The sequence below is a fragment of the Rattus norvegicus genome, chromosome X (assembly GCF_036323735.1).
Source record: "Rattus norvegicus strain BN/NHsdMcwi chromosome X, GRCr8, whole genome shotgun sequence".
In the NCBI taxonomy this organism is placed as follows: Eukaryota; Metazoa; Chordata; class Mammalia; order Rodentia; family Muridae; genus Rattus; species Rattus norvegicus.
In genome coordinates, this window is record NC_086039.1 from 34,436,442 (window position 1) to 34,508,530 (window position 72,089).

Genomic DNA, 72,089 nt, shown 5'->3' on the forward strand with positions numbered 1-72,089 from the left:
TGGGTCTATTATGAAGGGTGTCATTTCCCTAATTTCTTTCTCGGCTTGTTTCTCTTTTGTATAGAGGAAGGCAACTGATTTATTTGAGTTAATTTTATACCCAGCCACTTTGCTGAAGTTGTTTATCAGCTTTAGTAGTTCTCTGGTGGAACTTTTGGGATCACTTAAATATACTATCATGTCATCTGCAAATAGTGATATTTTGACCTCTTCTTTTCCGATCTGTATCCCTTTGATCTCCTTTTGTTGTCTGATTGCTCTGGCTAGAACTTCAAGAACTATATTGAATAAGTAGGGAGAGAGTGGGCAGCCTTGTCTAGTCCCTGATTTTAGTGGGATTGCTTCAAGTTTCTCTCCATTTAGTTTAATGTTAGCAACTGGTTTGCTGTATATGGCTTTTACTATGTTTAGGTATGGGCCTTGAATTCCTATTCTTTCCAGGACTTTTATCATGAAGGGGTGTTGAATTTTGTCAAATGCTTTCTCAGCATCTAATGAAATGATCATGTGGTTCTGTTCTTTCAGTTTGTTTATATAATGGATCACGTTGATGGTTTTCCGTATATTAAACCATCCCTGCATGCCTGGGATGAAGCCTACTTGATCATGGTGGATGATTGTTTTGATGTGCTCTTGAATTCGGTTTGCCAGAATTTTATTGAGTATTTTTGCGTCGATATTCATAAGGGAAATTGGTCTGAAGTTCTCTTTCTTTGTTGTGTCTTTGTGTGGTTTAGGTATAAGAGTAATTGTGGCTTTGTAGAAGGAATTCGTTAGTGCTCCATCTGTTTCAATTTTGTGGAATAGTTTGGATAATATTGGTATGAGGTCTTCTATGAAGGTTTGATAGAATTCTGCACTAAACCCGTCTGGACCTGGGCTCTTTTTGGTTGGGAGACCTTTAATGATTGCTTCTATTTCCTTAGGAGTTATGGGGTTGTTTAACTGGTTTATCTGTTCCTGATTTAACTTCGATACCTCGTATCTGTCTAGGAAATTGTCCATTTCCTGAAGATTTTCAAATTTTGTTGAATATAGGTTTTTATAGTAAGATCTGATGATTTTTTGAATTTCCTCTGAATCTGTAGTTATGTCTCCCTTTTCATTTCTGATTTTGTTAATTTGGACACACTCTCTGTGTCCTCTCGTTAGTCTGGCTAAGGGTTTATCTATCTTGTTGATTTTCTCAAAGAACCAACTTTTGGTTCTGTTGATTCTTTCTATGGTCCTTTTTGTTTCTACTTGGTTGATTTCAGCTCTGAATTTGATTATTTCCTGCCTTCTACTCCTCCTGGGTGTATTTGCTTCTTTTTGTTCTAGAGCTTTTAGGTGTGCTGTCAAGCTGCTGACATATGCTCTTTCCTGTTTCTTTCTGCAGGCACTCAGCGCTATGAGTTTTCCTCTTAGCACAGCTTTCATTGTGTCCCATAAGTTTGAGTATGTTGTATCTTCATTTTCATTAAATTCTAAAAAGTTTTTAATTTCTTTCTTTATTTCTTCCTTGACCAGGTTATCATTGAGTAGAGCATTGTTCAATTTCCACGTATATGTGGGCATTCTTCCCTTATTGTTATTGAAGACCAGTTTTAGGCCGTGGTGGTCCGATAGCACGCATGGGATTATTTCTATCTTTCTGTACCTGTTGAGGCCCGTTTTTGGACCAATTATATGGTCAATTTTGGAGAAAGTACCATGAGGAGCTGAGAAGAAGGTATATCCTTTTGCTTTAGGATAGAATGTTCTATAAATATCCGTTAAGTCCATTTGGCTCATGACTTCTCTTAGTCTGTCGACATCACTGTTTAATTTCTGTTTCCATGATCTGTCCATTGATGAGAGTGGGGTGTTGAAATCTCCCACTATTATTGTGTGAGGTGCAATGTGTGTTTTGAGCTTTAGTAAGGTATCTTTTACGTATGTAGGTGCCCTTGTATTTGGGGCATAGATATTTAGGATTGAGAGTTCATCTTGGTTGATTTTTCCTTTGATGAATATGAAGTGTCCTTCCTTATCTTTTTTGATGACGTTTAGTTGGAAATTGATTTTATTTGATATTAGAATGGCTACTCCAGCTTGCTTCTTCTGACCATTTGCTTGGAAAGTTGTTTTCCAGCCTTTCACTCTGAGGTAGTGTCTGTCTTTGTCTCTGAGGTGTGTTTCCTGTAGGCAGCAGAATGCAGGGTCTTCGTTGCGTATCCAGTTTGTTAATCTATGTCTTTTTATTGGGGAGTTGAGGCCATTGATATTGAGAGATATTAAGGAATAGTGATTATTGCTTCCCGTTATATTCATATTTGGATGTGAGGTTATGTTTGTGTGCTTTTCTTCTCTTTGTTTTGTTGCCAAGACAATTAGTTTCTTGCTTCTTCTGGGGTATAGCTTGCCTCCTTATGTTGGGCTTTACCATTTATTATCCTTTGTAGTGCTGGATTTGTAGAAAGATATTGTGTAAATTTGGTTTTGTCATGGAATATCTTGGTTTCTCCGTCTATGTTAATTGAGAGTTTTGCAGGATACAGTAACCTGGGCTGGCATTTGTGTTCTCTTAGGGTCTGTATGACATCAGTCCAGGATCTTCTGGCCTTCATAGTTTCTGGCGAGAAGTCTGGTGTGATTCTGATAGGTCTCCCTTTATATGTTACTTGACCTTTTTCCCTTACTGCTTTTAATATTCTTTCTTTATTTTGTGCGTTTGGTGTTTTGACTATTATGTGACGGGAGGTGTTTCTTTTCTGGTCCAATCTATTTGGAGTTCTGTAGGCATCTTGTATGCCTATGGGTATCTCTTTTTTTAGGTTAGGGAAGTTTTCTTCTATGATTTTGTTGAAGATATTTACTGGTCCTTTGAGCTGGGAGTCTTCACTCTCTTCTATACCTATTATCCTTAGGTTTGATCTTCTCATTGAGTCCTGGATTTCCTGTATGTTTTGGACCAGTAGCTTTTTCCGTTTTACATTATCTTTGACAGTTGAGTCAATGATTTCTATGGAATCTTCTGCTCCTGAGATTCTCTCTTCCATCTCTTGTATTCTGTTGGTGAAGCTTGTATCTACAGCTCCTTGTCTCTTCTTTTGGTTTTCTATATCCAGGGTTGTTTCCATGTGTTCTTTCTTGATTGCTTCTATTTCCATTTTTAATTCCTTCAACTGTTTGATTGTGTTTTCCTGGAGTTCTTTCAGGGATTTTTGCGATTCCTCTCTGTAGGCTTTTACTTGTTTATTAATGTTTTCCTGTGCTTCCCTAAGTGTGTTCATGTCTTTCTTGAAGTCCTCCAGCATCATGATCAAATATGATTTTGAAACTAGATCTTGCTTTTCTGGTATGTTTGGATATTCCATGTTTGTTTTGGTGGGAGAATTGGGCTCCGATGATGGCATGTAGTCTTGGTTTCTGTTGCTTGGGTTCCTGCGCTTGCCTCTCGCCATCAGATTATCTCTAGTGTTACTTTGTTCTGCTATTTCTGACAGTGGCTAGACTGTCCTATAAGCCTGTGTGTCAGGAGTGCTGTAGACCTGTTTTCCTCTCTTTCAGTCAGTTATGGGGATAGACTGTTCTGCTTTCGGGCGTGTAGTTTTTCCTCTCTACAGGTCTTCAGCTGTTCCTGTGGGCCTGTGTCTTGAGTTCACCAGGCAGCTTTCTTGCAGCAGAAAAGTTGGTCTTACCTGTGGTCCCGAGGCTCAGGTTTGCTCGTGGGGTGCTGCCCAGGGGCTCTCTGCAGCGGCAGCAACCAGGAAGACCTGTGTCGCCCCTTCCGGGAGCTTCAGTGAACCAGGGTTCCAGCTGGTCTTTGGCTTTTTCCTCTGGCGTCCGAGATGTGTGTGCAGGGAGCAGTCTCTTCTGGTTTCCCAGGCTTGTCTGCCTCTCTGAAGGTTTAGCTCTCCCTCCCACGGGATTTGGGTGCAGAGAACTGTTTATCCGGTCTGTTTCCTTCAGGGTCCGGCGGTGTCTCTGGCAGGGGTCCTGCCGCTCCTGGGCCCTCCCCCACGGGAGCCCAGAGGTCTTATTCAGTTTCCTCTTGGGCCAGGGATGTGGGCAGGGGTGAGCAGTGTTGCTGGTCTCTTCCGCTCTGCAGCCTCAGGAGTGCCCACCTGACCAGGCGGTTGGGTCCCTCTCTCACCGGGTCTGGGAGCAGAGAGCTGCTGCGGGCCGGGATCCGCGGGTGTGGGACTTCCGGTAAACACAGAACGTGCCCGGTCCTAGAGAAATTCTGCTTCCGTGTGTCCCAAGCTCACCAGGCAGCTTTCTTGCAGCAGAAAATTTGGTCTTACCTGTGGTCTCGAGGCTCAGGTTCGCTCGTGGGGTGCTGCCCAGGGGCTCTCTGCAGCGGCAGCAACCAGGAAGACCTGTGCCGCCCCTTCCGGGAGCTTCAGTGCACCAGGGTTCCAGATGGTCTTTGGCTTTTTCCTCTGGCGTCCGAGATGTGTGTGCAGGGAGCAGTCTCTTCTGGATTCCCAGGCTTGTCCCCCTCTCTGAAGGTTTAGCTCTCCCTCCCACGGGATTTGGGTGCAGAGAACTGTTTATCCGGTCTGTTTCCTTCAGGGTCCGGCGGTGTCTCTGGCAGGGGTCCTGCCGCTCCTGGGCCCTCCCCCACGGGAGCCCAGAGGCCTTATATAGTTTCCTCTTGGGCCAGGGATGTGGGCAGGGGTGAGCAGTGTTGGTGGTCTCTTCCGCTCTGCAGCCTCAGGAGTGCCCACCTGACCAGGAGGTTGGGTCTCTCTCTCACCGGGTATGGGAGCAGAGAGCTGCTGCCTCTATTTCCATTTTTAATTCCTTCAACTGTTTGATTGTGTTTTCCTGGAATTCTTTCAGGGATTTTTGCGATTCCTCTCTGTAGGCTTCTACTTGTTTATTAATGTTTTCCTATGTTTCTCTAAGGGAGTTCTTCACATCTTTCTTGAAGTCCTCCAGCATCATGATCAAATATGATTTTGAAACTAGATCTTGCTTTTCTGGTGTGTTTGGATATTCCATGTTTGTTTTGGTGGGAGAATTGGGCTCCGATGGTGCCATGTAGTCTTGGTTTCTGTTGCTTGGGTTCCTGCGCTTGCCTCTCGCCATCAGATTATCTCTAGTGTTACTTTGTTCTGCTATTTCTGACAGTGGCTAGACTGTCCTATAAGCCTGTGTGTCAGGAGTGCTGTAGACCTGTTTTCCTCTCTTTCAGTCAGTTATGGGGACAGAGTGTTCTGCTTTCGGGCGTGTAGTTTTTCCTCTCTACAGGTCTTCAGCTGTTCCTGTGGGCCTGTGTCTTGAGTTCACCAGGCAGCTTTCTTGCAGCAGAAAAGTTGGTCTTACCTGTGGTCCCGAGGCTCAAGTTCGCTGGTGGGGTGCTCCCCATGGGCTCTCTGCAGCGGCAGCAACCAGCAAGATCTGTGCTGCCCCTTCCGGGAGCTTCAGTGCACCAGGGTTCCAGATGGCCTTTGGTGTTTTCCTCTGGCGTCCGAGATGTGTGCACAGAGAGCAGTCTCTTCTGGTTTCCCAGGCTTGTCTGCCTCTCTGAAGGTTTAGCTCTCCCTCTCACGGGATTTGGGTGCAGAGAACTGTTTATCCGGTCTGTTTCCCTCAGGTGCTGGCGGTGTCTCTGGCAGGGGTCCTGCCGCTCCTGGGCCCTCCCCCACGGGAGCCCAGAGGCCTTATTCAGTTTCCTCTTGGGCCAGGGATGTGGGCAGGGGTGAGCAGTGTTGGTGGTCTCTTCCGCTCTGCAGCCTCAGGAGTGCCCACCTGACCAGGCGGTTGGGTCCCTCTCTCACCGGGTCTGGGAGCAGAGAGCTGCTGCGGGCCGGGATCCGCGGGTGTGGGACTTCCGGTAAACACAGAACGTGCCCGGTCCTAGAGAAATTCTGCTTCCGTGTGTCCCAAGCTCACCAGGCAGCTTTCTTGCAGCAGAAAATTTGGTCTTACCTGTGGTCTCGAGGCTCAGGTTCGCTCGTGGGGTGCTGCCCAGGGGCTCTCTGCAGCGGCAGCAACCAGGAAGACCTGTGCCGCCCCTTCCGGGAGCTTCAGTGCACCAGGGTTCCAGATGGTCTTTGGCTTTTTCCTCTGGCGTCCGAGATGTGTGTGCAGGGAGCAGTCTCTTCTGGATTCCCAGGCTTGTCCGCCTCTCTGAAGGTTTAGCTCTCCCTCCCACGGGATTTGGGTGCGGAGAACTGTTTATCCGGTCTGTTTCCTTCAGGGTCCGGCGGTGTCTCTGGCAGGGGTCCTGCCGCTCCTGGGCCCTCCCCCACGGGAGCCCAGAGGCCTTATACAGTTTCCTCTTGGGCCAGGGATGTGGGCAGGGGTGAGCAGTGTTGGTGGTCTCTTCCGCTCTGCAGCCTCAGGAGTGCCCACCTGACCAGGAGGTTGGGTCTCTCTCTCACCGGGTCTGGGAGCAGAGAGCTGCTGCCTCTATTTCCATTTTTAATTCCTTCAACTGTTTGATTGTGTTTTCCTGGAATTCTTTCAGGAATTTTTGCGATTCCTCTCTGTAGGCTTCTACTTGTTTATTAATGTTTTCCTATGTTTCTCTAAGGGAGGTCTTCACATCTTTCTTGAAGTCCTCCAGCATCATGATCAAATATGATTTTGAAACTAGATCTTGCTTTTCTGGCGTGTTTGGATATTCCATGTTTGTTTTGATGGGAGAATTGGGCTCCGATGGTGCCATGTAGTCTTGGTTTCTGTTGCTTGGGTTCCTGCGCTTGCCTCTCGCCATCAGATTATCTCTAGTGTTACTTTGTTCTGCTATTTCTGACAGTGGCTAGACTGTCCTATAAGCCTGTGTGTCAGGAGTGCTGTAGACCTGTTTTCCTCTCTTTCAGTCAGTTATGGGGACAGAGTGTTCTGCTTTCGGGCGTGTAGTTTTTCCTCTCTACAGGTCTTCAGCTGTTCCTGTGGGCCTGTGTCTTGAGTTCACCAGGCAGCTTTCTTGCAGCAGAAAAGTTGGTCTTACCTGTGGTCCCGAGGCTCAAGTTCGCTGGTGGGGTGCTCCCCATGGGCTCTCTGCAGCGGCAGCAACCAGCAAGATCTGTGCTGCCCCTTCCGGGAGCTTCAGTGCACCAGGGTTCCAGATGGCCTTTGGTGTTTTCCTCTGGCGTCCGAGATGTGTGCACAGAGAGCAGTCTCTTCTGGTTTCCCAGGCTTGTCTGCCTCTCTGAAGGTTTAGCTCTCCCTCCCACGGGATTTGGGTGCAGAGAACTGTTTATCCGGTCTGTTTCCCTCAGGTTCTGGCGGTGTCTCAGGCAGGGGTCCTGCCGCTCCTGGGCCCTCCCCCACGGGAGCCCAGAGGCCTTATACAGTTTCCTCTTGGGCCAGGGATGTGGGCAGGGGTGGGCAGTGTTGATGGTCTCTTCCGCTCTGCAGCCTCAGGAGTGCCCACCTGACCAGGCGGTTGGGTCTCTCTCTCACAGGGTCTGTGAGCAGAGAGCTGCTGCGGGCCGGGATCCGCGGGTGTGGCACTTCCGGTAAACACAGAACGTGCCTGGTCCTAGATGAACTCTGCCTCTGTATGTCCTGATCTCACCAGGCAGCTCTCTTGCAGCAGACAAGTTGGTCTTACCTGTGTTCCCGAGGCTCAAGTTCGCTCGTGGGGTGCTGCCCACGGGCTCTCTGCAGCGGCAGCAACCAGGAAGACTTGTGCCGCCGTTTCCGGGAGCTTCAGTGCACCAGGGTTCCAGATGGTCTTTGGCTTTTTCCTCTGGCGTCCTAGATGTGTGTGCAGAGAGCAGTCTCTTCTGGTTTCCCAGGCTCGTCTGCCTCTCTGAAGGTTCAGCTCTCCCTCCCACGGGATTTGGGTGCAGAGAACTGTTTATCCGGTCTGTTTCCTTCTGGTTCTGGTGGTGTCTCAGGCAGGGGTCCTGCTGCTCCTGGGCCCTCCCCCACGGGAGCCCAGAGGCCTTATACAGTTTCCTCTTGGGCCAGGGATGTGGGCAGGGGTGAGCAGTGTTGGTGGTCTCTTCCGCTCTGCAGCCTCAGGAGTGCCCACCTGACCTGGCGGTTGGGTCTCTCTCTCACAGGGTCTGGGGGCAGAGAGCTGCTGCCGAGAGGTTTTATTTTTAATAGCATTTTCCAAATTACGGTAGTTAAAAATGTTATTAACACTTGCCTCTTTCACGCTAACTGCCTATTCATACTTCTGTAGTTTGCAAAATTTTAAATTATACCATAGAATACAAAACTAGTGTAAGCTGGAGTTTCTTCTCACAGACTCTGATGTAGCAAAATGGTTGTGCAAGTTCATAGTTAGATTTTGAAATTGACTTCAAGCATCTAGAGAGAGTTATTCTGCCTCCTTATTATAGTTTCAAATCACGATTGAGAGTAACATGCTACTCGTTTGGTTTTAAATCTGTATAATTCCTTTCAATACCTTCATTTACATCCAGACACCTTTGTCTTAATTTCATTAAAAATGTTATTATTGTGTGCTTGTGCGCATGCGTGGGGGAGGACACAGAGGTCAGAGAGCAATTTGAGTTTGTTCTTTCCTTATACCATGTGGGTTCAGAGCATGGAACTGAGACAGCTCAGCAGCCCCATCTTCTTCACTTGCCTTCTCTTCCTCTTTCTCCTATTAGTTGCCTTTATGCATCATTTAAACTGAAATACTTTCCAAGATTGGTTATGCACTTTTGCTCCCAGCCTCTTGCCTGATCTACTTTACTTCTTTCCCTTTTCAAGATGTTTCCAACTCCTTTTAAATTTTGTTATTGATTTCTAGCTCTTGGAATAACGTGCTTATATTACTACTTTAATATTTTGAAGTTACAGATACTATCAAATTATTTTCTACTGCCTTCATTAGGATTTTTGTCTCTTTCAGATCTCATTGCAAAGCAGACACGAACATTCCCTTTATGGTCATTTTTCTCACTATATGTTCACTATGGAGTTAGCTCAAAAATATGACTATAGAAATTATATTCCTACTTCAGTGACACTGAGTCACTGATAAGCAATAACCAAAGAAACAATCAGGGAACAAGAGTATAGGTTTGAATATTAACCCAGCATTTAGTTTGCATAGACTAAAAAAAGAAATAGCTAAAATTGAGGTTAAAAGTATGAAGATTAGTAATACAAATTCTCCATACATGCCAGTATAAGTTCAGGAAAGAGGAAGCTAAATGAATGAAAATTAAGTATCAAAGGAATCATGTCAATTAAATATGAACAGCCAAATTATGAACAGCCAAATTATACAAGAGATTCCTTTGCCCCATTTTTCTTTAATGGTAGTACTATACATTGAAACAAAGATAACTTGGGCATGGATGGCCACATTGTCTGCAGTCACAACACTAAGAATGCTGAGACAGGAGGAGCCTGAGTTCAAGATTTTCCCTGATAAGATCTATGAGATTCTACCAAATACTAAAGGGTGTATTTCTATAAGAATGGTGTGAAATCTTGAAAGGAGAGTCAAAATACAAGAAGCCATGTGACAAAATTTAGTAAACATACTATTTAAAAATCTACAATAAGGGCAATCATGAAGGAAAGGTAGGGTTGAAAATAAAGGGTGATAGAGTATTATGTGGCCTGTGGCAGTTCATTAGAGAGCACTGGGAATAGAGACAAAGCATTCTAAACACCTCAAATGGCTCAGGAGTCTAGATGTGCACTTATGCTCAAAATAGTGGAATCAAGCTTGTATCTTAAAAATACTTTAATAAAAGAATGAAAACAAGATGTGTTTTCCAAATGAAAAGGGCAGGAATCTTCTAAATGATGAGAGAATCAAAGGCAGGAGATAGAACACTTAAAATGATGAAGAGATCTACATATACTTGTAGAAATGATAAATATAAATGATTCAACATTTCATATTGAAGATAGAGGATTTCCAGAAGGATGTGGTGATGCATTCTCATAATCTCAGGAGGATCAAGAATCCTGGGCATTAGACAGAAGAGGCCAGCCTAGACTATGTGAAACTTGGAAACAGGGGGTAGAGGGGGATGAGCGAGTGAGGGGGAAATATATAGAGACCTTTGTGTTTATATTAAACCCACAAACCATCCCTATAATATTCCAGAGGAACAGAAAAAACAGATTAGAGAGTAAAAACCAAACAGCTATCTGTTTAACAGCTGTAGAATAATTTTAGGCTCTCAGCAAAGTTTCCATGAAACCCTCCCCTCCCTTCTCACTGTCTCTACATCATCTCTCTAACTGGTGGGATATATTTGTTACAAAAGATAAAATAGCATCCTTATTACCCAAACACCATAGTTGACAATAAATATCACTATTTGCGACAGACTTTGACCATAATAAATACACTCTTTTACTACTGTATATTCAAACAGAAAGATATCTTTGTCCAAAGAATTCTTTATACTCTACTTATTCACAAAACATGTGATATATGTAAGCATCTATATCATCATATATGTATACTGCTTATTCATAAAACACATGGTATATGTAAACATGATATATGTATATTTATTTATTTGCAGTGTTATTGATGGAATGTATAGAATCTTGGCCCTCTTTACATCTTATTTTTGAGACACAATGACTCAAAATTACAGGCTGGCTTGAACTCATGTGCAACTCAGGCAGGCCTTGAACCTGGGTTCCTGTAGCCTCAGTAGGTTTATAGACCTGCATCACCAGGGAAGTTTTATTTGTCTTTCTGATTTAACAAAAATCTGTACTTACTTTGGAGGTTTGGCAAATTTTGCTTGGGTTTAACTTCTTTACTGAGTCCTTTCTGATTTAATTCATGATAAACGAAAAGATTTTAAAGTTTATGTGAACTTTCTTAGTAATATATGTTATGTATTTTAAAGTTTTTAGTAGCATATATTTATTATACATAATAATGACATTATGTATTTACTTTATATCCTGATTGCAGCTTCCCTTCCCTTCTCTCCTCCCAGCTGTTCCCTCTCACCTCCCTCCCCCCATCCAGCCCTTTGCCTCTTCTCCTCAGTAAAGGGGAGGCCTCTCATGGATATCAACAAGCCTTGGCATATCACTTGGCAGTGAGACTAGGTGCACCTCCTATTGAGGCTAGAGCAAGCAGCCCGGTTAAGCAAAAGAGATCCAAAGGCAGGCAATGGAGTCAGAGACAGTCTGTGCTCCTGCTTTAAGAGTCCCCCATAAAGATGCAGCTGTACAGCTATTACATATGTACAAAGGGCCTAGGTTTTTCCTATGCATGCTCTCTGATTGGCAGTTCAGTCTTTGTAGGCCCCAGCTTAATTGATTTTGTAGATTTTCCTTTGGGCTCAGCTTAATTGATTTTGTAAGTTTTCCTGTGTTGTCCTGTATTTTATGACTAATATTCACTATGAGTGCATACCATGTTTGTCTTGCTGGGTCTGGGTTACTTCCCTCAGGATGATCTTTTTAGGTCTATCCATTTGCCTGCAAATTTTGTGATGTCACTGTTTTTAGTAGCTGAGTAATACTCCATTGTGTAGATGTATCACATTTTCTTTATCCATTCGTTGGTTGTGTTGTTTCCGGTTTCTAGCTATTATGAATAAAGCTGCTATGAACATAGTTGAGCAAGTGTCATCAGTAGCCCTCCTTTATACAAGTGACAAATGGGCTGACAGAGAAATCCGAGAAACAACACCCTTCACAATAGCTAAAAATGATATAAAATACCTTGGTGTAACTCTAACCAAGCAAGTGGAAGAACTGTATGGCAAGAACTTCAACTATTTGAAAAAATTGAAGAAATCAAAAGTTGGAAAGGTCTCCCATGCTTATGGATCAGTAGGATCAACACAGTAAAATGTCCAATAGTTATGAAGGTGACTTCATAATAAAAGCAATCTACAGGTTCAACACAATTCCCATCAAAATTCCAATGTAATTGTTTACAGACTTTGAAAGAAAAATATTCAAATTCATATGGAAAAACAAAAAATCCAAGTTAGCTAAAACATTCCAGTACAATGAAAGAACGTCTTGAGACATCACCACCCCTGATTTCAAGGTGTACTGCTACAGAGAAATAGTGATAAAACTGAATGGTTTTGCCATAAAAATAGACAGGTTGATCAATGGAATCGCAGACCCAGAAGAAAATCCACATGCCTATGAACACTTGATTTTTGACAAATAAGTCAAAGTCATGCAATGTAAAAACAAGAGAGCATCTTCAACAAATGGTGCTGGTCTAACTGGATGTCTGCATGTAGAAGAATGCAAATTAATCCATATTTACCGCCCCACCCAAAATTCAAGTCCTACTGCACAAAACTCAAGTCCAAGTGGATCAAAGACCTCATCATAAAACCTGACAAAGAGAATCTAATAGAAGAAAAAGTGGGGAACTGCATTGATTTCTTTGACACAAGAGACAACTTCCTGAATAGAACACCAATGGTTCAACTCTAAGATCGATAATTAATAAATGGGACCTCATAAAACAGAAATATTTCTGTAAGACAAAGGAAATCTTCAATAGAACAAAATGTCAGCCTACAGAATGGGAAAAGATCTTCACCAACTCTATATCTGACAGAGGGCTAATATCCAAAATATATAAATAACTCAAGAAATTAGACATCAACGAACCAAATAACTCAATTTAAAAATAGGGAACAGAGCTGAACAGAGAATTCTCAACAAATGATCTGTAATGGCTGAGAAGCATATATATATATATATATATATATATATATATATATATATATATATATATACATATGAATGAATGAGAAGGGTCTTATGAGCACCTTCGCTTCAGCAAATTTTAACTGCCAACAGCAACTAAGGAAGAGTGAACCCTCCTTGCCTCCATGATACGGTGTTGACAGGCTCATATTTTTGCTTAGCCTAGCTGTAGGGTCACTTTCTATTATGTTATGTTTGTAATCATACGCTTAAATATTCTGCAAGGGATAATCAAAGAACTTTTTATTTTTTATTTTTTATTTTTATTTTTTGGAACTAGTACCTGTTGCTCAAAGGGCCTTCACAAGCTCAAAACTTATGTGGCAATCATCAACGACCTTTTGACAGAAAGCACATCATTCATCCAATTAACAATTCACCTGTTGATTTCCTATACATTTATAAAATTGGATTATGATCAAATCTTCTGTGTTAATTTTTATAATGTATGATGAATGACTCCAGAACTTAGTGATTTAATACAAGAAAATTTATCTCATGATTTCTATGGCCTGAACATTGGGAGCCTCTTAGTTGTGTAGTTCTGGTTCACAGCCTCTTAGGAGATTTCAGCCAAGATGTCCACTGAGGCTATGGTTACCTACAGGCTCGACTATGACCAGTTCATTTTCCAGATGGTTCACCTTCACAACTATTGGCAGTAGACATCAATTCCTTGTCTTGTGACCTTTCCAGTGTCCTTTTCTCCCATAGTCAGTAATTGAAGAGAAAGCAAGACAGAAGTCACAGTCTGTATGACTCGAGTTTTTAATGTTACCTTCCTTCATTTCAGCATTATCATTCCAAAATGACTTATGTTATTTTGTGCGTGTGCGTGTGCGTGTGTGTGCATGTGCATGTGCATGTGTGTGCATGTGTGTGTGTGCGTGTGTGTTTGTGTGTGAGAGTGTTCATGAAGAACATCAGTTCCCTTGGAGCTGGAGCTTTAGGCATCTGTAAATCACCCAGTGTGAATGCTGGGATTCGAACTCCAGTCTTCATGATTAAGCACAAGTGATCTTAAACACTGAGCTATCTTTCCAGACCCCTTCATATTATCTGATCAGTGACACAGGTCAGTTTTATTTAGCAAGGAAAGTAATTGTATAAAGACATGAATGAGGAGACAAATTATAGGAGGATTGTCATTTATCAACACCAAACTAGCGTTTAGAAAAAATGAAGGAAATATTTTTAGGAAATTAGAACCTTATTCCTGCTTTCATTTCCTTATCTTATTTAATATAATTCCTGTTTAAGCCAACACTTTAACATTCTCTCAGGTTCCACCTCCTCTTGATTTATGAAGATTGGAGCTGTTCTGAGTTATGAAGATAGATATTAGATGTTTTTTCACACTGATTATCTAGAAATGTTGAGGTTTTTAATGCTCCCTCTGATTTTCATATCTCAATGTATAACTTAATAAGAATTATGCATGTTTTGTTTCAAGGGAAAACCGTCATTTTGAGGATGTGGTAGCACATGACTGTGATTTTAGAATTACATTTTAGAAAACCATGGTTTGGGGACGTGAGGATGCAGTGTAGGTGGTAGAGTGTTTGCCTCGCTTACTTGAAGTCCTTCCATTCAATCCCCCACACCACACGATCCCTGCATGGTGTCATACAGCTGTATACCTGTAATCCCGATACTTGGCAGGTGGATGCAAAAGGATATTAAATTAAAGACATGCCTAGGCTAGCCTGGGCTACATCCTGTCTCAAAGATAAAATAAAACTCTCTTCTAAGCCTTCAATAATTACCACCACTTTATGTCTCGGTCTCCCTAAAGACACTTCGCTTGTCAAAATTTTAGCAGTTTCAGTGTGCTGAACATCAGGAAAATGGTCCGTTTTCAAAAATCTTTTTATCATCTTCCAATCTGAAATTTTCCTATAGTTCAGTGAAATTAATGCCTTTAACCTTTTCTAGCCATACTAGAACCCGACTGGCAGGTGCTTTTATAGTATTTTTAAGGGGATGATGTATGAAAACCTGTCTATAATTGACTAAATGGAGACATTAGAAAAATCAAACACTTCTTTTCTTTTCAAAGGGCTGCTTCCATGGGGCAATATGAGCTTTGAAAAGTGGATGCAATTTTGTAAAATTGCTGGCTTTGGATGCATTAAAGTCTAGAAAGTGTGTATTTTGTTTCAATTGAGCGTCTTGAGATTAATGCTCTTGCCTGTAGTTGCATTGTTTTAATGAAACTTCAGGAATGATTGCTTTAAAACCGTCATCCTGGGTGTAAAATGAAAATTATAAAATTTTGACGGATAACTTTAAAATGTAAAATGCAAAAAAGTTGTCAGAGTCTGTTTGGTATATTTAAGGAGATTAAACTAAGTAAGTAGCTGCCATTACCACCATACCTCATTCCAGAAAACTTTGTACGGATTCTTTATCCTTCTGACTACACAGATGATATAACTGAAGAAAAACCATAATTCTTTAGGGACTTCATATGATGATGATGATGATGATGATGATGATGATGATACAATAACAATAACCATAATAAAAATAAAATCAAACAAAACCAGTAACCATAAACAGGAATATTTTCATTATGTACACTAATGGGTTTTATAAGGGCCCTTTGATACACATATATAGTACACTTTGACTGTGTTTCCCTCTCATATTCTCCTACCCTCTCCTCTTCTCCTTTGTCTTCTTTGTTCCCCTATACAATGTCACTTCTAGTTCCATGTCTTGTGTACAGATATGATTTTTATATATTGCTGTATAAAATCTAGGATACACAAATGAGAAATATTTTTGTCTTTTCGAGTTTGATTACTGTAAGAGGGTGTTCTCCAGTTGCAACCATTTTCCTGTGAGCACCATGATTGAAAAACTGAGGAAATCAAAAAACCCAGTCAATAAATGGGCTTATGAAATTACCAGAGAGCTCCTGAAAGATCAAATACAGACAGGGCCATTTTGACTTGGTCTGAAGTCTTCAGGACTACCCACACATGCAGGTTTGAGAGCAGATTTTTGTTTTCAGAAGGTACAGCTGCTTGGGTCAAATGTCTCTACATCTCAGAAGCATGAGGGCTCATCGTGGGCTCCTGGATTGGAGCCTGCTACTTTGAGGACAGCAGACTCTTCTTGTACCTTCTACCAGATAGGCTGCTGCGATGAAAGGAGGCCCAGAGGAAATCAGAGCTGTTGCCTTTGAATCTTTGTTCCTCTTAGTTTATGTTTCTCATAGTCTGAGCCAAATCTTTGCTACTCTGGTGGCACTCAGTGAGAAAAATACAGAAGTTCATCCTCTGTCTCACGTTGTGGGGACCAGGGGCAAGCACCATCTTCTCATCTCCATCACCTTCCTCGAGTCTGTTCTTTTGGATGTTAACACTTGACCCCAGAACTATTTCCTGGTGGTCACCCATGTCTCCATCTTTGTACTTACTATGTAAGGGAAGCTGCTAGAGAATAGAATTAACACAGAAGGGCTGGAGAAGTACTTCTGTGGTGGGATACTCACTCACCCTGGATCTTGCTAGTTAGTTTATAAATTTGTCAATAAAATATGTAAAAATAAATGCATGTCTTTTCTTGCAGTTAAGTAAGCTTGGACTGGGTTTTGGCTACTTGAAACCAAAAGGAATCTTCAAGAAAGTACAATTTAGGGGGTTGGGGATTTAGCTCAGTGGTAGAGCGCTTGCCTAGTAAGCGCAAGGCCCTGGGTTCGGTCCTTAGCTCCGATAAAAAGAAAAAAGAAAAAGAAAAAGAAGTACAATTTATGAGATGTAAGTATTATTTGCTCAAACAAATATTACTTCTTGAATGTTCACTCAATGGTAAGGGAAGAATTTTTTCATTAGTCAGTGGCTGGCTAAACAAAACAAAAGAAATAAAATCCAACCTCTTTCTTTCTTTCCTTCTTCCTTCCTTCCTTCCTTTCTTCCTTCTTTTTGGATTGGCTTTTTATTTTTTTTTAAATTTCATTCATGAGTGCAATATATGTTTTTTATCATATCCATCCTCTCAACAAACCTTCCAGTGTCCCATCTCCCAAAGTCTTGTGCTCTTCCTATATAATTGTTATTGTTGTATTTTAAGAGGATTTCACTTATGTAGCTGAGGCTGGTCTTGAACTTTTGTCATTCTGCTGCCTTTTCTTCCCAAGGACTGGGATTCCAGCCATGTACCATCATACCAAGCCAAAGGTACATTCTTGAGTGGGACTTTTTGAAGTTCTATAAAAAATAAAATGTGATCATACATAAGAAAGACTACGAATGGCTGGGGAGATAAAGTAGTGAAGTAAGAAAGCACTAGGAAATATTTAAAAGGGTTTTAGGTGGATTCAATAGCTGAATTAGGATGAAGCTCATGGATTTAGTACGCAAATGCTTTAGGGCACGACTGGGAGGGAGAAACACTTTTTCTTTGTTAAGGGAATCCCAAGCATGCTGTCAGGAGAAGTAAATGTGATCATGAAATAAGGGCTAGTTACCTGGATCAGCTTTCAGATGGCAATTGCAGGCTGGAGATTAGTAGGACCTGAGACATTTACCCTGTGACCTGGTCCTAAATCCTGTTGTCCTGTGACCTCAAATATAAGCAGCAAGGACTATGAGCTCTCAGATTAGATAGGGGTTTTTTATTAACTGAATTGAAATAAGTGGATGCTTTTAAGTTCTGAGCCTGATGTTTGCTTTTGTATCACAGGGTTTTGTGTCTTTGGTCTCTAGCCACATGCTAGAATATGGTGAAGCCTTTGAAGAAGCCATAGGGACGGTATCTCTGCTTGTGAGTTGGGTGCATGTATATGTACATGTGGAGGTATTGGAGGGCATAAGAACAACCTAAAATGAACTTTAAAAGACATTTTCCTCTCTCTCTCTCTCTCTCTCTCTCTCTCTCTCTCTCTCTCTCTTTCTCTCTCTCTCCCCTCTCTCTCTCTCCCTCGCCCTGTGTGTGTGTGTGTGTGTGTGTGTGTGTGTGTGTGTGTGTGTGTGTAACATGTGTACAGCTACCCAAAGAAGCCAGACAATGGTGCCAGGTGCCCCCGGACTAGCGTTACAGGTGGTTAGTAGCTGCCTTGGATGATATGGATGCTGGAAACCAAACTCTAATCCTTAACAACAGCAACAAGGGCTCTATCTCTCAGCATCTATCTTAATGTGCTTCTGATTATTATTCCCTTTGTCTGTTAGGAGAAAGGAGGGAGTTCTGGCATTCTGCTCTACACACAGAGCAGTGTTTCACAGAACCAGCAGACAAACAGGTGGTTTCATGCCCACAAGATTCAAATGTGCCCAAAGTTCCAATTTAGACAGCCCACAAAGACTATCTCTCATGAGCCTGCTTCACCTCTGAAGAAAACACTGCCGACTACCTTTCCTCAGTTCATTTCTACCCATAAAATAGCCCTTTCGTTACTGTTCCTCCCTAAAAGCAACTCTTCGTGCCTGAGATAGAAGAAATGGACAGGAAAGATGGCGGTAAAATTTGAGAGAGTTCCCCTCAGAGTCCTTGAAAGGAAAGACGTTTTAGTGAGGCTTTCAAATAACAAAAATTTTGATAGCTAATTTGGACAAAACAGGAAATAAGATGCCCCCCTTAGAGGGTGAGTCATGAAATGCATGTGTATTTCAAAGCCTCCAGTGCAGTTTGTGAGTGAGCACAAGGTAGGGCTTCACATGTCCTGCTTGGCAAATCCTCATTGTCTGTCTCATGATCCAAGCACATTTCCTACACTTGATCTTAACCAAAAGGCCGAGAAGCGATCCAAGCACATTTCCTAACATCTAAATCCCTCAGAGGCACATGCAGTGGTGTCCTGAGAGTGTAGTAGGAAGAAAACTGGGTCTGGTCCTGATTTCCATTCTGAAACCTGGCCTTGGTGTCTGGGAGAAGCAGAGATTCATAGACCAGAATCTATTTATATCCCCAAATATCCAGTGTTTGTGCTTCACCCTAAAAGGTAATGTGAATTACACCGGGAAGTCGTGTGCTGAAAAAATATGGCTCTAATCAATCCAGCATCGCTCGGGAAAAACAAAGCCGTTATTAGGCTAAGGCACCGGCAGGCTGTTCATTTTCCTGGTCAAGACCTGGAGGCGTGGCAATTTAAAGTTTTAGCTCTGCAACAAGCAACCCTTTTGCCTTGGAAACCTTTCTCCCTCGCTTCTGTTGCTAGGTTCTCCAGCTCTGTTCAAGCACTGTGCTTAATAGCTTTTGCAAGGAAGTGACATTCAGAGTTCCCTCGATCTGTCAGCATAATACCAATGTTTGAAAAATCACGTTTTATGTTAGTGCGGCCCTCTCCTTCCCTAAAGTCTGATCCCCCCACACCCTGCTTCCTAGCCTGAAAATACATTCAACACAATTTAAAAACGACTCTAACGTTTGGCCAATTATTTCTGGGTTAACAGTATTAATTTTTCCACGCTGAGAATAGCTGCTTTAATTGGTAAAATATAACATAAAATGTATCTGTGAATAAAGGTGCTCTTTCATTGTATGTCCTTTTCCTAAAGCTTCCCTTTCTGAGTCGGTTACTAGGGGTGATAGAGGATAATTATTTGAATGCATTGTTCCGCATTTTCTCTTTCTTTCATGTGCTTGTCAAGCCGCAGCTACTTAACAAATACCTGTTAAATGTTGGGATGAATTAAAGAGCATCTGAATCAGACCTGCTTATTTCATACTGTGCTCCAGGCCAAAATACAAGCTTCATACTCATTGGAAGAAAAATAAAATCTCTTCAAACTATCTCAGAAGGGGTAGCAATATTTATATATAAATTGGTAAATATATATCAATTGCTTTATTATTAAAATGCTAATATAACAACCTTGAAAGGATTACCTAGGTTGTAAGACACGCATATATAATATTAATTATTTGAGAATGTCATACATGCATGCAATGTATTTCCTCTAAGGTTCATTCTTCTTCACTCATGCACTCCGCCTGCAACTTCATGTGCTTTCTTTTGTTATTTGAAACTCACTGAGCCCAATCTATGCTGCCCATATACTCCAGGGTGCAGGGCCATCTACTGGAGTATGGTTGTTCTATTAGGGGCCACTCCCTTAAAGGAAGTCAAACCTCCCTTCCTCAAAAGGTATCAACTGTCAGTATCTCCCCAGCTAGGGTTGGGGGCTTGTGAGTCCCTCATCACTTTATAGTAGAATGCTAATTGGCCAACCGCTTCTATTTAAATGTGCATATCCACTTATGTCTCTTATCCAGTTTCTTATTTATGGATTCCTGGGAAGATTCTCATTTTAACTAGTAAAGCAATTCTTAACTTTTGGGTTTGTTTGTTTTATGGTTGTATATTGTTTCTCTTGAGTAATGTCTAGGAGAAATTACTGGATCATAGGCTCGTTATACATGTAGTTAACAGCAGACCTTTTGCTAGCGATGGTGAACAATCTTACTATAACAACAGTGTATGAGAGTGTTCATCGCACAATTCTTTAAAAATTTTGTTTTTTTTTAATTTTCATATATGCATACTGTATTTACATTATTCCTCCTCATTCCTTCAACCCCTCCCATGCCCCCTCTCAAATTCATGGCCTCTTTTTCTTTGATTATCATGGTTACATTTATATAACAATTTTATATGAATAAATCTCTAACTACAACTTGCTAAATTCACATAGTGTTGCTTGTATGTATGTTTTTAGGATTGACCTTAATAAAGATTGCATGAGCCAAAGGGCGCTTGTCCCTGGTAAAGCCTGATTCTTCCTCTCTTAGTGGTCATTACTTGTCAGTATCTTTTCATCTAGGGGTGGGCCTTATGAGGCTTCTCTCATCCGTGTTGGGATATCAACTGGTATTGTTTTTCTGCAGGTCTTGTTTAGGTCACCATACTGTTCAGAGGTCATGGCTGTGACTTCCCTGTTATATATAGAAGACATAATCTCGAAACAAATGCCCTGGCCTATTGCTTATGTTTTAACATGCATATTCATTTATATTTCACTTTGCTTGTCCAGTTCCTTATTTATGGACACCTGGGATATTTCCTCTGGCTCTTAGAATCTTCCTATCCCTTCTTCTAGGCTGTTCTCTTAGCCTTAGGTATAGAGGTTATGTTTTAAATTTATCAACTGGGGTACATGGCCAGTTGTTCTCTGCATTGTGGGCAGTTGTGTTTTTGCCAACATCTAATGTTGTCAGCTTCTTAAACATAAGCCACTGTATTGGATGTGAATGTTTTATTTTTCTTTTTAAAGTTTGTGTTTCCCTGACAATTATAATGCTGTATATTTTTTGTATATTATTGCCATTGATGTATGTTCTAGTATGAAGGACTTATGCAAATATTTACAAGTATATGCCTCTAATTATTTAGTATTAGAGTTCTAGTTTGTTTTATTGAGACAGGGTCTTAAGTATTCCAGGCTGGACTGAAATTTATTATGTAGCTGAGGCTGCCCTTGGTTTCCTGCTTCAGTCTCTTCACTGCTAAGATTCTAAGACTGCAGATATGTGCCACTACACTTAACTAAGAGCTGTCTATCTGTCTGTCTGTCTGTCTGTCTGTCTATCTATCTATCTACCTACCCATCCATCCATCCATCCATCCATCCATCCATCCATCCATCCATCCATCTATCTATCTATCTATCTATCTATCTATCTATCTATCTATCTATCTATCTATCTATCTACCTATTAGAGATTAGTCTTCTCTCAAGTATGTTTTCTGGGTTTCACATAGATGTTAAGGTTTAGAATCTATTTTGGGTTACTTTTTGCATATGATGTGAGGTAGAGACTCCTGTATTTTTCCCTTTCTGTATTTGTGTCTAATTATTCCAACTCCATTTTTTAAACAAACTGTTCTTTTTCTTTCTTTTCTTTTCTTTTTTTATTAACTTGAGTATTTCTTATATACATTTCAAGTGTTATTCCCTTTCCCGGTTTCCGGGCAAACATCCCCCTCCCCCCTCCCCTTCCTTATGGGTGTTCCCCTCCCAACCCTCCCCCCATTGCTGCCCTCCCCCCATAGTCTAGTTCAGTGGGGGTTCAGTCTTAGCAGGACCCAGGGCTTCCCCTTCCACTGGTGCTCTTACTAGGATATTCATTGCTACCTATGGGGTCAGAGTCCAGGGTCAGTCCATGTATAGTCTTTAGGTAGTGGCTTAGTCCCTGGAAGCTCTGGTTGCTTGCCTTGACATTGTTGTACTTTTGGGGTCTCGAGCCCCTTCAAGCTCTTCCAGTTCTTTCTCTGATTCCTTCAACGGGGGACATATTCTCAGTTCAGTGGTTTGCTGCTGGCATTCGCCTCTGTATTTGCTGTATTCTGGCTGTGTCTCTCAGGAGCAATCTACATCCGGCTCCTGTCGGTCTGCACTTCTTTGCTTCATCCATCTTGTCTAATTGGGTGGCTGTATATGTATGGGCCACATGTGGGGCAGGCTCTGAATTGGTGTTCCTTCAGTCTCTGTTTTAATCTTTGCCTCTCTTCCCTGCCAAGGGTATTCTTTTTCCTCATTTAAAGAAGGAGTGAAGCATTCACATTTTGATCATCCGTCTTGAGTTTCGTTTGTTCTAGGGATCTAGGGTAATTCAAGCATTTGGGCTAATAGCCACTTATCAGTGAGTGCATACCATGTATGTCTTTCTGTGATTGGGTTAGCTCACTCAGGATGATATTTTCCAGTTCCAACCATTTGCCTACGAATTTCATAAACTCGTTGTTTTTGATAGCTGAATAATATTCCATTGTGTAGATGTACCACATTTTCTGTATCCATTCCTCTGTTGAAGGGCATCTGGGTTCTTTCCAGCTTCTGGCTATTATAAATAAGGCTGCGATGAACATAGTGGAGCACGTGTCTCTTTTATATGTTGAGGCATCTTTTGGGTATATGCCCAAGAGAGGTATACCTGGATCCTCAGGCAGTTCAATGTCCAATTAACTGAGGAACCTCCAGACTGATTTCCAGAATGGTTTTACCAGTCTGCAATCCCACCAACAATGGAGGAGTGTTCCTCTTTCTCCACATCCACGCCAGCATCTGCTGTCACCTGAGTTTTTGATCTTAGCCATTTTCACTGGTGTGAGGTGAAATCTCAGGGTTGTTTTGATTTGCATTTCCCTTATGATTAAAGATGTTGAACATTTCTTTAGGTGTTTCTCAGCCATTCGGCATTCCTCAGCTGTGAATTCTTTGTTTAGCTCTGAACCCCATTGTTTAATAGGGTTATTTGTTTCCCTGCGGTCTAACTTCTTGAGTTCTTTGTATATTTTGGATATAAGGCCTCTATCTGTTGTAGGATTGGTAAAGATCTTTTCCCAATCTGTCGGTTGCCGATTTGTCCTAACCACAGTGTCCTTTGCCTTACAGAAGCTTTGCAGTTTTATGAGATCCCATTTGTCGATTCTTGATCTTAGAGCATAAGCCATTGGTGTTTTGTTCAGGAAATTTTTTCCAGTGCCCATGTGTTCCAGATGCTTCCCTAGTTTTTCTTCTATTAGTTTGAGTGTGTCTGGTTTGATGTGGAGGTCCTTGATCCACTTGGACTTAAGCTTTGTACAGGGTGATAAGGATGGATCGATCTGCATTCTTCTACATGTTGCCCTCCAGTTGAACCAGCACCATTTGCTGAAAATGCTATCTTTTTTCCATTGGATGGTTTTGGCTCCTTTGTCAAAAATCAAGTGACCATAGGTGTGTGGGTTCATTTCTGGGTCTTCAATTCTATTCCATTGGTCTATCTGTCTGTCTCTGTACCAATACCATGCAGTTTTTATCACTATTGCTCTGTAATACTGCTTGAGTTCAGGGATAGTGATTCCCCCTGAAGTCCTTTTATTGTTGAGGATAGCTTTAGCTATCCTGGGTTTTGTGTTATTCCAGATGAATTTGCAAATTGTTCTGTCTAACTCTTTGAAGAATTGGATTGGTATTTTGATGGGGATTGCATTGAGTCTGTAGATTGCTTTTGGTAAAATGGCCATTTTTACTATATTAATCCTGCCAATCCATGAGCATGGGAGATCTTTCCATCTTCTGAGGTCTTCTTCAATTTCTTTCCTCAGTGTCTTGAAGTTCTTATTGTACAGATCTTTTACTTGCTTGGTTAAAGTCACACCGAGGTACTTTATATTATTTGGGTCTATTATGAAGGGTGTCGTTTCCCTAATTTCTTTCTCGGCTTGTTTCTCTTTTGTATAGAGGAAGGCAACTGATTTATTTGAGTTAATTTTATACCCAGCCACTTTGCTGAAGTTGTTTATCAGCTTTAGTAGTTCTCTGGTGGAACTTTTGGGATCACTTAAATATACTATCATGTCATCTGCAAATAGTGATATTTTGACCTCTTCTTTTCCGATCTGTATCCCCTTGATCTCCTTTTGTTGTCTGATTGCTCTGGCTAGAACTTCAAGAACTATATTGAATAAGTAGGGAGAGAGTGGGCAGCCTTGTCTGGTCCCTGATTTTAGTGTGATTGCTTCAAGTTTCTCTCCATTTTGTTTAATGTTAGCAACTGGTTTGAGGTATATGGCTTTTACTATGTTTAGGTATGGGCCTTGAATTCCTATTCTTTCCAGGACTTTTATCATGAAGGGGTGTTGAATTTTGTCAAATGCTTTCTCAGCATCTAATGAAATGATCATGTGGTTCTGTTCTTTCAGTTTGTTTATATAATGGATCACGTTGATGGTTTTCCGTATATTAAACCATCCCTGCATGCCTGAGATGAAGCCTACTTGATCATGGTGGATGATTGTTTTGATGTGCTCTTGAATTTGGTTAGCCAGAATTTTATTGAGTATTTTTGCATCCATATTCATAAGGGAAATTGGTCTGAAGTTCTCTTTCTTTGTTGTGTCTTTGTGTGGTTTAGGTATAGGAGTAATTGTGGCTTCATAGAAGGAATTCGGTAGGGCTCCATCTGTTTCAATTTTGTGGAATAGTTTGGATAATATTGGTATGAGGTCTTCTCTGAAGGTTTGGTAGAATTCTGCACTAAACCCGTCTGGACCTGGGCTCTTTTTGGTTGGGAGACCTTTAATGACTGCTTCTATTTCCTTAGGAGTTATGGGGTTGTTTAACTGGTTTATCTGTTCCTGATTTAACTTCGGTACCTGGTATCTGTCTAGGAAATTGTCCATTTCCTGAAGATTTTCGAGTTTTGTTGAATATAGGTTTTTATAGTAAGATCTGATGATTTTTTGAATTTCCTCTGAATCTGTTGTTATGTCTCCCTTTTCATTTCTGATTTTGTTAATTTGGACGCACTCTCTGTGTCCTCTCGTTAGTCTGGCTAAGGGTTTATCTATCTTGTTGATTTTCTCAAAGAACCAACTTTTGGTTCTGTTGATTCTTTCTATGGTCCTTTTTGTTTCTACTTGGTTGATTTCAGCTCTGAGTTTGATTATTTCCTGCCTTCTACTCCTCCTGGTTGTATTTGCTTCTTTTTGTTCTAGAGCTTTTAGGTGTGCTGTCAAGCTGCTGACATATGCTCTTTCCTGTTTCTTTCTGCAGGCACTCAGCGCTATGAGTTTTCCTCTTAGCACAGCTTTCATTGTGTCCCATAAGTTTGGGTATGTTGTACCTTCATTTTCATTAAATTCTAAAAAGTTTTTAATTTCTTTCTTTATTTCTTCCTTGACCAGGTTATCATTGAGTAGAGCATTGTTCAATTTCCACGTATATGTGGGCATTCTTCCCTTATTGTTATTGAAGACCAGTTTTAGGCCGTGGTGGTCTGATAGCACGCATGGGATTATTTCTATCTTTCTGTACCTGTTGAGGCCCGTTTTTTGACCAATTATATGGTCAATTTTGGAGAAAGTACCATGAGGAGCTGAGAAGAAGGTATATCCTTTTGCTTTAGGATAGAATGTTCTATAAATATCTGTTAAGTCCATTTGGCTCATGACTTCTCTTAGTCTGTCGACATCACTGTTTAATTTCTGTTTCCATGATCTGTCCATTGATGAGAGTGGGGTGTTGAAATCTCCCACTATTATTGTGTGAGGTGCAATGTGTGTTTTGAGCTTTAGTAAGGTTTCTATTACGTATGTAGGTGCCCTTTTATTTGGGGCATAGATATTTAGGATTGAGACTTCATCTTGGTGGATTTTTCCTTTGATGAATATGAAGTGTCCTTCCTTATCTTTTTTGATGACTTTTAGTTGGAAATTGATTTTATTTGATATTAGAACCGCTACTCCAGCTTGCTTCTTCTGACCATTTGCTTGGAAAGTTGTTTTCCAGCCTTTCACTCTGAGGTAGTTTCTGTCTTTGTCTCTGAGGTGTGTTTCCTGTAGGCAGCAGAATGCAGGGTCCTCGTTGCGTATCCAGTTTGTTAATCTATGTCTTTTTATTGGGGAGTTGAGGCCATTGATATTGAGAGATATTAAGGAATAGTGATTATTGCTTCCCATTATATTCATATTTGGATGAGAGGTTATGTTTGTGTGCTTTCATTCTCTTTGTTTTGTTGCCAAGACGATTAGTTTCTTGCTTCTTCTGGGGTATAGCTTGCCTCCTTATGTTGGGCTTTACCATTTATTATCCTTTGTAGTGCTGGATTTGTAGAAAGATATTATGTAAATTTGGTTTTGTCATGAAATATCTTGGTTTCTCCATCAATGTTAATTGAGAGTTTTGCTGGATACAGTAACCTGGGCTGTCATTTGTGTTCTCTTAGGGTCTGTATGACATCAGTCCAGGATCTTCTGGCCTTCATAGTTTCTGGCGAGAAGTCTGGTGTGATTCTGATAGGTCTCCCTTTATATGTTACTTGACCTTTTTCCCTTACTGCTTTTAATATTCTTTCTTTATTTTGTGCGTTTGGTGTTTTGACTATTATGTGACGGGAGGTGTTTCTTTTCTGGTCCAATCTATTTGGAGTTCTGTAGGCTTCTTGTATGTCTATGGGTATCTCTTTTTTTAGGTTAGGGAAGTTTTCTTCTATGATTTTGTTGAAGATATTTACTGGTCCTTTGAGCTGGGAGTCTTCACTCTCTTCTATACCTATTATCCTTATGTTTGATCTTCTCATTGAGTCCTGGATTTCCTGTATGTTTTGGACCAGTAGCTTTTTCCGCTTTACATTATCTTTGACAGTTGAGTCGATGATTTCTATGGAATCTTCTGCTCCTGAGATTCTCTCTTCCATCTCTTGTATTCTGTTGGTGAAGCTCGTATCTACAGCCCCTTGTCTCTTCTTTTGGTTTTCTATATCCAGGGTTGTTTCCATGTGTTCTTTCTTGATTGCTTCTATTTCCATTTTTAATTCCTTCAATTGTTTGATTGTGTTTTCCTGGAATTCTTTCAGGGATTTTTGTGTCTCCTCTCTATGGGCTTCTACTTGTTTATTTATGTTTTCCTGGAATTCTTTCAGGGATTTTTGTGTCTCCTCTCTATGGGCTTCTACTTATTTATTTATGTTTTCCCGGAATTCTTTCAGGCATTTTTGCGATTCCTCTCTGTAGGCTTCTACTTGTTCTCTAAGGGAGTTCTTCATGTCTTTATTGAAGTCCTCCAGCATCATGATCAAAAATGATTTTGAAACTAGATCTTGCTTTTCTGGTGTGTTTGGATATTCCATGTTTGTTTTGATGGGAGAATTGGGCTCCGATGGTGCCATGTAGTCTTGGTTTCTGTTGCTTGGGTTCCTGCGCTTGCCTCTCGCCATCAGATTATCTCTAGTGTTACTTTGTTCTGCTATTTCTGACAGTGGCTAGACTGTCCTATAAGCCTGTGTGTCAGGAGTGCTGTAGACCTGTTTTCCTCTCTTTCAGTCAGTTATGGGACAGAGTGTTCTGCTTTCGGGCGTGTAGTTTTCCCTCTCTACAGGTCTTCAGCTGTTCCTGTGGGCCTGTGTCTTGATTTCACCAGGCATTTTCTTGCAGCAGAAAATTTGGTCTTACCTGTGGTCCCGAGGCTCAAGTTCGCTGGTGGGGTCCTGCCCACGGGCTCTCTGCAGCGGCAGCAACCAGGAAGACCTGTGCCGCCCCTTCCGGGAGCTTCAGTGCACCAGGGTTCCAGATGGCCTTTGGTGTTTTCCTCTGGCGTCCGAGATGTGTGCACAGAGAGCAGTCTCTTCTGGTTTCCCAGGCTTGTCTGCCTCTCTGAGGGTTTAGCTCTCCCTCCCACGGGATTTGGGTGCAGAGAACTGTTTATCCGGTCTGTTTCTCTCAGGTTTTGGCGGTGTCTCAGGCAGGGGTCCTGCCGCTCCTGGGCCCTCCCCCACGGGAGCCCAGAGGCCTTATACAGTTTCCTCTTGGGCCAGGGATGTGGGCAGGGGTGAGCAGTGTTGGTGGTCTCTTCCGCTCTGCAGCCTCAGGAGTGCCCACCTGACCAGGCGGTTGGGTCTCTCTCTCACGGGGTCTGGGAGCAGAGAGCTGCTGCGGGCCGGGATCCGCGGGTGTGGGACTTCCGGTAAACACAGAACGTGCCCGGTCCTAGAGGAATTCTGCTTCCGTGTGTCCCAAGCTCACCAGGCAGCTTTCTTGCAGCAGAAAAGTTGGTCTTACCTGTGGTCCCGAGGCTCAAGTTCGCTCGTGGGGTGCTGCCCACGGGCTCTCTGCAGCAGCAGCAACCAAACTGTTCTTTTTCTATTGGACTCACTTGGCGTCATTTAAAATATCATATGGTTGTCCAATTGGAAAGATCAGTTTCTAAGATCCACTGTGTGACATCAATTTATTTGCCAATCGTTATGCCAACATGATGCTGTCTTGACAGCTTTATCATTTTAATAAATCATTCAGTCAGGTATCATAAATTCTTAACTTTATTCATTGTCTACAAAGTTGTTGATTATTATATATACCTTGGATTTTCATGTCAGTTTGGATTTAGATGGTAGATTTCTTTGTTGTTGTTTTGAGATAGTCTCACACTGTAGTCCAGGAAATCACTACGTAATTCAAGTTAACCTTAAACTTGCAGCAATCCTTTTGCCTCAGCCTTCCCAGAGTTAAGGTTATAGATGTGAGCCATCATACCTGTATTAACCTGCCAGTTTTTACAAAAAGCCATGCAGATGTGTGTTGGAAAGCACTTGTTTCTATGGATCACTTTTAGGAGAATTGACATCTTACTGATTCCTTCATCTATAAAATGCTGTATTACATGTAGAACTGCCTTAATTTCTCTCTTTGGTAGTTTACATTTTTAGAGTAGAAGCTTTAGAAGTTGGTTTCCATAAATTTCTTGATATGTTAAAGGTACAGATATGATATATAACATACATCATATATTATATAGAACATATGTTATAGGTTATATGTTCCATATTACAAACCATAAAATATGTTAGTTATATTAGAATTATTTCATAATTTTGATAATGTGAAGGAGAATCAGATTTTAAACTTTCACTTTTAATTCTTTTTCATCAGAATCAAGTTTTCATATACTTTTCTATTCTGTGATTCTACTACAATTTTCTTACCAGTTCTAGATATTGAGTCTCCTGCCTCTGGTACATGATCATATCACCAGCAAAACAGATAGTTTTTCTGCCTTTCTGCCTTTTACTCCTTTTCAGTTTGCCTTACCAAACTGGGTAAGAACTCTTGTACGATACTGAATGTGCGTACTGATGGTGGGTACACTTCCCTTTTAATAGCCTCAAGGAAAAAAATCAGGCTCTCATCATAGCTGCATGCTCTTAAAAGCTGTCCTTTCCAAGTTGAAGAACTTTGCATTTAAGAAGTCCCTGGTTGGGCTAGAGAGATGGCTCAGTGATTGAAGTACCTGCTTTGCAATTGTGAGGACCAAAGTGCAGATTCCCAGGACCTACATAAAAGTTGGAGAAGTGTGGCAGGAGGTAATCTCCTGTATTCTCATTATTCAGGAGGCAAAGATAGGAGATCCATGGGACAATCTGGAGTAAGTGAGCTCTGGATTCAGCTAGAGTTTCTACCTCAATAAATTAAGTGAAGAGTGTCTCTATGAAGATGCCCAACATTATCTTTAGGCCTCCATGTGTATCTGCTCACACATGTGAATCTACACACATATGAATAAGCATCAACACACACACATACACATACACACACATAGAAAGAGTAAGAGAGAGACAGAGACAGAGACAGAGACAGAGAGAGAGAGAGAGAGAGAGAGAGAGAGAGAGAGAGAGAGAATAATGTTGCATCACTGTATTGGTTTCTTTTCTAATGTAAAGGTAAAATATCCTGACTACTTAAGGGAGAAAAGGTTCGTTTTGGCTCACAATTTCTGAGGGACATGGTCTATCATGGTAGCAAAGTCATAGCAACAGGAAGGAAGGCTTAGTGGCAGGAGCAGGAAGCTAGACAATCCCGTGGCACCTACACTCAGAAAATAGAAGCCAGGAGCAAGTGGGACAAAGCTCAAGGCTGGTTGCCAGTAACTCACTTCCCCCAGATTGGCTCCATCTCCTAAAGCTTCCTTAACCTTCCCAACTGTGGGGTTAAATGTTCAAATGTAGGCTCCTATAGGAACATTTCATATTCAAACCACAAGAAATGCCATCACCGAGGAAGTTTATGGTAGTGAGTGTGGGGCTTTTATCATGAGTCTGAGGATCCTGTTTCAGAAAAACAAAAGCACTTTCCTTTTATTTCTAATTTGCTACTGTGTCTTTGTGTTGTAAGTGGGTGTTCAATTACTTTTCTGCATCTACTTATCACATGGTTTTCTCCTTTGTTCTGTTAAAATGGTAAATGGTACTGAGAGATTGTTAATGCTAAATCCTGAACAATGCTAAATAGTCACTGATCATCAGGTATCATCTTCTTGACATATCCTTGAATTCAATTTGCTAATGTTTTGTTAATAACTATTGTTATATCTATGAGGGTGATGAACGAGAGTCTGCACATTTCTTCTTTGGATTTGTTTTTTTTCCTATCACATTTTGGAACTAAGATGCTGTTGATAACACAATGAATTAGGGGGTGTTCTCCTCTCCTTTTATATGAAAGTTTTGGTGAGATTGGTGTGACTTCCTGCATAAGCATCTAATAGGATATGAGTCTTAAGTTTCCTGTTTGGAAATTTTTTTTAAAACGATGACTCTGAATTCTGTAAGATATACAGTTATTTATGCTCATTTTCTACCTACATTCTATCAACAGATTCAATGGGGGTTACTTTCACAATACACCCAGGATCTTTTAAAAAGATTTTATGTTTATATTGTGAAATGCATGTGTGTGTGTGTGTGCCTGTGTGTGCATGTGTGTGTGTGAGTGTACGTGTGTGAGTGTGTGAGTGTGAGTGTGTGTGTGTGTGAGTGTATGTGTGTGAGTGTGTGTGAGTATGTGTGAGTGTGTATGAATATGTGTGTGTATGTTTGTGTGTGAGTGTACATGTGTGAGTGTGTGAGTATGTGTGTGTGTGAGTGTGTAAGTGTGTGTTTGTGTGTGAGTGTGTGTTTGTGAGTATGTGTGAGTGTGTGTGTTTGTGTGTGTGTGTGTGTGTGTGTGTGAGAGAGAGAGAGAGAGAGAGAGGGAGAGAGAGAAAGAGAAAGAGAGAGAGAATGTATGTATGTGTTTGTGTGTGATTGCAGGTACTCTCAAAGTAGTCAGAAGTATCTGATCCCATAGAGCTGTAGTTACAGGGAGTTGTAAGCAGCCTGACATGAGCTCCAGGAGGCAAACTCCTGTGGAAATACAATATGTGCTGTTAACCCCTGAGCCATCTCTCTAGCAATATCTACAGTAGTATCTCTTCTTATTAGCTCCTTGGCTACCACCTTGATGGTAAACATCACAATCCTTTTCTAGATCATTGTACCAACCACCTTACTGGATTTCTTTTCCTGTCGTTTTTTTTTTTCTTTAAATTTGATTCTCAGTACAGCAGTCAACGTGCCTCTTATTGGAAGTCACATTGTGTCATTACATAAGAACATCCCCTGGGCATAAAAAAAAAAATAAAAACCTTTGTGGTAACTGTCTTAGTTAGGGTTTTACTGCTGTGAGTAGAGACCATGACCAAGGCACCTCTTATAAGGACAACATTTAATTGGTGCTGCCTTACAGGTTCAGAGGTTCAGCCTATTATCATCACGATGGGAACACGGCAGTGTCCAGGCAGGCATGGTGCAGGAAGAGCTAAGAGTTCTGCATCTTCATCTGAAGTCTGCTAGCAAAGTACTGGCTCCCACGCAGCTAGGAGGAGGGTCTTAAGCCCACAGCCACAGTGACATGCCTACTGCAACAAATCCATACCTGCTGATGGTGCCACACCCTATGGCAAGTATACAGAATCACAATGACCTGTGATGATGAGCAGGGTATAGCATAGCTGGGACCCTCTCCCTGACATTAGGCTCCTTTTCTTCATTCCCCAGCATTGTCCTCCTTGCTGATCCTTCAACTAGCCAAACATTCTTTATTCCAGGGCTAGCTTGTACATATGATTTAAAATCTGCTAAGCACATTTCTTTCTCAGGGTATACAATTTCTGCTCCTTTAACTTCTTCAAATTTTGAACAAGTATGATTGTCTAAGTAGAATCATTCCTAAAATCATTTAAAATATTCAGTGTCCCTTTGTGTTTTCTGTATACTCACCTTTTTGTTTGTTCTCTGAGTGCTCACATCCTCCTTCTCCTCATCCTCCTCAACCTCATTCTTATCCTCATCATCATTGTAGGTTCTTGCTGTGTAACCCCTGCTGTTTTGGGACTCACTATGTGTGTACACTAGGCTAGCCTTCAACTCAGAGATCCTCTTGTCTCTGTTTCTCCTTGGTGCTGGAATTAAAGGCCCACACTACCATGTCTAGCCATCTTTATTTTTTGACTGATTTTTATTTTATACGACTAATTTACTTTATTTTATGTGTATGAGTGTTTGCTTATATGTATGTGTCTTAGTCACTGTTCAATTGCTATGAAGAGATACCATAAACTAAGGCAACTCTTAAAAATAAAGCATTTAATCGGGGGTTTGTTTACAGAGTCTTAGTCCCTTATCATCATGGTGGAGAAAACAGCACCAAGCAGAAGTGGTGCTGGAGAAATAGCTGAAAGTTACATCCTGACCTGAAAAAAAAAAAAAAAATATATATATATATATATATATATATATATATATAGAGAGAGAGAGAGAGAGAGAGAGGCAGGCAGACAGACAGACACACACAGAGACAGATAGATAGATAGAAACAGCCTGGCATGGGCTTTTGAAACCTCAAAGCCCACCTCAGTGACACATTTCTTCCCAAAAGGCCACACTTAAGTAATCCTTCTTAATCTGTTCAAACAGTTCTATTTCCTGGTAATTAAGCATTCAAATACATGGGCATTTGGGGATCATACTTATCCAAAGCACCACAGTATGTGCATCATATCTATGCAGTGACTGAAGAGTGCTAGAACCAAAAGATCTGGATCTAGAAGGCTAGGAGAGGGTTTTAGCTCCTCTGGAACTGAAGGTACAGACAGCTGTGAGCAAGTGGCCCTATACTGATCACCAGGTCTTACTCCAGGACGTGAAGATTTCAAGAGGACTGACCAAACATCCGTGTCAAGATCTCATTTTATTCACAGCATCATCAAAAATAAAATTTGGAAATCTGGGGCAGTCGAATTGATTCACTGGGCAAAAGTGCCTGCTATCAAGTCGGCTAACTTGAGATTGAGTCTAGGAACCCAAATGTAGGAGAAAACTGATTCTCTCATAAGTAGTTCTCTGCCCTCCTCCCCATGCCTTGACATGCAGGCCTTGTGAATGCATGAACATCTACATAATCACATGCATATATATGCACAAACATACAAAATATGTAAATGTTATTTAAGAAATAGATACTTGGGAATCCAGAGAAATATGTCGAACTTTGAATCATGGAAATGGACACTTGTGGAAGGAGAGGTAAGAAAAATACCAGCTATGGTTTGAATACAAATGGGGGAATTTATTGTTATAAGCGTCTATGTAGTGTTCTTAAGATTCTCTGGCAAAGGTTGAAGGAACACGCTAATGGCATTTACCTTCTTTATCTTCTGCCACGGCAGGGCACAGAGTTTGTGTCATCCCCTCCTGCCAGGTGCAGACCCAATAAGAAGTCAGTGTATGAGAAGCAAACCCTCACTTTGGTCTTGCATATCCTAGCTATTCCTGAGACCCATAGATTTCCATTTTTTTTTAAATTACCCCAATGGCTTAGTTTGCAGTCTGTTGCTATTATAAAATACAGACCAAGAATGGTATTTCTGGATCTTTAGGTAGGTCTATTTCCAATTTTCTAAGGAACCTCCAAATTGATTTCCAGAATGGTTGTACCAGTTTGCAATCCCACCAACAATGGAAGAGTGTTCCTCTTTCTCCACATCCTCGCCAACATGTGTGTCACCTGAGGTTTTGATCTTAGCCATTCTGACTGATGTCAGATGGAATCTCAGAGTCTTTTTGATTTGTATTTCTCTGATCACTAAGGACTTTGAACATTTCTTTAGGTGCTTCTCAGCCATTCAAGATTCCTCTATTGTGAATTCTTGGTTTAGTTCTATACTCCATTTTTTGATTGGGTTGTTTGGTTTTTTGGTGGTAAGCCTATTGAGTTCTTTATATATTTTGGATATTAGCCCTCTATCAGATATGGGGTTAGTGAAGTTTTTCTTTTTTCAAATCTGTAGGCTGCTGATTGGTCTTACTGGCTATGTCCTTTGCCTTACAGAAGCTTTCCAGTTTCATGAGGTCCCATTTATTAATTCTTGATCTTAAATCATGAGCCATTGGAGTTCTGTTTAGGAAATTTCCCCATGTGTCAATGAGTTCAAGGCTCTTTCCCACTTCCTCTTCTATTAGATTCAGTGTATCTGGTTTTATGTTGAGGTCCTTGATCCACTTGGACTTGAGCTTTGTGCATGGTGACAAATATGGGTTTATTTTCATTTTTCTACATACAGACATTCAGTTAGACCAGCACCATTTATTGAAGATGCTTTCTTTTTTCCATTGTATATTTTTAGCTTCTTTGTCAAAGATCAAGTGTGCATAAGTGTGTGGTTTTATTTCTGGATCTTCAATCCTATTCCATTGATCAACCTGTCCGTCTCTGTACCAGTACCATGCAGTTTTTATCACTATTGCTCTGTAGTAGAGCTTGAGGTCAGGGATGGCGATTCTTCCAGCTGTTCTTTTATTGTTAAGAATTGTTTTTTCCCTATTCTGGGTCTTTTGCCTTTCCAGATGAATTTGAGAATTGCTCTTTCCATGTCTTTGAAGAATTGTGTTGGGATTTTGATGGGGATTGCATTGAATCTGTTAGATTGCCTTTGGTAGCATGGCCATTTTTACTATGTTAATTCTGTCAATCCATGAGCATGGGAGACCTCTCCCCTTTCTGAGATCTTCAATTTCTTTCTTGAGAGATTTTAAGTTTTTATCATAAAGGTCTTTCACTTCTTTGGTTAGAGTCACCCCAAGGTATTTTATATTATCTGTGGCTATTGTGAAGGGAATTGTTTCCCTAATTTCTTCTCAGCCTGTTTATCATTTGTATAAAGAAGGCTACAGATTTATTTGAGTAAATTTTATATCCAGCCACTTTGCTGAAGTTGTTTATCAGCTGGAGAAGTTCTCTGGTAGAATTTTTGGGATCACTTATGTATACTATCATATCATCTGCAAATAGTGATACCTTTAATTCTTCTTTGCTAATTGGTATCCCTTTGATCTCTTTTTGTTGTCTCATTGTTCTAGCTAGCACTTTGATATACCCCAAAGATGCCCCATCATGCCACAGGGGCACATGTTCCATTATGTTCATAGTGGCCTTATTTGTGATAGCTAGAAGCTGGAAGCAACCCAGATATCCCACGACAGAAGAATGGATACAGAAAATGTGGTTCATTTACACAATGGAGTACTACTCAACTATTAAGAATGAGGACATCCTGAGTTTTGCAGGCAAATGGATGGAACTACAAAATGTCATCCTGAGTGAGGTAACTCAAACCTAAAAGGACATGCACAGTATATGCTAATAAGTTGATATTAGCCAAAAAAAAGTACAGAATAGCAAAGATACAGTCCACAGAACTCAAATGGTCAGCAAGCTAAAAGGCCCAAGTGAGGATGCCTCAGTTCTACTTGGGAGGGAGAAGAAAGCAATCACAAGAGGGGAGGGGGCAGGAGGGACACTGGAGGGAAAGGGGAACATGATCTGGTATTGGGTGGGAGAAAAGAACTGAAGCCCCGAGGGCCAGCAGAAAGAATGGAAACAGGCAACGTTGGGAGGAAGGAGGTTGAGAAGACCCTCTAGAATGTACCATAGACCTGGGAAATGAGAGACTTTCAAGACTCAAAGGGTGGGACCCTAGATGAAAGGTCATACAGTGGGGATAATTAACTTATTAACTCCATCTCCAGCAGGAAGACAGGGCATCAAGTGAGGGATGGGGTTGCTATCCCACTGCCAATGCTCTGACCTATAATTCTTCCTGTCTGAAAGAAATACAGGTATGTAAATGGAGAAGAGCTTGAGGAAAAGAAGGTCCAGCGACAGGCCCAACGTGGGTTCCAGCTCAAGGGGAGTCCCCAAGATCTGACACCATTACTGAAGCTATGCGGTGTTCACAAACAGGAACCTATTATGACTGCCCTCCGAAAGACACAACAAGCAGCTGAAAGAGTCAGATGCAGATATGTACATCCAACCAATGAACAGAAGCTGCTGACCTCTCTGTTGAATTAGGGAAAAGCTGGAGAAAGCTTAGGAGGAGGGCAACCCAGCAGTCTCAGTTAACCTGGATGCCTGAGATCTCTCAGACACTGGATCACCAACCAGGCAGCATACACCAGCTGATATGAAGCCCCCAACACATATACAGCAGAGAACTCCCAGGTCTGGGTTCAGTCAGAGAAGATACACCTAATTCTCAAGAGACTGGAGGTCCCCAGGAACTTTAGAGGTCTGTTGGGTTGGGGTGGGTGGGGTGGGGACATCTTGGTGGAGATGCGGCAGGGGGTGGGGAGAAGGTATGGAATGTGGAACCCTGTCGGGGGATGGACCAGAAGGGGAAAAATATGGAGTGTAAAAATAAATTTAAAAATAGTGGCCTCTTGGGATGAGCCTTCTCACATTACTCACTAATTAGGAAAATACCCCAAAATTTTGAGTATAGGCAATCTTTTATGGACATTTTTCTCAATTAAGGCTCCTTCCAGAAATATTTAGGATTGTGACAAATTGACAAAAAATACAAAATAAACTAGCCAGAACACAAGGAAAGGCTAGAAAACCACCTGTTAGAGGTTGTTGGGAGATAGGTCCTTACTTTATGTCATCCTTGGAGACTGGCGGAATCCACAGAGTTGTGTGTGGTCAGCCAATCAAAATCGGATCAGGACATAACAGATTGAAAGCCCAAGGTGAACTATATAAGCAGCTATGCTTGATAATAGCAAGATATTCATATTGTACCAGTCAGAATGGCTAAGATCAAAAACTAAGGGGACAGCAGATGCTGGCGAGGATGTGGAGAAAGAGGAACATTCCTCCATTGTTGGTGGGAGTGCAGACTGGTACAATCATTCTGGAAATCAGTCTGGAGGTTCCTTAGAAAATTGGACATTGCACTACCTAAGGACCCAACTATACCTCTCCTGGGCATATACCCAAAGGATGCCCCAACATATAACAAAGACACATGCTCCACTATGTTCATAGCAGCCTTATTTATAATAGCCAGAATCTGGAAAGAGCCCAGGTGTCCTTCAACAGAGGAATGGATACAGAAAATGTGGTGCATCTACACAATGGAGTACTACTCAGCTATTAAAAATGATGACTTCATGAAATTCATAGGCAAATGGATGGAACTAGAAAATATCATCCTGAGTGAGGTAACCCAATCACAGAAAAACACACATGGAATGCACTCACTGATAAGTGGACATTAGCCCAAAAGCTCAAATTACCCAAGATACAATTCACAGACCACATGAAGCTGAAGAAGAAGCATAACCAAAGTGCGGATGCTTCAGTCCTTCTTAAAAGGGGGGAATAAAAATATTCATAGGAGGAAATATGGTGACAAAATGTGGAGCAGAGACTGAAGGAAAGGCCATTCAGAGACTGCTCCACCTGGGGATCCATCCCATACAGTCACCAAAGCCAGACACTATTACTGATGCCAAGAAGTGCATGCTGACAGAAGCCTGATATAGCTGTCTCCTGAAAGGCTCTGCCAGAGCCTGACAAATACAGAGATGGATGCTTGAAGCCAACCATTGAACTGAGAACAGGTCCCCAATGGCGGAGTTAGAGAAAGGACTGAAGTAACTGAGGGGGTTTGCAACCCCATAGGAAGAACAACAATATCAACCAACCAGACCTCCCCCCCCCCAGAGCTCCCAGGGACTAAACCACCAACCAAAGAGTACACATGAAGTGACCAATGGCTCCAGCTGCATATATAGCAGAGGATGGCCTTTTTGGGCATTAATGGGAGAAGAAACTCTTGATCCTGTGAAGGCTTAATGCCCAAGTGTAGGGTAATGCCAGGGTGGTGAGGTAGGAGGGAGTCGGTGGGTGGGTGAAGGAGCACCTTCACAGAAGCAAGGGGAGAGTGAATGGGATAGGGGGTTTCTGGAGGGAATACTGGAAAAAGAGATAACATTTGAAATGTAAATAAAGAAAATATCCAAGAAAAGAAAAGAAAAAAGATGTTAAAAAATACTGACCAAATCCAAGTTGGGGACAAAAGGGTTTATTTGTCTTACCTCTGGGTCACAATCCCATGGCTTGAGGGAAGGCAAGACAGGAAATTCAAGGCAGGTACTGATACAAATACCTCTGGGAACTCTGCCCACTGGCTTCTTCTTCATGGCTTACTTAAGTTATTTTCTTACATAATCATGTCTGTCCAGGAATGGCACTAGTCATAGGGGCCATCCCACATTAGCCATTAATCAAAAAATGTCCCCATAGGCCAGTCTGATGGAGATAGTTCCTCAGTTGAGCTTTTCCATTCCCAGGTGACTCTAGTTTGTATCAAGTTGACAAAAAATAACCAGCACACCAAATCTAAGGCATTCTGTTACCTGCAAAAAAAAAAAAAATGGGGGAGGGGCTAAGGGACCATCCATATCTAAGTCAAAGCCATCTCAGAAGGGACAGCATTTGTGGGGAAATGCAGACAAAACTTATTTTTCATTATTGTTTATATACCATTTTACTTTTTAAACATAGGCCCTCTGGAAATCCCTTAAATCAGTGGTTCTCAACCTGTGGGTCTCTACCCTTTAGGGCCGAAGGACGCTTTCACAGGAATTGCATATCAGATATCCTGCACATTAGATATTTACAGTGTGATCTATAACAGTAGCAAAATTACAGTTATTCATTAGCAACGAAAATGATTTTATGGTTTGTGTTCACCACAACAGGGGGAACTGCGTCAAAGGGTCATAGCACTAGGAAAATTGATAACCACTGCCTTAAATGCATAGTCCCAGTTGAAGATGACAATGGTTGTGGCTCCATTCTTGTGCAGCATTGGTCGTTTTGATTCTTTTGGTAAATGTGGATTTAGTAGAGGGAGAAGGCTATTTATAGTTTGAATCTTTAATAACTGTGAACTGGTCTCAGATTTCCCTGCAGTCCGAAGTGCTGGCAGAGCCTGAGGTTAGGTGTGCCTCTAAGATTTTCCTCTACTTGTCACCTATCTCTCTACCTGAGTGAGTTTCTTTGTTCCCTCACAGGGCCTTTTGTAGGATATAGATTGTTCATTTTGACTGGTGGAAAATTTTAGGTCTAAGTTCTGGGTGACCAGAGTCTGTGGAAGCTGCTAGAGCCAACCTTCTCTTTCACTCAAAATCCATTTGGAAATGTTCCATGTGCATTTAACAAGAGGCTCACATTGTACTGTTCTCAGTTGATATGTTTTCCCGTTAGACCCTTGTATTGCTACCTGTTTTTCCAGAACAATTGTACCAAAATAGCTGACATTTATCATCCCACAGTTTGGTGAGGAATAGAAATTCAGAAATAGCTTTGTTGCATATTTTTACGATGCCTCCTTGTTTCCCAGAGTGGCCTTGAACCCCTGGGTTCAAAAGATCCTCCTGCCTAAGTCTCTCAAGAAACTGGCATATGCCAGAATTGACTTATGAATTTCGAAAAGTTAATTACTCTATGCTGAGTCTCGTATGTCTGTAAATGTAAAACACAGCCCTCATCTCAAAGTGGGAAAGTGATAGCTGATTCTGAGCCAAATATTAGTGACCATGGCAAGGGAGCATGAATTCAGGTTAACACGAATGGTATTTTCAGATATGGAAGCTATTATATGATTTTATTATAGTCCCAGAACAAAAGAAAGTCATAAATCAAGGCATTTACCAAGCACGCTGGTGGGTCCATCAGATAGGTGGGTTACAGCAAATCAGGGAAATAGTTGTTTTGGGTACCAGATGGTATCTGGCTAGCCTCCTAGCTTTGGGATTGGGGGAAGATAGTGGCTGGCTAAAGTGATGCATTCTAAAGGGTTTTCCTTATAGCTGAAAGGATGTTAGAACAGATACAGAGGTGGACAACAAATAACTATTAAGGGGATTAGAGATACAACAAGGTCGTTTTAGCTCTAGATCTCCCATGTGCCAACTTTCCAAAAGTCACAGAGTTCTAATCCATGAAATGGCTGTCATCTTCAACCCAGCTGCAGCTCTTTTTTGGACATTTTATATCACAACCCCTCCTGTTGGGAGAACACCACATTTTTGTGCATGAAAAGTGGAAATGCTTTTTTATGAACCAGGTTGCTAGAAAGCGTCATTCTTAGAATCTGACAAAAGATAGAATGATAGAGCAGGAGAGCTGCTTTTAGGACAAAAAGTCGTTATTAAAGTCATTAAAGGAGAAGGACCTGAGACATATTGACATTATCAGCCATAGCGATCTGGGTCTGAGGTTTTGTTTTGTTTTTCTTTCTTCAGTGACTGATGTGACATTGGCATGGGTATGTAACATAAATATTATATCCAAGATCAAAACATTCAAGAACACAATTTGGCCAATGAAATACAAGCAACAATGGGAGAAAAGACATGTTAACCCAAGTAATTCTGTGTATTATTGGACTCTCTAACAGAGTGACTGCATGTTCCACTGTGTCTATGGATATTGGTATTTTATTAAATATTCTATCTAGGGACTAGGGAGATGACTCTGTGGTTAAGACTGCTTGTTGCACTGCCAGAAGACCTGAGTTCAATTCTCAAAACCCACATGAGGTATTTCATTACTCTGCATATACACAAAACAAAACAAAACACACAACTAACAAAAAAACACCCCGTATGTACTTCAAACCATATGTAGAAATCTGGTTTGAAATATTTGAAACAATTGTATTGTCCCTTCCTCCATCCCCCCTACCACATGTATTTGTATGGTGTATGTGTGGTATGTCTGATGATATATGTGCCTGTGTGTACATGGAGACTAAAGAAGGGCATAAAAAAATCTTTCACCAAACCTTATGCAGCCAAGGATTCCTCTTGTCTCCACACCCTGGTCAGTGCTGGGGCTGCAGGCATGTGTATGACCACACTCAGCTTTTGGCTTGAATTCTGGGATCTGAGCTCAGGACCTTGTGCTTACACAGCAAGGGCTTATAGCCATGAAGACATGTTTTCCACTCTAATAATCACCTTTTGACTCTAATTCTTTTGGCCAGTTTGACTGCATTATTATAACCTCATATTGAGTAGTCAGTTCCAATTCTATGAAAGACTTGTCTTTAATATCTCAATTATTGTAACTCTTATTTGTGAACTAATGATTTCATTCATCCCATTATTTTGCTATTGAATCAGATTCCAGTTTAAGAAAATCAATGCATATAATATTACAGAAGAAACTAGATAAGTAATAACGTATTGCTTTGATTTTTTTCTAACAAAAATCTTTTTCCACATATGAAATATTATTAGTGACTAATTATTATTAGAAATAGGTTTGTGGCTAACTCAAATTCTACAGATTTTATGGAAATAGCCAAATCTTGCTCCTCATTTCATGATCAGGAGGGGTAATGGTACCCCAGCTGGAGCAGTTTTCTATTGCCTATCCACTTCTTAATGGAAAATAAACGTATTCTTTTAAAATTTTAAAAACTAAGACTAACTTTGCGTGGACTAGAGTTAATTTATAAACAAGGGTTCTTGTAGTATAATCTTTTGTTACAATTTATTTATTTTTAAAATTATTATCTCTATGTCTTACTTTATTGTAAATCATTTGTATTCTTAAATTTATGTACAGCATTTTTTTCTGTCCTAAAATTCTTACTCTAGCTTCTCTATCTTTGCGATATTTCTTTGGCTCTCGCATTTTCTAAAATTGCTACATACTCCTTGAAGGTTGCTGCCATTGGAGAAGGAGTGCTTCTTATTACTTTGGCATGAAAGACCCGACCCAAATTGTTGGTTTCTCTAATACGAGTTGATAGAGATCAAGTTGTTCTGAATTGATCAGATTTCTGAGTGTTCCACAAGGGCCTTTCAGGCCTGATGCAGCATGTACATCTGGAATGTGAGTCTATCAAGTTATTTCTATAAAATTTTGTGCGGTAGGTGTGGTTAGGTCCTCTATTGTAGAGTTTCCAGGGCAGATGGTCATTAGGAGTAGTAATACTAAGACAGCAATCACATCAACTGTTAAGAGGTTATCTATTCTAACCAGGAATTTATTGCATGTGAACACTTCCAATATTTCAGGAATATAGAATCAAATTTATTTAAGCTATTTTATATTATTTTCTGCTTTGGCAGGGGGTTGTTTTTGCTTTAAGAATTCAGATCTACAAGGTAAAATGTTTCCCCCAATGGAGTTTTTGAGAAGATTTAAAATGGGTCTTTGTCAATCTAAAAAGTGAAGTTTTTATCTACATTATACTGATTAGTGAGAGTTTCTAGGAAGGTAGTGAGAAATTTTAAAATTTCAAACATGGGGACTTAATTTAAGCAGAGTGGGAAGTTTAGCTATGCAAATAATCATAACAGAAATGTGGATAATGAAAGGATATAATAATATTAACTTCACTTAGAGTTTTACTAAAAGTAAGAGTGACATTATTTCTCTGCTTTCTGGAAATGTATCGTGGAAAATCTAAAATATGTTCTTAAAAGTTCTAAATGTAAAAATATATAAGAAATAAGTTTTAAAAGCAAAAGAGTTTATAGACATGTTAAAGGAGTTCCAAGTTGAGTAACAGGGTTTTTCATTGTTGATGTAGTTGAAAATGAATACCTTCCAGCTTTTCTTTAACAGTTTGATGTTTTATTTGTATGTGTGTATGTGTGTACCTATGTGCATACTCATGTGTGTGCAGGTTGCCATGGAAGCCAGAAGAAGGCATCAGAACTCTCATAACTGGAGTTACAGATAGCCTTCTGGTATGGTGCTCAACTGTTCTGAAATTGTATATAGATGCATCCTCAGAAGGCTCTGCCACAGGTTTGAGATGAAAAATAGAAATCTAGGAGTTCTTATGATTTTGTCAGACAAATACAAAGATGGATGCTTGCAGCATGAGAGAGAGTGAATGTGACGGTGCTTAGTGGCTTGGTGGAGACTTTGATGTGGCAGCTTTTTCAGTTCACAAAGTCATTGGTTTTAGGTCTCATTAACTATGGAAAAATTCTGGCAGCTGTTTCTGAATTTTCAGTTATGGCCTTTCTGATTTTTAAAAGATGTATTTATTATTATGCTATGTGTTTTAGGGTCCTGCCTGCATATATATCTGTGGCCAATAGGCATGCAGTACTCACAGAGGCAAAAGCAGGGCATCAGATGCCCTGAAACGAGTTATAACCGTTAGTCAACATGGGGATGCTAGGAACAAACTGGGGTCCTCTGGAAGATCGGTGCATTACTTACTTGTCTATTGCTGTGATAAACACCGTGAAACACAAAACAAAGAGCTTAATTGGGCTTACGGTTCCAAACAGTTAAAGTGCATGATGGCAGATCAAAGGCATGGTGGCAGGAAGAGCTGAGAGCTGTCCTGTTCACATGGCAAATTTTAGGTAGGAGGCCGGGAGCACACGGGAGTGCATAGATCTTTTGAAAGCCCAAGGCCTAGCCCTAGTAACATACTTTCTGTAACAAGACCACAGGTCCTAATCCTTTCCAAATAATTCCATCACCTGAGGACCATGGAGTAGTCAAACGTAGGAGCCTATGGGTGCCATTCCTATTTACACCACAACATTGCAGCAAGTGCCCTGAGCCATCTCTCCTTCCCAGCTATCACTTTTCAAAGTGTTATAATGGCATATAATGTCTCCCTCTAACAAGGAACTTACATGATTCTTTGTCTACTTTTATAGTGTTCAGTAATTATTTTTATAAGCAGATAATTGACATGTTGCAAATATAATCAGATTCAGACATAGGATAACTAATGAGTGTATTCTGGACTAAAAAGCTAAAAGTATTAGTCAATTTTGAGAATTGATTTCTTCATAGCGCTGTGACTTGAAAACTCATATGCTAAGTGAAAATTCTATACAATAGACCTAGCTAAACAATCAGATTTAAATATTTGTTCATTAAAGTGAAAGCCACAATAACCATGCAATTACTGGGGATGTCTCAAGTTGGAATGATGCTTGCTAATGGAGGTTTTCTGTACTATTAAGGTCGTGGGTTTCTGACAAGGAAAAGGCTTTTAATCCAAAGGAAAGGCGGAAAAATTTAATATTGAGGCATATTTATATCTAATGTGGAGAAATGTGGATAAAATCTAATTTCTAAATTTCCAACAGCTCATTCAATACAGGGATACAACATAGAGCCCTTTCATTTGAAGCCATTTGTGCATGTACATTTAAACCTCATTGCTGGGTAAATAAGTGCACTCAGTTTTGATGTAAAGCAGCCGGTCAAAGACCTAAAGTTCTCAAGCTGTGGGTCATGACCCCTTTGGGGAGTTGAATGATCCTTTCACAGCAGTTGCCTAAGACCACAGGTATTTGCATTACCCGATGCATACCAGGAGGAAACTACAGTTATAATGTAGTAATGAAAATAATTTTATTGTTGGGGGCGGTCACCATAACATGAGGTTGCAGCATTAGGAAGGTTTGGAGCCACTGTCCTAAAGGATAGTTTGATAATCTTTCACTAGAGCAAATGTGATCATATAGTATTATCATTAAGTTTTATTTTTTAGTTAACTTTTTATGACATACTTTAAACCTCTATTTTCGTCCTCATCCTTCTTTTCAGATAATCTTTTACTTTGAGACAAATTTGTATTTTATCATATAAATTACTTTCTCATCTAAAAAGTCTTTCCTTTTACCTTTAAAAGTCTTAACCAAATAAATGTTCTTAACATGTAACATTTTTATACTTGATGGTCCTATTTCATTTTATTTTTTTAAACAAAATTCCAAATTTAGAAAAAAAAACATTTCACTATGAACTAAATAACTACATTTTAACAAAATGCATATGGACATATATAGAACATATGGACAACATATCTTGTGATTTGAATGAGAATGTGCCCCCCATAGATTCAGGTACTTGAACACTTAGTCCCTATTTGGTGGTACTGTTTGGACAGTTCACAGGGGGGCGTGGGACTGGAGGTGGGGGTGGGGATGCAGGCTTGTTGAGCATGGACTTAGAGAGTTTATGGCTTTGCCCCCACTTCCAGCTTGCTTTCCCTGCCCTGGATGTGAGCTTTTAAGTTCCTGCCCTGGCCACCTGCTGTCATGGCTCTCTGACACTGTCCCCCTCTGGAACCTTAATCCCAAATATAGTCTTTCCTTCTTAATTTGCTTTTGGTCATGTGTTTTATCACAGCAATGTAAAGGAACTAATATGTATCTTATATAGGGAACAAGAACAAAAAAAAAAAAAACTATCTTAACAGTCCTGGCCTAGAGATTTCTATTTTAAATTTAAATTAACTTGTTCAATTTGCTTTCCTGCTATGAATGAGAAGAATTTGGAGGAGGTTTACATGAGCTTTTGCTCGCCTGTTAGCCAATCTGAACCACATCCTTTGGTGGGTGACTTGGTCATGTAAACATTCCTCATAATGGGATCTGTAAAGATAGCATAGGAGGGCATATATACAAATACAATAAGGTGACATTAACCTTCAGGTTAAAAACAAAACAAAAAGAATTTAATCAACGAGTCAAACAGGATAAAACCACCTCCTTATTTGTTGTTGAGGTTGTAAGTCTTAAACTTCATTGCTGTTGGGATTTTAAAGTATTTTTCTTTTGAACAATCTGTTTTTGTTTGTTTGTTTTTAAAAACTTTATAAAGAAAAAAAATCCAGATTAACCATCTTGAGCACATGCCCAAAGGATTCTAAAGGAACACAGTACAGAGATACTGACTTGTTTATTAGTACACTATTTATTAAGTTAAGGAAGAAATTTATTAAGTTAAGGAAGAAATAGAACCAGCCTAGGTTTCTATATAATCCAACAGATGAACGGATATACAATATATGGTATACATATACACAATGACATCTTATCCAAACAGAAATGATAATCATGAGAGTTGTAGCAAATGGATAAAACTAAAGTCATTCTGCCAAGTATAATAAATCAGACTTAGTAAAATACTGAGTTTTCTGTCATAAGCATGAACTAGATTTAAAAGTGTGTCTGGGGGAGGGGTCATGAACCTATAAAGGGATCAGGAAAGGGGAGTAGGGGATCTCAAGGCATGTGACAAGAGAGTAAGGGAGTCGATGTAATGGTAAAGCAGAAGTTGGAACTGTCTGGCTGGTGAAGAGGGCATGGCAGCAAAGTGGCCTGAGGAAGAAGCTAGGGCATCACATCTAATTATACATGCAAAGTAGAGAAAGTGCATACGAAATGGGGTGACTCTATAAAGCGTCAAAGCCTAACACCAGCAGCAAAGCTGCACACCCTAAAAGTTCCATAACCGTACCAAGCAGTACCACCAACTGTGGTTCAGATGTTCAAATACAGCAAGCTACTGGAGAACACTTCTCGTTTAAACCATCACAGAAGGCAAGCTATGTGGAGTTGGGGCCAGAAGCATGAAGGAAGGGAGTAGGCAACAGATGAATTAGAACGAAGTATAATGGCACATATATCTGAAAACGCCTTGATGAACTTCAGTGCTTTCTATAAAAACTTTAAAAATTAATTAAAAAGCAAGTTCTTAAATGACTTAGAAAATCCCATAATCAAAGTTTTTAGCTCAGTTTTTTTACCCAGGTTCAGATCTCTTTCCCTCTAGCCTTTAGCTTTAAAAGGACCACTCCAAGCTTTTCCTTTGATGCACAACTATGTTCTGCTTGGGCTTAACCGGGAAGAGAAAGAGGGTGAGACAAAAGGAGGACGAGGCAGGGGTAGCTCATAATAAAGGCCTGAAAAAAGGTGCTTTAGATCTGACACAACCTCTAATTTTCAAATATGCACTGATTTAAAATCTTTCAACATTTCTGGTGTATTAAAAAAATCCTCCCTTATTAATTTCTTTTCCTTCCCCTGCTCCAAGATAGGGTCTCATTATGTAGTCCTGCCTGTCCTGAAACTCACTATGTAGACCAGGCTGGCCTCAAGCTCACAGAGATCCACTTGCAGGTGCCTCTCTAATTCCAATGCTAGAATTAAAGGCATATGCGACCACACCCAGCAAGAAAACTAACAATTGTATTATTTTTCTCTTAGGTATTTAAACTATAAAGTGGGATGTCCATTCATCATATTTAAAAGAAACTTCCTTTTTAATTATATGTATGTGTGTGGGCTGGGGGTATGGGGTGTGGGGGTGTGGACACCAGTGCAGAGGCCAGAAGAAAACATCTGATCCCCTGGAGCTGTAATGGCAGGTGGTTCTGAGTCCCCTGGAAGAGCAGCAGCACGTCACAACTGCAAAGCCATCTCTCCAGCTCCCCATTCACCACCTTTAGTTTTCTTTCTACACTCCTGGTGTACAAAAACAAGCAAAGGGCAATTGTATTAAGAGTTGTACAAAGAGTATTAAGCATTTCTAAATTTTAAAATAGTACCACATTGTCTTAGTCGTGGTCAGATCATTAAAAAAAATTTGTTCTCTATTTTGGCTAAACAATGCCAATTCCCAAGGTAACCTGTTTTTCTAGGTTCTGGCCCTAACAAACCTTCATTAAAGGACTGGCCATGAAAAACATTTCTCAGTAGCCTGACAGTGTTTTTTACCCAAGTTGGGAGATTTTTTAAAAATTAACAATTACTTAAGTAGTTTACATCCAGGCCATAGTTTCTCCTCCCTCCTCTCTTCCCAAACCTTCCCCATCACTGCCCCTTCCTCCCCCCACCCCCACCCCATCCTGTTTCCCTTCAGAAAAGGGCAGGCCTCCCATGGATATCAGCCAAACATGGCATAGCAAGTTGCAGTAAGATTTCCCCTCATCTTAAGGCTGGATGAGCCAACCTAGAAGAAGGAAAGGATCCCAAAATAGGCAAAAGATTCAGAGACAGGCTTTGCGCCCACTGTTCAGAGTCCCACAAGAAGAGCAAACTACACAGCTGTAACATATGTGCAGCATGTCCAGGGCTGTCCCGTGCATCTTCTCTGCTTGGCAGTTCTATCTCTGTGAGCCCCTGAGTCCAGACTAGTTGATTCTGTGGGTTTTCTTTTGGTGTCCTTGACCTCTCTTAGCCTGACAGTTTTTTTCATTAGTACTTCATTTTAATTAAAATTAACATTTTAGAAGGACTAGATTAGAATAGTGTTTAATATCAACTTCCAAAAAAATCACATCTATATAAAAGAAATGCAACAGGCCAGCAGAAATCCAAAACGGTGCAGCTCCCATTGTTGCACATGGGTGAAACATGCTATTTGGGGTAGGATTATACTTAGGTTGGGCCACAGAAGAAGAGAAATCAAAGAGCAGAAACCTCCAATCTGTGTTTATTCTCAAATTGGAACTTAATTCTGACAGTTTTTAATCTACCACAAACCCTATTTCCCTAGCTACTCCTAGAATGTTGGAGTATGAACTCTAAAGGAAAAATTTCAGCCCCCTTTCCTTTCTCTTTTTTGCCCTGTAACTACCCCAACTTGGAAGCAATTTATTGAGTCTTCTAATGGTACAGACCCCCTTGTCTAATGAATAAAGCCTGTGCTTTTGTAGTCCCTTTTCTGTCCATCTCATCCTCCTTGTCAATTATCCACGTGGTGTTACTATGATTATCAAACACACAACCAGCTAGAATATCAAGCAATGTTTTTGGGGTTTTTTTCCTCTAAATATTTCCTTCCTTGATTTTCTGTTCTCATTTCTGAAATTACTTTCTGTCTTTTTTCTTTTTAATTTCAGGCTTCCATGGTATCTGTGTTTTGGATCAGATTCCTGTATGCCTCATGGTATGAACTCCCTCAGTTCTCTGTCCAAGGTCAGCTCTTCCCACCTCATCTCCGGCTTGTACTTCGCACTGACTAGTCCATGAGGGGAAGCAAGGCCATTCATTGCCTTTGCAGGGTTATCTTCCCAGGCGAGCAAGTCAGGAATGATGTATGTTGTTCTGAGTTCCCTCTGAGGCCATTTCACATCCTGAGGAGTTCCCTTGACACCTCTCTCCTGTTCAGCTTGGGGACAGGGGAACATGTGCCTTTTATTTTTGGCATCTTTATGATCAAGGCCTCATAAAGTTTCTAAACTAAAAGGGCAAGGTTGCAGTGAGCAAGTGAAAAGTTAGAAACCTCCCTGCAGTTAGATGCTTGAGGAACAGCAGGACAGAAAGGTCAAATACTAGCAAACAAATGCTCTCAAAATGAACAAATACCCCAAATGAATAAGGATCCAGCAACAAGCTTGGGGTGAACATAAATGGACCATTGATCAAACCAAAGAGAAGTCTGGACTGCAGAAACAACTAACCATCATCCAACCACACAGGCAACTCAAATAGTTGAGGGCAAAGAGGCCCGTGTTGGTACCTGGTATAGCTCCAGGTGACTTCTCCACTTAAAAATGGATTACCCTCTTGCTACTGGTCAAGCACTAAAACTGTCCTAACGAGTATAGCTATTACAACCCTTTGGTAAGGGACAGATGTGAGCAACTATTGCCCCGCGAACATGGACTTCAGTATACATGGTCTCTGCATTGATACATCAAAACATATCAAGTATACATCTATAAATATTTTGGAGATTCATTTATATCTAAACACAAAATACAAAAATGCCTAAAAAATTGGAATGCTCAATAAAAATGTGCTTTAATTTATTCAGCTGTCTTTATCAATGTACTCCCTGGATATCCCTACAGTCTCATTATTATAAGGATATTATCTTCAAATTTCTTTTTAAATAATTTTTGTGATTTCTTATTTTTACTTAAAAAGATGTTTTTCATACAATATATTCTGATTTTGGTTTCTTATTTCCCCAACTACTCCCTCCCTCCCTCCCTACCCCAATGCATGCCCTTTCTTGCTCTTGCTCAGTAGAAAACAAAGAAACGTCTAAAAACAAAAGAAAAAAAGAAAAAACCTAATAAAATAGGCTGAGATAAAAACAAACGTAAAAAGGACAAAATCAAGCTTCCTGACAATAATAGTGGAAACCACTGTTTCAATGGGGCATGGAACTCAGATTGCAGAATTTCTTTTTTACAGTTATCTTATTTGGACATGTATGTTGCGGGTTCATGCATGTTGTGATGCATAATGCGAGGTCAGAGGACACCTTGTTAGAGAGGTTTCTCTTGTTTTACCATATTGGTCCTGGGGATTGAACTTGCTTTACTTTTCTAGGCTGCCTTGCTAGAATCCGTGGAGAGGAAGCCTGATGCTACCATTGGCTAAGGCCTCATCCGTATTTACTTTATCATTTTGGTGCACATTGGCCTGACTTCTGGCAGTAGAGAATTTGTTACTCAAAATTTTTCTCTTACTTCTTAAGACCTGTTTGGTTTTTTGTTGTTGTTGTTTTTGTTTGTTTTATTATTTTTTTTTACAAACCAGCCCAAAGAACACACTTAGAACAGCATATCAGCATATTAGTTATTCTTCCTCTCTGGGACCAGCCATCCAAAAAAAAAATTAAGAAAAGAAGGGCAATTTTGCCTTACAATTTAGAAGAATGTAGTCCATCAATGAGGGAAAACCATGGTGGTAGGGAGAACTTGGACCATGGGGCCAAGTGTCCTCTTCTTTTATTCAGTCCTTGCCCCAGCCCATGGGGTTACGCTCACACTCCGGGTGTTTCTTCTTTCCTCAGTACCTCACCTGAAACAATCTCATAAATACTTCAGTTTAAAATTTTTATTATAGATGTACCACATTTTCTGTATCCATTCCTCTGTTGAAGGGCATCTGGGTTCTTTCCAGCTTCTGGCTATTATAAATAAGGCTGCGATGAACATAGTGGAGCACGTGTCTTTTTTATATGTTGGGGCATCTTTTGGGTATATGCCCAAGAGAGGGATAGCTGGATCCTCAAGTAGTACAATTGGATCTACACAATGGAATACTACTCAGCTATCAAAAACAATGACTTTATGAAATTCGTAGGCAAATGGAGGGAACTGGAAAATATCATACTGACTGAGGTAACCCAATCACAGACAAACACACATGGTGTGCACTCATTGATAAGTGGATATTAGCCCAAATGCTCGAATTACTTTAAATGCACAGAACACAGGAAACTCAAGACGGATGACCAAAATGTGGATGCTTCACTCCTTCTTTAAAAGGGGAACAAGAATACCCTTGGCAGGGAATAGAAAGGCAAAGATTAAAACAGAGACAGAAGGAACACCCATTCAGAGCCTGCCCCACATGTGGCCCATACATATACAGCCACCCAATTAGACAAGATGGATGAAGCAAAGAAGTGCAGACCGACAGGAGCTGGATGTAGATCTCTCCTGAGAGACACAGCCAGAACACGGCAAATACATAGGCGAATGCCAGCAGCATACCACTGAACTGAGAATAGGTCCCCCGTTGAAGGAATCAGAGAAAGAACTGGAAGAGCTTGAAGGGGCTCGAGACCCCATATGTACAACAATGCCAAGCAACCAGAGCTTCCAGGGACTAAGCCACTACCCAAAGACTATAACATGGACTGACCCTGGACTCTGACCTCATAGGTAGCAATGAATATCCTAGTAAGAGCACCAGTGGAAGGGGAAGCCCTTGGTCCTGCCAAGACTGAACCCCGAGTGAACTAGACTGTTGGGGGGAGGGCGGCAATGGGGGGGAGGATGGGGAGGGGAACACCCATATAGAAGGGGAGGTGTTAGGGGGATGTTGGCCTGGAAACCGGGAAAGGGAATAACAATTGTAATGTAAATAAGAAATACCCAATTTAACAAAGATGGAGAAAAAAATTTTATTATAATAAATAAAATAATTATATTGCATGCATGTGACAGAATGTGTATCTGTGTGCAGGTACTTAAGTGTATGCATGTGTGCATGTGGTGTGTGTGTGTGTGTGTGTGTGTGTGTGTGTGTGTGTATGTGACACACTTTCTCCCACATGCACGCAATATAATTATTTTATTTTATTTTAAGTGAATTGGAACAAATGGAAGGTTCTTCAGATCTTTATAATCTTCTCATGGACTATCTCCCCAAAAGCAGGCCTTGTAAAAACCTGAGGACTTTAAAGCAACCCCACAGGATAAACCTTTTCCTTTTTTGGTGGGGTTTCTTATCTGCTTAGTATCAGTGGTACTCTGTGGGAGTTATTTCCTCATGAATAGCTTTTGTTTTACAGCTAACCATTGACTCAGTATTGTAGGCGTGTTGCATAGTTTTTTAAGCAGGGTGAGCAAAGAAAATGAGATAGCATCATGTTAACTTCCCTCGAAGGCTGGATTTCCCCCCCTCCCTGCGGAACACAGTAACGCTGCCATGAAAGACACTAAGGAAATTAAGAAGCATGTGAAATATGGAGTTTCTTGGCTTTTATAAAAGAAGCTACTGGTAGTCTAGTTAAAAACTAAAAATATACATACTCTTAAAATGAGCACAACTGGAGCTCTGGCTTTTGGTGATGATGTGATTTGAGTATCCTCAGTCCAGGCCCACAGTGCACTATTTAGAACACATTTTGTTTAAAGACTGAGATAGATGGCTTAGAGAGTAAAGGGATTTCTATGCAAGCCTGGTGACTTACATTTAATCCCTGAAACGTATGATAAACAGTTGAGTTGGAGGGGATGGGGAGATGGCTCAGTGGTTTAGGGCACTTAATTGCTGCTCTTCCAGAGGATCCAGGTTCTATTCCCAGCACCTACAGGTGGCTCACCACCATCCCGTTTCAGGAGGTCCAATCCCCTTTCTGATGAGGCATGCACATACATTCAGCAAAATATACATACAAATAAAACAATAAAAATAAAAATAAATATAAATAAACGGTTGGGTTCATATCTACCATCTTCCTATCTATTTTATATTTTCTCTTTGTTATTGTCTCCCTTTTTCATTTTTGCTCCAACTGTTCCATATTCTACAGTATCTCTTTTATGGATGAACAATTTTGTTTACCTTTATTTATTTATTTATTCATTCATTTATTTATTTATTTAATGCGTATATGAGAGTGTTCATGTAGAGACAAGAAGGCAACATTCGAGAATCAGTTCTTTCCTTCTACCACGTGGGTTCCAGGAATTGAATTCAGGTGGTCAGGTTGAAAGGCAAGTGCCTGATCCCATAAGCCGTCTCCTCTTTTGTGACTTTTTACCTTTAAAAAATGCTGTCATTGTAGAGGTAGCTTTTAGAATGATACTGTGTAACTTTCCCTTAGTTCAGTCAATCTTGCACTGATATATCATACTTTGAGCATTTCCTGGGGAGATGAACAAACATCTATTTACCCCACACAGAGCACCAACAACTTAGCAGAGAAGCTGAAGTCTACCTTGGGGAGCCAATGACGTTGATTAGAACTACCTATAAGAGCCTGGGCTATTTAACAGAAAATGGCTCTTCTCTCCTCCAGCAAAGTTAACTGCTTATATATCCTTAGAGCAGGCTAGAGTCTCATGAATCCATTTCTCTAGCAACCATTAACTGTCTCTAAATCCCAGGGATGACAGGGCCTCATGAGCCCCCTCCCCTAGTAACTGTTAACTCTTCTTAAATCCACAGGGAGGGGAGGAGTCTCATGAGCTCCCCCTTCTTCCCTATTACTGAAAGTGAATGGACCCAATCTGGTGTGGTTCAGTTCAAGGGGACAATAACCATGTCATGCTTGGAGTACAACATTTCACAACACCTACATAGTTCGGAGACCTTAGAACAGACCACTTCTCCCCTGAATCTTGTGCTGTTGTTCTTGCATTATTTTATCACCATATTTAAAACATTTCTTGTTTGAGAATTTCATACATGAATTTAATGTGCTTTGATCAAGTCCACCTGCACTCCCTACCCTCCAGTTCTTTCCATACTCTTCCGGCTACATTTCCCTCCCAGGTACATGTAGATTTTTAAGCTCTCCAAGATCACTTCCTTCTCCCTCTATGGGGATGGATGTAGGGCCATCCACTGAAGCATGAGCAGCTATTTCTTCGGCGTCTCAATGCTGAGGAACACTGACCCTCTTTCCCTGAGTAGTCTGTAATTGCCGATAGCTTCTTAGCTTGAGCTTGGACTTGAGTCTTCCACCATGCATACTAGGATTTTGCCTCACTCAATCTTCTGCAGGTTTTATGTATGCAACTACAGATGTTGTTCTTTTCTGGTCAGGACTGAGCTGTTGCACACATGTACTGCCCTATATGCTGTCAATCTCATAATAAATCATTGTATTAAAATAATTGTGCCTAGTGATTTTCATCTTTTATTCTCATTAGATTTTATAGTACTTTAAATAATTATATATAATATCTTAAAACTGTGATATACTATACGTAACAGAAACATCCCTGTTGTCTAAAATATACACTTCAGTCGTGTGAAGTATATTCACACTGTTCTGTAAATATCTAGAACTTTTTCACTGTTCAAAACTAAAACTGTACCCATTAAGTATCTTTCCACCTTCCTCCCTTATCTCCTAACTACTCTCATTCTTCCTTCTCTCTCTCTCTCTCTCTGTGAATTTGATTAATGTACAGGTCTCAAAAGAGTGGACCATAGGATGTGTCTGACTTATTTTATTTAGCACTATGTCGTCAAGGGTCATCTATATGCTCTAGTGTTTACCAGTTTCCTTCTTTCTTAAGGCTGAATAAGATCCTCTTCATTCTCTCTTTCTCGTTCTCTCTCTCTCTCTCCATCCATATATCTGCTACCAATCAATCAATCAATCAATCAATCACCTATCCCTCTACCTACTTATCTCTCACATTTGTTTACCTACTCCAGTGTTGGTTAGCATGAGTTATGTCCTTATAAGTATGAGTGAACACATATATCAGAGTACCTACTTCTGACTCTTTTGAGATTTTTACTGAGAAACAAAATTGCTAGATCAAATAGCAATAATATACAGTAATCTGAAGTCTTGCTGTGTTACTTACACTGACCCCAAACTGACTGATTTAGATGAGTCCCCTGATTCAGAATCCTGGGGAGCTGAGACTAGCACCACTGTGTTGGTCCCTGTTTTTAATTATTTAAGGAATGGCAATGCTGTTTTTCAATAGTGGCTGTACCATTTTACATTTGTCACAGTGATGTAGGTATATAAGAAATAATATTTGAAATGTAAATAAAAATTATTCAATAAAAAAAGAAAATATAAATAAATAAGAGTTGATAAAATTTAAAAAACTACCAAAAAAAGAATTGTCATTTCTCCACATGCTCACCAACATTTGTTATTATCTATCATTTTCTACCATTTTGTTTTGTTTTAACTTTAGAATCATGCTAAGGAGTGTGAGGCCTTATCTATCTATCTATCTATCTATCTATCTATCTATCTATCCATCCTGATCAACAGCCAAGAAAGAGCGAGCAGTGGGAGAGCTGGAGAGGCCACTGGAGCTCACATAAACAGGAAAGCCACCATCAGGGACAGACAGGAACTGGCCAGCTCAGTGATGGCTTCACTACCTGACGTATCCCTGAAAGCATGAATATGCTCCATTCCGATAGCTTTGGCAGTCATATTCACAATTACCATTGTGTTGAAAGAGGTCATTTTTAAATTTCTGTTTTGTTAAGGATCATTTTATTTATTTTAAGGGTCTTTTGGTGTGTGTGTGTGTGTGTGTGTGTGTGTGTGTGTGTGTGTGTGTGTGTGTGTGTGTGTTCATACATGCAAATGCATGTGGAAGAGGGAAGACAACTTTCAGGAGTCAGTTTTCTCCTATCTTGTAGGTCCCACGTATTAGATTCAGGTTGTCAGACTTGACAACTAGTACTTTTATTTACCAAGCCATCTTTCTGGCTTTTAGTGACTATTTTGTTGATTATTAGAAGAGGAGATGGATGCATTCTAAGTATTTTCTTTGAGTTCTTCTGTTTTGGAAGGTAAAAGTAGAGTACTTGACTATAGAAGGCAGCAACTTACCCCAACTTCAGAGTCTCAAAATGAAAGGTAACAACAGGGATGGAAACCCTTTGATCGGGACCCAGGATTACAGTGCAGTCAATCGTTTACTTCTTGGTTTGCTGCGTTTGTGCTGGGGATTGAATCCAAAGCCTTGTGCATGTTAGGCAAGCACTGTATCACTGTGTTAAACTCCCACACACGTACGGTTTCAGTGGGCTTTAAGTCATTTTCTAATAGAATGAATTTCATATTTTAAAAGAATTAATTTCCAAAAATCTGTCCTAGTGTTACATCTTTTTCTTCACAGTCTGTCTTCTTTGGAGGACTCTGCAAAGCTGAGGTTGGAGAAAAAGCACTTGATTAGGCTATTGTGTTGCGGAAAAGAACACCACATTTTCTTTCTGAGTATATCACAGTGCAGAGTCTGACCCTCTTTCTTATAGGTTGAGAAGTATGCTTTTGTCAATTCATGGAGAATAAAGAAATAACCATGCTAGCACAGATATTCCAGAAGGCCAGAGTTCTGTCTACCACAAGAACTGCAGAGGATCAGAATGCTAGCACTATTAAACCAACATCAATATAGTTTTTCTTGGTGATTTCCTGGGCTCCTAACAATGTTCCACAAATTGGGAGTTTTAAGACAACAGAACCAAGTTGGGTGTGGTGGCTCATGCTTGTAATCCCAGCATTCTGGGCACTAGAACAAGGGAGTTACAGTAAGTCTGAGTGAGTATATATGAGTCCCAGGTTGGCCTGGGTTACAGTGTTGGACTCTGCAAAAAAGCAACAAGTAGGGCAAGTCAGATGGTTCAGTGGGTAAAAGCCTTTGTCTTCCAAGCTTGGAGACCTGAATCTAACCTCTACAAACCAAGGTGGAAGGAGAGAACTGATCCGTGAAAGCTGTCCTTTAACTTCCACACACACACCATGGGATGCTGGTACCCACATTATCATACATACTGCACACACACACACACACACACACACACACACACACACACACACACACACTAACAAAGACAAATAAACAAGCAAAAATGAATGAATGAATGAACGAACGAACGAAAGAATAAGAAGCAAATGCTCTCATAGTTTTAGAGGCCAGAAGTCTAAAATAAGATGCTAACAGAACCACATTCCTTCTGATGACTGCCACTTCTGCTTTCTGTTGGTTACCTATTGTGCTCTTGGTTTGCAGTGGCAACACTCCCTAGGTATCTATCCTCATTACCATGTCCCCAAACTGCCCAATTCTCTTCTAAAATGACTCACCCATGAAAAAAATGCACTTAGGTATACTTCTTATTGCTTCAGTGGTACTTTAAAGGTGTTGCTATGTTTTCTTCTGGCCCCTATGGTTTCTCAGGTAAAATCTGCTGTTAATACTTTTCTGGATGTTGATTCTTTTTTTTTTTTTTTTGGTTCTTTTTTACGGAGCTGGGGACCGAACCCAGGGCCTTGCGCTTCCTAGGCAAGCACTCTGCCACTGAGCCAAATCCCCAACCCCGATGTTGATTCTTTATGTGATTTTTTTCCTTCTTGTTGACTTTAATACATTTTCCTTATCACTGACAATGTGAATATGAAGTATATACATGGTTTTCTCTTCATCTTTGAATTTGTGAGGATCTGTGAATTTCATGTTTTCATCAAATTGGAAAAGGCTTGTCTATTGTTTCTTTTTTTTAGATTTTATTTACTTTATCTATGTGAGCATACTGTAGCTGTCTTCAGACACACCAGAAGAGGGCATTGGATCCCATTACAGATGGTTGTGAGTCACCATGTGGTTGCTGGGATTTGAACTCAGGACCTCTGGAATAGCAGTCAGTGCTCTTAACCACTGAGCCATCTCTTCAGCACTACTATTGTTTCTTTATGCTTTCTGTCTTCTCAAGACATTCTCCTTCCTGTTTGGAGATGACAACTGCCAACATGTATATTTACATGTATTTACATGTCTAACGTTTCACAGAGCATTGATGCTCTGCACCTTTTACATTTCTGTTTTATTAAAATTTGTTTATTTTAAAGTTGTTTATATTTTATATGTATGAATGTCTTGCTTACATGTATGTCTATGCACCACATCCGTCTTTTGCTCTCTGGCCAGAGTAAGTGTCAGGTTGTGAGCTGCCATGTGGGTGGGTGTTTGGAATCAAACCCAGGTTTTGGAGGAGCAGTCAGTGCTTTTAATCACAGAGCCATTTCTCTATCCCCCAAATAATAATAATAATAATAATAATAATAATAATAATAATAATAGTTTGATTTTGAAATTGTGTGTGTGTGTGTGTGTGTGTGTGTGTGTGTGTGTTGAGATGTGTGCATATGGGTGTGGGTGCCTTTGGAAGCCAGAAATGGCGATCAGACTCCTTAGAGCTGGACTTACAGTCAGTTGTGAGCCACCCAGTGCAGGTGCTGGGAACTAAACTCCAGTCCGCCAGAAGTGCAGGAAGTCCTCTCAATTGCTGATCCAGCTCTCCAGCTCCTTCTGTTTAGTTTTTTTTTTTAAAGAAATTCACGTAGCTCAGGCTGCCTTGAACATAATAAGTCACCAATACTAACCTTGAATTCTTGATCCTCTTGTCTCAGCCTCCAGACTGACTGGATAATGGATGTGATCCACACGCACAGCCTAGTTTTTTGTATTGTTTGTTTTACTTTGAACAATTCTTTTTGTTTGATCTGCAGCCTTACTGAATTTTTTATAGCGTCTAACCTGTTATTTATTCTACTGAGAATAATTTTATTTCAGATATTGTTATTTTAATCTCTAGAAGTCTAAATTAGATATTTTCAACTCTACTTAATGTGCTCAATTATTATTAGCAGCAATCATCATTGTGGTCATAGTATTTAATATTTTGCTGGATACTGGACATTGTAACTCTTACCTTGAAGGACACTATATAATTTTGTACACTATTAATGCCTTTCTGAAATTTTTTTTGCTTTTTCTTTGGGGGGAGTGATGGGTAAGGTCTTATGTAGTCCAGACTGGCTTTGAACAATCTGTACAGATGAGGATGATTTTGAACTCTTGCTGCTCTCGGCCTTTACTTCTGGAGGGCTGAAATTACAGGCATGAGCTTTATCAATACATGAGCTTTATCAGGGCTGCACACCAGAGTCCTGGGAAGTGGAACTACAGGTGTTTGTGAACTGCCTGATTTGGATGCCTTGAACCAAACCCAACTTGCAAGTTACTTCTGCAAGTACTTTTGTATGTTGAGCCATGTTTCCAGCCTCAACTTTAAAAAAAATACCATGACCAAGGAAAGCTATAAAGAAAGTATTTAATTTGAGACTTGTGGTTCCAGAGGATTAGAGATGACCATCATGGCAGAGAGCATGATAGCAAGCAGGGAGAGGGTGGGGGAGGGAGCTCAAACTAGGTAGTGCGGGCTTTTAGATTAGTGAATGACATTTCTTCTGGAGGTGAAAGTGGGAGTATATCTTCTGCTGAGGTGAAGAAATGACTTCCTCGGGTATGATTTTTGCTCTTTAAAGTGTGTGTGTGTGTGTGTGTGTGTGTGTGTGTGTGTGTGTGTGTGTGTGTGTGTTGGTTTTCTGAGACATGGTTTCTCTGTGTAGCCCTGTCTTTCTGGGAACTCACTCTGTAGACCACTGAGCCATCACTCTAGGCCCTGATTTGTCCTGTTAAGAGGAAAGCATCTGTCTGAGAGCTGTGGGTTCTTGTACATGTGCACAAGTGCCTGACAGGGAAGTAGTCATATGACCATGACATTTCAGTTGGAGATCTCTCATCATGATCATGGTGTTCAGAAACACAAACTCATCCCAAAGTTGGCTCTACTTCATTAATGGAAATCAACTCCTGACTGAAATGAATGCTCTGAGTCATAACTTCCAATAAGACAATGATGAATTTCCTAGAGACAACTTTTAGACATTAATAACTGGCCCACTTAGCATCTGGAAGATGGATGTAGGGACTCAGTAAAGGTGTTCTGGTAGAACAACACCTGTATTTTGTTTTATGGGTCTTTACAAACAATTTTTAAAAGATTTTCATAGGCCTGCATGGGTTTGTGTATCATATGCAAGCAGCGCCTGCAAAAACCAGAAGAGAGCATCAGACCCCCTAGTTCTGGAGTTGCAAATGATTTGAGTCATTATGAATGCCGGATATGGAACCAGGGTTCTCTGGAAGAGCAACCAGTGCTCTTAACCACTTAGCCACCTTTCTACTGATTGTTTGTTTGTTTGTTTTGTCTTGTTTTTGTTGTTTGGTTTGGTTTCATTTAGCTTTTTGAGGCATGGTCTCATGTATCCCAGGCCTATGTAGCCAAAGGTAACCTTGATCTTCCTGCTCTCCTGTTTCTGTGCCCCGAGTGCTAGGATTACAGGCATGAACGAGTGAATCTAGTTTTATTCTTCTTGAGGGCTTCATACAGGGTTTCATACATGCTAAGCAAGCGTGCTTACTGTTACTTCTAACAGAATTATATCCTCAGACCTCTTTTACTAGTCTTTTTCCCCCAGATGCCTTATGCTTGGTAGGCATTCTGTATGTGAGCGCTTTGAAGTACAGAACATTTGAGATATCACTTTTTCAACAAATGAATGATTTCCTATGAGCACTTTTTCTAGGCATTGAAGATTATACTCTTAAGAACTAGTGATGGGAATGTTTCAAAGGCCTCATCCTTACACATTACACACAAGAGAAGAGCAGACTGATTTTTCCATGGTGATTCAGGATGACAGTTCAGGAACCTCAAAAACCTTGTTGGGGTGCAAACCAGTAGGATTTGGCCTTCTCAATTCTAATCAATTCTAATATCAGGAGACACTGTATACAGCAGCCTGCTGGGCTGTCAGATATAAGCTATCACAGCTCTTAATAGGACCCTGACTTCTCAGTACGTTCTTTAACTTCAAATCTCTGCAGCCTGAGAAGTCCCATGATCAAAGATGTCAGGTTACTGAGAAAATAAGCTGTGAGTTATGTCCTGAGGGTCTCTCCTAGAGAGGATTATGGGTCTTTCCTGCTCCCAGTGAACGACAGATGATGAATCAGGTGTTAAAGCATGCTTGTGCTTGGTTCTCACTTGCGGTCTTATTCTGTATCCTGGGGCTCTCTCAATTTCAACTATGGGAGCAATGTATTCAGAATTGATACTTTATCAACCGACAGTTGACTATTCAAATGAGAGAGTTGGTTTGACAAATTTCATCATTCCAGGTGTTAAGAAACTGAAAGAGAGACCAAGCTTGCTTTCAGCCACTTTCTCACTAAGAACCACTAATTTTTGTTGTTGTTGCTGGGAGCTGAGAAGAAATAGAATGGGGTATAAGGAAAGAAGATTCAGTTTGTATTTCAGTAATAATAACCAAGAGGGTCTATTTTCTTTCTGCCCCTTTTTGATTCTGTGTGGTAAAGAGGGGCTTACTTTTCTTTTGTCTCTTACCTAAATGGAATCTCTGTCTCTGTCTTTCTATCTCCCTCTGTCTCTTTCTCTGTCTCTGTCTGTCTCTGTCTCTCTCTCGTGTGTGTGTGTGTGTGTGTGTGTGTGTGTGTGTGTGTGTGTGTGTGTGTGTGTGTGTGTCTGTACATGAATGTGAAGGAAGCCAGCGAGCAACTCCTGGTATTGCTCTTCAGCTCTTTCCGTTTGCTTTCTTTTCCTGAGATAGGTTTTCTCACTTCGGTAACATAGGAGCTATCCAATTCGGTTAGACTGACTGGGTATGGAGTCCAGGGGATCCATCTGTCTTCCTTCCCTTCTGATGGCATTGCAAGTGTGTGAGTCACCTTGTTTATCCATCTAGCTTTCCAAATGGAGATGCTGGGGACTGAACTCAGGTCTTTGTGCTGGCAAGACAAGGATTTTACTGACTGAGTCCTAGCCTCTCAACGGGGCTGTCTTCTACATGGTAGAGGAACTGAATCTGTGTTGGGGGGTGACCATTGGCACCTACTAAGGTCAGCACAGTGATGAGTCATGATCAGCTCCATGCAAGCCAATTGTGTGTCTTTTTCTCTCCAACTTTACTTCTAGGGTTGTCCCACTGATATTGGACTCAAGAGAACTGGGAGTTATTGAGTTGCTAGAATGTTCAGGTCCAGAGAGACAACATCAGGGAATTTAATCATTTCATTTTCCATTTAACCAAAAAGCCCACAATGGAAAGTAAATTAGAGAGATCATGTATTGTACAGAGAGGAGGGCTGGGATTACAAGTAAGTCTCTTGACTCTCCAGCTAGAGGATTAAAATATTTTTTATCATGTTAATAATGTAAAAGTAATGTTTCAAAATGGGAAACAATAATAAAATTGAACAAGATGTATATTAGCAATCACAAGTGGTTTCCAACTTACGATGGTATTGTTCTGTGTTTTTGACCTTCTGATGGTGTGAAAGCTGAATGCATTCGCTACAAAGGAAACTTGGATTTTGACCTTTGAACTTTCCGTAGGCTAGTGATATGGTGTTAAGACACTCTCTTAAGAAGATGTGCAGAATCAGTAAGCCGAAGTTCCTAGTTAGCCATGAAAGCTTGAAGAGAGTAAACAACTGGGACCCTACAGTGTTCCAGGCCATTAAACTCTGATATTTGTTAAACTGGGTTATGAGATACATTTTTGATTTAGGATACTTTCAACTCACAGTGGGTTTGTCTAGATAAAATCTTGTGAGTTGAAGAGCATCCGTAATTATGTCAATATCTAATCTAATTATTGAATACCTACTATGCTCCAGGCACAGAACTGGCAACTTAAGCAGTATCTAATTTAACCCCTATCACCGTCATGTGTATTATGATTTCCGTGTTACGAAAAATACTTAAAGACAAGAGAGGTTGTGTGGCTTGTATATTTATAAAACTAATATGAACAAAAACTGGGATTTGGATAAGGTACTTGTATCTTCAAAGTCTACTCTTCCTGAAATGGCGGACCACTTATCTGCTATTTCTTTACTTAGTTTGAATTTCTTGAGAGAGTTTCATGTTGCAGATGCTGCACTTGAACTTGCTATGTGGCAGAGGCATGTGCTATCACACTAGGCTCATAGTTCATTTATGGCCACGAGATTAACAGGCTGAGACTACATTGCAGTGGGGAAAAGCTTTATTCAATCTAAAAAGACTAGCATGGTGACATGCTCCTTTAATCCATGCACTTGGGGGGTACGGGCAAGACATTGGGAGATGCAAGGGAACCCTTAGCTACATAGTGAGCTTGAGGGAAGCCTGGCATACATGAGACCCCCAATTTAAGCAAAATAATACCAAATTTAACTGAAGCAAGCAAGCAAACAAACAAACCGGGAAGTAGCAAAATGAGTCCTTCCTCTTAAAGCCCATTGCTGTTTAGAAAGTGCTTTTTCTCCCATAAAAACCTGAACAGGAAAGCAACCTACCATTTTCTGAGGTTAGCTTTATACTACTCTGAAGGCCTCCTGAGCCTGAGAGATGCCTGCTGTGTCCTGTTGCCTTGGTCCTGCTGGGAAAATCCACTGATGGAGCCTTGATTGCTCTGCTGATAACCCGCCATCTATCAATTTGTTGATGTGTGTGCTCGTTGTTTATGTAGTTTACTGGAAAGAAATTTGACACAGATTCGGTTTTTCATCTAGGAAAGCAAGCTTCTCTCTCATTTTTTTTCTCTTGTTTTTGGAAGGTTTGGTCTACAACTGTATTCATAGGTGGCTGTGTGCATGCACACTAGGCTGTTTGTCTAGTGAATCTGCCACTTTATAACAGAAATTCCCTGAAGCGAAAGCAATTCTTCAGGGAGTAAATGTAACCTTAACAGCTCATAGCACAGGGCAAATGAATACTCTTAAAAATGTTGTTGGTGTTGGGTTGGTGAATTAAACCCATGGTCCTATACTAAGCAGGCACTCTGCCACTAAATGCTATTCCCCAACACACTTCTTACTTGCTCTTTTGAGACATGGTCTTCCTGAGTTGCCCACCTTGCCTTAAATTTGTTTTGTAGCCGAAGCAGGCCTTAGATTTGTGATGTTCTTGCCTTAGCCTCTCTAGGAGCTGGGATCACATCCACACTACCATACCCAGTTCATAAAGGTGAAAAACATAAAACCTTAAGCAAACAGACTTTTTTTTTTCTGAGACAGGGTCTCTTACAACCCAATTTAGTTTTGAACTAGATACATAGGCACAGATGACACTGAGCTCTGGATCTTCCTGTTTCTATCTGGGACGATAGTTTTATGAGGGCATTGAACCGAAGTCTTTCGGCATGCTAGATAGACATTATTCCAACATGAGCTACTTCTACAGACCTAGAATATAAAAGGCAAAACATCTTTCAATTTTGGTGAAGCATAGTTTTAAAATTTGTCATCAAATTGCATTGCCAACCCAAATCTGTTAATAGTTCAAGCAGGATACAACGAGAAAATGAAAAGGCTTGGAAGCATATATGCTCCCCCCTGAAGCCCAGTGTCGCGCCCACCTCGGCCAGCAAGGAAGACGTAACACTGTCAGATTCTTCTCAACAGTCTTTATTGTAGGACCACCTCATTGTTGATACGGGGACCCCGAGCAACAAAGGCGCTCGCCTTATATACATAACAGGCTATGGTTGTATACTTGTCCTCCAGGGATTGGTGGAGCAATGACGCACCTCATTAGCATGAATATCGCCCCGGCTTGATAGCTGCCGGAGGCATGCCAACACATGCGCTGCACCGGTGTTTACCACAATTGAGTACCGGATGTCGGCGCCATCGTTTTAGACCACACCGCTCCCTACAGCCCAGGACATGAAAGGCTGCAATGGGAAGGTGTTTAAGAATAGCTGTGTGTGGAAGGAAAACCTTGGAACCAAAGGTGAAATGTGAATTAAACTATTCACATGGCAACACTGTATCGGATGAACACATGTACCCAAGTGTTTGGGGCAGGTAGAAGCCGCTACAATTATTTGTCTGGAGCCTGAGAACAGCCCTTTTTCATTTGGCAATGATATCCTGGTAGGCTGATTATTCAGCTATGATAGAAATATACAGTGAATCTAGAGATGAGAGTTGGGGGTGGGTGGGGAAACCTATTTAATGACCCAGATCTCTAAGGTGACCAGGGGTGGGGGGGTGAGTGGTGAGTGGAGACAGAAGATACAGGCTAATGGGCTTTTTGCCAAAGATTTTTCTGGTATCTAGAGCTGGTTGTTAAGCCTGCCTCACAGTTGGGGCTTTAAAAATGATAGTAGCTTATTTTTCTCACTAACGTGAAGATCGACTGGACTCAGCAAGGCAGTTTGCTCTGAGTTCTCTCCAGTTGTTTCTGTTAGGCAGGGGTTGAAGATGGGGCTATCTCAAAGGCTCTATGAGTATCTATAGCTCTCTGTGCTCTCTCTAACATTACAGTTACACAATAGTAGGGTGTTTTAGATGGTAGACGAAAGCCATCAGAAAGGTGTCTGTTCCCTGCCTATGATATCTTTAACTTTCCCATTCTCTACTTCACTCCCTCCAAAATTCATGGCTTTCTTCTCTTTAACTGCCATTATTATGTATTTATATAAATACATATATATATAAATACATTCTACATGTCCATTTAGTATTGACTGTATGTATGTTTCAGGTCTAACCAGTTAGTATTGGATATTCCTGGAAAAGACTAATTCTCCTTCTCTTGGCATTCCTTAATTCCCCTTATCCCTTCATCCAGAGTAGGACCCATGAGATGTCCCCTTTCCACAATAGGATGTCTCTTGATGGTAGCATTGTTCAAGTGTTATCTAGGCAACCATCTCATTGAAGTATTATGAGTGACATTTTCCTGCCATTTCTAAGAGACACAATCTACAGTAGACTTTTCAATCTTCTGGCTCTTACGATCTTTCTTGCACTCAGGTTTCTATGTATCCCTCTGTTACCTGTTGTCCTCTACAAGGGAACATATCTGTCATGTTGCCCAACAGTGAACAAGTATATCAGATGAGTCTATGAATACATGCTCTTAGTTCAACTCAAACACAAGACAGTATCTTGTTTCCTATTAATCACCTACCAAGTAAATTTACTGCAAAAGCAAGAAATGTACTGGGAATTGAGCAAGAATGCTTTGGTTTAATCTGAGAAGATGAGGAAGGTTTGTTTCAAGTTGTGTTAAGAAGGATAGGCATTTTGCTTGGGGCATGGAAACTTAAGAGGCTAGAGTCTAAACACATAAAAGCGCATACACATGAGTGTATCATGTCCCTTAATCAATCCCTTAAACATCTACCAGAAATCTATTTGGACACATATTTATCCACCATTAAAGTGTTTTCTGCTAAGTTTTAAAGTACCATGGTGTTTTTGAGCTATTTTTGTGGTAATTACAGTTGTTTGAGAGATGGCAGGGTCCAAGTGTTTGAGAAATGAAATTCCATAGCCATTAGTTTGTGAGGCTTCTGATTATCTTCTTATTCAGAGTTTAAAGTTCATTTCAGAACCATAAATAAAGGGTGGAAGATGAGACCAGATATATGAATTAAGGAACGGGCTTTGACCGTTTAAGGACATTGTCCCCTGCCCAGCATTTTAGTAGCCAAAATCTAGTTTTATAGATCATCCTCACTTATTTGTTCATGTTCCATTGGAATAACCAGACACATTTCTCATCGAAGTTATATGACTTTAGTATATTCATTCGCATGAACTGGAATGTTCCCCATTCCCCTTATTTCTATGACTTGTATATATCCTCCAGAAACCTATTTGAGAAACCTATTATTTACTTGTGGTGTATGCATTCTTATTTCTCTGATTTCTACCACTTGAAATGAAAGCAATTAATAATCCATTTAGATGTTGTGAGAATTCTTTACCCAGTGAGACATAAACACACATCTACTCTCTCTTTGTAAGGGCCCAACAACAAAACAAAGTACAATCTACCACTCTAACTTACCCAACCATGGAATTAGCATAGGTAGTTAATGGCTGCTTGTGAGGAGGTGCTCCAAAAACAAGGCACTCATCAGTTAATGGCTGCTTAGAAAGAAGCATTTCCTTCAGTGGTATAACTGCTTGGAAATTACCCATACTTCTGAATGTAAGCCACCATCTGTGCTGTAAATAACCTCTCACCTACATTACTGCCAGTAACCCTAATTAAACTCATTGGTTCATCAAGCTAGACTTGGTGAAATCGTTTTTGATTTGTCATTGATTCCCTATGTAATATGAATAGGTATTTTTCATTTCCCTGGGCAACGTTAGTACAACAGTCTGTAACAAATTACCTCAAACTTTATGGCCACAATCCTTACTGTTTCTGTGGTTTGGGATTCTGGACATAGGTAAGCTGAGTTCTCCACTTCAGAAATACTCCCAGATCAGTTGGGTAGTTCCCTTCCTAGAACACATTCGAGGCTGTTGGTAGAATTTACCTTCTTGTGAGCTTTTGGTTTGAAACCTCATATCCTAGTGAGCTGTTGGTCAGAGGCTTTTCTAAGGTCCCTTTTACATGTGCCCCTCTGTAGAGCAGCTCAGAACATGGTATCTGGCCTCGGGGGAAGAAGGGAGTGAGATACAGGACAGAGTATCCCAAGAGAGCTAGAAAGAGAGAGCATGTCAACATGACATGTAAACTTGTAACACCATCTTAGAAGTGACAGCCTTTCACTTCCACTTTTGCTGTGTTTTGTTGATTACTATGTTCAGCCCCCACTCAAGGGGAAATAACTGTTGACAAGAGTGTAGATGTCAATAGGTTTGGACCACTAGAAGCTATGTCAGAAGTAGTCATAAATAAATAATACAAAAATAAGAAAAATACAAAATGAATAACACAATCTTTAACTGTACAAAAATAAAACATACCAGTGTGACTAAACCACTAAGAGGATGAAATAAAAGAGAGATGAAAATTATTTAGCTTTAAAAATTATATTTGTTTGTGTATATAAATTATGTGTGGGTATGTGCATGTGAAGGTATGTGCATCTAAGTAAAGATGCTCACAGAGACAAGAAGAGGACAACTGATCACCCTGAAGCTGGTTACAGGTAGTTGTTAGACACTTATATAGATTAATGGACCAAATTCATGGTCCTCTGGAAGAGTAATACATGCTCTTTATCACTGAGCCATCTTTTCAACCCAAACTCAAATTTTTTTAATGCTTTGTTTTTCAACCCATAAATGTTCACTATTTGGTGTCACATCTTATAATATACCCAGGATACCCTTGAGAGGAGTAAAAAAACTATTTATGAAGTCATTTGCATATTAATGAGGGTATGCCACCCTGCATAAGCCCAATCATAGCAGATTAATGAAGTCAAGAACCCAGAATGGAAAAACAAATCACTGTGGAAGTTTCATAATACAAATACTTTACTACTATTTTTGGAGTCTATTGGAGTCCCTGAGAGGTATCACCAAGTTTTACTTTGAATTGATGAAAATTGGGCAAGAAAGTGCATCATGAAAAGGATAAGCAGAAAGTGTTGAGAGGAACAAGAACCTCTGCTTATTTTGTTTTTCATGGAACTTTATTGCAGATCACACGAATACATAAAAAAAAATCAAGACACTGCTGGAAAAGGAACAAATAGCAAAGGGAAGCTACAATTTTTTTTAATTCATTTATTTAACATATGGGTGTGCTGTCTTTAGGTCCACCAGAAGAGGGCATCAGATCACATTACAGATGGTTGTGAGACAGGTGTGGTTGCTGAGAATTGAACCCAGTACCAGAGAAGATGCATCTAACCCTCTAGAAACTAGAGGCACCAGGTAGTGGGGAAGTTTGGTGGGTGGGGGTAAGGGTGGGGGTGGGAACATCCTCTTGGAGACAGGAGAGAGGAGGTATGCACTGAGAAACTGTGGGAGGGTGGACCAGGAGGCGGATAATGTCTGGACTGTAAAACAATTTAATGATGGTCATGGTGGTGGTGGTGGTGGTGGTGATGATGATGATGAGATAATGAACAAGCAGTGCTCTTAACCACTGAACCATCTCTCCAGCCCCAGGAAGTTATATTTTTATCACCAGGAATGCAGTCCTCATCTCCTATGGTATACATCTCTGTGCCTAAAGGAACTGAGTGAGTCAATGGGGCCAACCTTCCACAGGTATTGACCCTATCGGGTTCCCCTGGAAGTCTCTGTCTCCCATCACTCATGAAACAGTAGGAGAGGAAGAAACGTGGGATCAACATCCAGCATTGGCAGAGAACCTGAGCACACCCCCTATGAGTTGGCGATCAGTACGTGGTAGCAGTCAAAATTATTCATACTGATATGGCAGTGCGCATGTGTGCGGGCTCACTCATGGATTATAATTGCACTGTGTTTCTTTTAATTATCTTATATTTTGCTTCTGCTGTCATCTCAGTTGCATTTTCACAAACATACTTTCTCTTTTTCCTGACAGGAGCTTGTACTTATTCTGGAGTCTAATTGTTTTTGGCATCCTTCAATTTCACATTCTTCAACATACTGTCCATGAAATGCCATTTTCTAATGATTGATGAGTCCTCTCTTCTGCCAAGTAATTGTCACCTAGTTAGGTGCTTGGGTTTATTTTTTAAGTGTTAGATGATATGAAAAATAAGTTTTAGATACCAGGGAGGAACCATAGCTTGAGCTGGTGATTACAGGAACCAGACAGAGGATGGGGGTGAGGAGTGAGAAAAGAGAGGCTCATGTGATGAATCCTGGAAAACCAACTCTGGGCACCAGCATCAGGGTATAGATCTGAGTTTATTATGTGGCATATAAACTTATATATGGGGTTTGAGCCAATTAGGGGTTAGTCAAACCCCTAAATCCTTGGACAATTGTATCTCTGTGCTCTAATGAAAGCCCTGCCTAACGAAGTAACTCAGAAGGACGAGGATGGGGGAAGCCGCCAGTGCCCTGGCATTGGTTTCTTTTTGCTGCCTTACAGGTATGTCAGGAGCCATCTTAGATCAAATGCCATGTTCCGCAGATCAGGACCACCCCGCTCTCCAGCTCATTTTTTCCTCTCACAAGGTTGACTTCCACATCCCCCACAGGTGACAGATCCAACACCAAAACCCAGACTCTGTGCTGCCTTCTTCATAGAAAGATAACCAAAAGAGCCAGGCGATGACACTATTACTTCAAGTGATTGATAAGTCAGCACTATCAAGAGATCTTGCCGCGGTGAGAGCTGGCTATGTGGGATTTTCTCCATTTCAACAAGGAGGTGTGTGCTTCACATCAGGGTTTGACAGCAATTCAGCTGCTTTACGATTGCAAGGGAGTAACAGTATTGCTTTTCTCCTACCTGCTCCCCGGCACTGCCAAGTTTCTGGCTTTTGTCTCTAGTGAGAAAGGAGGAAGGAAGTCTCTGAAGTAGAAAACAGTGCTCTTAAGTTCCAGAGTTGGTCTCAACAAAATGGCAGCTTCTTTTATTTTTTTTCCGGAGCTGGGGACCGAACCCAGGGCCTTGCGCTTCCTAGGCAAGTGCTCTACCACTGAGCTAAATCCCCAACCCAGGCAGCTTCTTTATGTATTACTGAAAACACCAATGGGTACATACCACCATGACTCCTTTCTAAGGTGTACATCAATATCCATTCCTGTAGCTTCCTGAGTTTGTTCATTTAGGACACAAGATCCAGTTTCTCCTTACCTATCCAGGGACTGTGAGGGAGCCCTGAGATGACAGCTCACTTTAAATTGGAATATAAAATAAGCCTTTAATTTTTAGCATTTTCAGGAATTGAGATGAGTTATTTCCAGCTTGTGACTAGAAAAAAAATTGTGCCCCCCACATTTCCCCGCAGAATAGTTTTAATAAGCTACACAGTCTGATGGTTAATTTCTGAGTCACAACAGCAGCATGTGTACGATTACACTACAATTATGTACTTATATATCCGTCTTTCTCACTAAATTGGGAACTCCCTGTAGGTTGGATTCTGGTGTCACTCATTTCTGTATTGAAATGGATATAACAGTGCCTACACCTCCTAACAGATTGCCAGCAAATGTGTCCACACAAACTTCCACATTTAGTCACTCATGCTCGTGGTTTATAATCACCCTCTGGGCTTTTATTTTTCTTTCTTTTAAAAATGTTCATTGAATCTAAGTGACTTGTGTGAACGTGCATGTGTATATGTGCGTGCGTGCGTGCGTGCGTGCGTGTGTGTGTTTCCTTGCCCATCCATGTGCATGTGGAGGACAGACATCAACTCTGGCATCTTTCTTTATGGTTCCCACATTATGATTTTTGAGACAGTCTCTCACTAAACCTGGCGCTCTTCCTTAGAGCTCTACTGGCTAGCCAGCAAGTCCACTGTGATCCATCTGCCTCTGACCCCTGTCCCTCAAGCACTGGAGTTATAGGTGTGTGCACCCACACCTGGCTTTTAGATCATTTTGAGGGATTCCAGCTCAGTTTATTCATGCTTGACCAGTGAGCATTTTACCCACAGAGATACCTACAAAACCCTGTGAGTTTTATTTTCTTTATTTTTTTTAATTATGGAAACAGTACAAAAATTTCTCCGGGAAAGTTGTTAGTAAATGTTATGAAATTCCTGTTCTTTCTCAGAGATGCGGGTCTTGAAAGCTGAAGGGATAAATATTATTTAAGAAGATGAATGTTCAGCAGCCATGTTCTCATTTGTTTTAGACTCATTTCATGGCAGCTTCAAGTTTATCTGCCTATACACCCTGTCCTTGGCTGAGAAACAGGAGGCAAAGGCTTTCTGTACCCCCTGCTTTCTGTGATTTCCATGAACGTGATTTGTATACTGACTACAAGCCTTCTTATTCTTACTCTTGCTGAGTGAACAGAGCTGTAAATAACCCGACCTTCCAGACATGATTTGTTCCGGTCCAGGCCCCTCTTTTTACTCATCCTTGGTTAAACATCTAATTTTTGTACGTGCCCTTTTTCGCATCAGAGTTCATCAAATGACTTTATTATTCATTTCCTACTTTGATCAGGAAAGCTCAGAAATGTTTAAAGCTTACAAAATGGAAGCATGATAAAATATCACATGTCACTAATACAGTGAAATTAGTACATGTGATTTGAAAGCTTATCCG

The 72,089-nt window shown here is 40.5% G+C and overlaps 1 long non-coding RNA gene across 1 annotated transcript; it reads left to right on the forward strand.

The window, feature by feature from the left end:
• The first annotated feature begins 32,816 nt into the window (after nt 1-32,816).
• On the forward strand, nt 32,817-51,472 carry LOC134484008 (uncharacterized). Its single transcript, XR_010061295.1, has 3 exons — nt 32,817-35,528; nt 36,035-36,494; nt 48,906-51,472. It is a non-coding gene; the product is annotated as an uncharacterized LOC134484008 (long non-coding RNA).
• Nucleotides 51,473-72,089: the final 20,617 nt, after the last annotated feature.